The sequence below is a fragment of the Rhea americana genome, unplaced genomic scaffold (genome assembly GCF_003343005.1).
Source record: "Rhea americana isolate MKP2758 unplaced genomic scaffold, rheAme1 scaffold_176, whole genome shotgun sequence".
In the NCBI taxonomy this organism is placed as follows: domain Eukaryota; kingdom Metazoa; phylum Chordata; class Aves; order Rheiformes; family Rheidae; genus Rhea; species Rhea americana.
In genome coordinates, this window is record NW_028185883.1 from 1,119,326 (window position 1) to 1,191,414 (window position 72,089).

Sequence of the window (72,089 nt, forward strand, 5' to 3'; positions counted from 1 at the left end):
TCCTGAGGCTCGACAACTGTGAACAGCTTTTATTCATTTCCTACCTCAGTGGAGTTATTCTACACCACCAGCAGGTCTGGTCCATGAACTCTGCTCAGGAAGGTTTAAGTCTGGGTGCTTTTAGCGTTGGGCACACGTTGTTCACCACGCAGATAACACCAGGTGTCAGATACAAAATACCTTTGCTAATTGTACCAACATGCTGAGTAAAGGAAAGCAGCATGGTAACACAGATAGGCTGGACAAACTTGAAACCACCGTTCCTGAGTTGGAAAGAAACTCTACTTTTCCTGTAGCTGGTCTTCCATCTCCTAGATTCAATATGATATAGCTTGCAGGGAGGAATGAAGCTCCTTCAGTGCACATTGTGCATGCAGTACTTGTTCCTGCATTATTTTAGGCAGATCATTATTCCRTACCTTCCTTTAATCATCAGCTAGTGACAGGTTAGTGATGGTTTTAGTGCTGCCACTTGTTGGGAGTAGCACATTAATTTATGGGGATTTTTAAAATATATATATATATTTAAAATTAAAGGCACTTGTTGCTGGGCAGTAAGTGTTCTAAATTATTAAAGTAAGCAATAACAAATGGAAGAATAATAATAAATACTTTTTTAAAAAAAAAAAAAAAAGCCACACTAGGCACCAACAAAAACAATAAATAGAGGCAAAGGGACACCTTCTCTTTGCAGATTATTCTGGATCGAAAATCACTATCACGGCTGGGAAACTTATCCTATAAGCTTCAGGCCTTGAGCGTGTGAACCCAACCACCGAGAGCAACCCCTGAAAACAATGCAACTCTTGACCTTTGAGGTGTCAACTCTACATTGGTAGTGATAGCAGATACCTACATTTCAGCCGCATTGCCTGCTTCATTCTCATGCTTCCAAATACACAGCCAGATCACTGGCAGTGTGCTGTGTTTCAGGTTTATGTCTTGAGCCTCACCTACCCAAGCAGGCATTCACAGCTGTGAGCAGGTAGATTAAAGCCTAAATTCTGACTCTTCCATGTGCATGACTGCTTGCCAGGCCTGCAACCTTCTACCCTATGCAACCTTCTGCCCCATGCACAACGTTACAGAGAATCCATTTTCTGTTTCTTTTGGAGTCTCTGTTCCCACTTGAATCAGAAGACTTTTCAACTCACACTTCTTTATCTATAGAAAATGCCAACATTAACCTGGTTTAAATTAAAAAAATAAAAAATGTATCCATTTTGATAGCTTGTTCTTTCCCTTATGTTAGCTGTGTAAGAGCAAAATATTCAGGCTTCACCCAAGGCCTACAGAGATAAATCTCAAGAAGGGCAGGACCTTCTATTATGAATGGAAAGATGGCTTTACTTTTTTAAAAAAAAAAAATCAATACACTATTTTCAATCGTTAGAATCTTGTGCCAGTTTCGAAATCAATGCTTTTCTTATTAAAATGCCTACATTCRCAGTAAAATATTCTATGACATAGAATCTCCATTATGAAAGAGCTGGAATACGCTCTCAGGAAGCCAGTAACTTGCACTTTAATCGCAAATTTTGCAAAATAAATGAGAGTCAGAGTTTTAACTCCTGGGATTCTATTTTATGTAGTGGTAAACTTGTAATTTGTATCACTTTCAGGAATACTGGGGGTGTGGACAGTTGTATACAGGGCAAATTGGACATGGGACATGTAATTAAAGTGTTCCCAGACAATAATAGAATTTAATGCTGGTTGGCAAAGTTTACATAACAAAGAGAAAGATTCTTCAAAGGGAAAGGGGCATCCTGATCAGATTTATGCTGCTCAAACTTGCTTAGGGATCTGCAGAGGAAAAGGGGCAGCTTGACCAGATTTATGCTGCTCAAACATGCTTAGGGATGAAAAAAAGAGTAGGGAGTGAAATAAAATGTCAGGAATTTGCTTTGCTCTTATCTCTACTGAAAGTGACTGTTCTATTTAGTTTTGAATAATTACACGACAAATTGGGTTACGTTTTCTCTTCTCCTTTGGTTTAAACTTGCAGCAGAGACAGTGTATATTATACAATGACATAACGCATGCTTTCTAGGAAAAAAATCTGACAAAATGGAATTCCCATAGGTGCTATACTCACAAAGCACTAGCATAATGATGTTAGGGAGAGATCTTTGCTCTTGTAAAAACTATATCTGTCAGGGTCTTATATGCAGGCTGTTGCAAAAACTGCAGAAATGAAAAMCAAAACTCAGACACAATAACATTCTGTTAGTGACTGAGCAAAAGCAGACTTTAAAAATGAGAGAAAAAATACCTTCAACTCTAATACTTGTATTTTACTAATGGTAAAGCACAACTAAAGAAAATATCAGAAAATACAGATGGAAATTATAGCACAATGCCATATTAGTATGGGACACTTTAAAGCCTAATGCAAAGCCTTCTGAAACTAGTGTTATATCTAACAGGTCTAATAGTAATAATGGCTGTTTATGATAATTAAGGGTGGTTATGAGGCACTTAGGGTAATGCAGCTATTTACCTTCACCGCCCATGTATTTGCTTGYGTGAGAATAGATTCATCTGTGAGGAACAGCTATGGTTGTACATGTTCATTTTTGATGACTGGAAAGTGCTAATTGATTCTCCTTGAACTTTCTTCCTTGAGGCTCTCTTGGCCTCCGTTCATTACGCATTTTGCCTAACAGGCTGAGCTGTATCATTACACATCAGATATCATAATCTAAAATCTTTTTTCCCACCTATTGATAATGATCTTGCAAGGTTTAAGGGATAATTTCAGCATGCCCTTCATACTGGATTTCAGCTGTTCTTTTTCCACAAGCAAGCAACGTCCCTTCTGAGCGTCAAGAGTGTCCACCCTGACCATCTGTCCAGCCCTGTGCTGATGAGACCTTAACATGAGATTTACAGCACTGGTGGCTCATCAGAGGTGGAAGCTTTGTGTCTCTCATCTGGCTGTGCCTGGATCCCTACGTAAGCAGAACCGTCCTGTCTGTCAAATACAGTGTCTGCCCAAACTGCAGGATCCGTGGAGGAGAGGAGGTGTTACAACAGCCTGATACGTGGCAGTCTTTTCAGCTGGGGACTCCTTGCAAAGAAGAAGTCCCAAGCTAATATGAGAGCAGGTCTAGAGGACTGTAGCTTGCCAAGAGCACAGAACCAGGGTGAAGACGTCTTGAAAAGGGTTGCTTTTTTTTTCCCCCTTTGGACAAATGATATTGCCATGTTCTCAGTAGGTTGGCATGAGTTTTAGCCTATGTTGTTCCATTGATCACAAGAGGAAGAGGGCAAGATGTATTAGTAGATTACTTGCAGATTAGTGCTATGAGGCCCATTTTAAGATGTTGAACCACTAGGGTCCTTCTGGTAATGGAAGGATTGTCACTGCTTGAGAAGTTGGGGAAGATAGATGGATATTCTTGCAGGGTTACATCCCAGTTAATTCCCTAATGGGTTTCAAATAAGAAAGACAGAATGTATATGAGGAAGAATGATGAAGCTTTGCTCCTTCCCTAAGCTTTATGGAAAGTTTGATCCCATGGTTTATCCATTGAGAACTTTCTAAACTGTCTAGGTAATAGCAAGCCCATGAAGGAGCAGGCTCTCTTGCTTTCACATCTCCTACAGACCTGCCAGTTCTGCATCTTTCAGTGAGTTCCTTCTCTCAGAAAAAGAGAGATACAGCCTTGAGTGATTGTGAAATAATTGTTTGCTTTCTGGTTAAGTTTTTTCTTTTTAATTAATACTGATTTTGAAGAATAAAATTAAAGGAACTTTAGTATTTAAAGCATATAAACTTCTAAAATGGGAATAAATAAAATATAGAAGAAGCTATTAAAAGAAATTAATAAAAAGAAAAAAACAAACTTTTCTTTCTTGAGCTGAGATTTCATTTGCTGAGCTTCAGAAAAGCACAGATTTTATTGCTGAAGAGGAAAGACCTGAGAAAAGGGGAATGGGAAAAGGAAGTACTGATCAAGGTCCCAGGCACTGCAGTGCCAGAAGCCTCTTTTGTAATTCCTTTCATCCTTAGCAGGTGCCTGTAACATCTGTTACGAAGCTAGCCTTGGTAAAATAGCCTTATATCTTAATCCAAACTACATTATATTCATAAACAATTTCTATCTTCCCTTTTTCTTCTCCCTCTTGAGACAGAATAATRTACTATTAAAAATAGGATTTCTACTTTCCAGTCAAGAACATTAATAGTGGGAAAATAAATAATAACCTTCTTTACCAAAGTCCCAGAGGAATGCAAACAAAGAAGGAGGAGCAAACAAAACCTATTTACAAAGTGTTCTGGAGTAATAGATCAGTCTGTGATCTTCAGATATACATTGGTAAATCCAAGCTTTGATCTACAAAAGCACYTAAGCACTTGCATAACTTTGAGCATATGAGTAGCCTCTTCACTTGAGATCAGCATGTGGTTAGGTGCTTTTCTGAACTATGGCATTTAAAAGGACTGCAAGGGCTATCTGTGCAGTTTGTGTTGTTRGAAGGAATATACAGAAGAAAGGATGGAGAGATAGAAAGAATGATGGAAGGAAGGGAGGAAGGAATAAAGGAAAGAAGGAATGAAGGAAGAAACTTAGCTTGGAGATTCCCAGGAGATGACAAGAGCCCAGAATTCTCCTTGAGACCAAAGAGAAAGCAGGATGTGTAATGAGTGCGTTATACAATCTGAAGAGAAACAGGAACAATTCAGCACTTCATGTTCCTAGCCTTATACTAAAGTCACCACAAAAAAAAAAAAAAAAAAAAAAAAAGAAATTTACACTTTTAGAGAAAAAAGGGTGATCTCGGAGAACTCATAGCTTCAGGAGTATGTAGAATCAGTTTTATTCACATCTTTCTTAGTTTGCCCTGCTTGTTCAGTCTTCCCACTGGAAATACTGTCCTTGTAGCCCTTCACTTGAGGTAATCATGTGAAAAGCAGTCTCTCTGTTTTTGTCAAAATAAGCTAGACTCATTTAAACAGAACATCTGAGCTCATTCTTCTTAAATTAGACAAGTTGTGGATGCTCAACTCATACGCTAAGCTCATAGGTTCTGTGTAACTCGTATGAGCAGTTAATTGGAGCAGATCAGAGCAGAGAGAGACAGCTATGTCTGAACTGCCTGTAGGTAAGGATATTTGTGGTATATGGTTAATTAGGCAGTGCCAGGGGATAGTCCCAGGCACTGAAACTTGATTATTTTTCCTATGAAATTGTCAGAATGATGCCTGGCATGTTTTTGGTGAAGACACAAACACCACAGCTAACACTCCCAAATAATTGCTAGGAACAGCACAGGGAAAGAACAACTGTCCATAGGCAGTTTGCTGTAAGCCATCCTGTTTTGGCAGGTAATTTAATTCAATAGCATGGATGCAGGCTATTCTGCATTAGCTTGCTTCAATGTTTCTGAATATGCTTAATTTACTAATATAGATGTAGCCATAAGTTCTATTCATGGACACAGTGCTGATTCAGTTAGCTTAAAATCTAGATAGAGCTATATTCTTTTTAAGCAAAATAAATACTTGGAAATGTAGTAGAGATGACAACAGCAGGAGCCTGGGAAAAATGCAGATGCTGGAGGATTTGCTTCAAGCATGAAGTGTAATAAAAATACACTGGCCATAGAAGTAAGGTCATCTAAGGAAACAGAATGAGCTAGCGTAAGAAAACGATCACGTTGGTGTGCCCTTGAATTAACAAAGTCTTACTTGCTATGATTTATGTTTCTTGGTTGATTGACTTTGGTCTTTAAGGAGCTTTTGAATAAAGCTTATTCCTACTTTAAGTATGTTTTCCTGTGGTCTCTCTTCCGTATGGATTCTCTGAAGTCTGACTACCTGTGTGTTCATAATGTTCCTTTCCTTCAGTCAAGGCACTTATAAGATCTTTCTGTATATGGCAACTTGTTTTATTGAAATCTGTAGGAACTTAGTTGTCTTTGGGACTTCTACCTCTCTGTCAAAATCAGTTAATGGGTTCAAAATTTAGAGGCGTACAGTCCTTGAGAGATGTCTGCAGAAGCCCTGTTTCCATAGGAAACCAGCCAGATCCATGGTRCATTAGAACCCCACTCATGTACTCTGCACAGAGACAAAGAAACAGCRAGAAAATTCAAAGAGGAATATGTCAAAACCGATATATGACAATTTAGTTAACAGCRCTCATTAATACATGGATTTTTAAGTTAAGCCAATTAACTAATTTGAAATCACTATTTTCTCATTTACTAACTCATTAACTCCAAGAAGTACCCAAGCTGTTGAAAACATCCCCCTGAATACACTACTGAGCTCTTGAAAAGATTTATTTTCAGCAACACCAGAAAAATAAAATGAATGATGTTGAAGAATAATAAAAAATGGATTAAAGTGAACAGAAATAATTTATCAACTGCAGGCATACAGAAAGGGAAAAGGATGACTATAAAAGATTCCTCAAAAAAAAAAAAACAGTAAAAAGAAAGGAATTAAGCATAACTACTTTACACTAACTACACGTTTGTGTATGCTTGTCAGTATTTCAGGTAAGTTGCCTACCTGCCTGTTGGTACAAGAAGATATTACATGATATGAAGAATATCAAGCAGATTGTTGTATTGGAAACATGCACAGTTTTTTCAGGTCAGACATCTAACAGGGCTGAATGCCTCTTATTTACACTGGCATGATTCAAGAGTAGTTTCATCTGGTTATACTATTCCAAAACCTGAGGAAGTAGCAAGAAAATCGACATGTTGTCTGTTTAGGGGTCACTTACAAGCATGGCTAATACTCCTGCACAGGGAAAGGGCAGGTGGAAAACAGGTCTTAAGTATGTCTCTCGAGATATATGTATATCTCATCTCTCCAAAGCCCTCTTATCCTACTCTGTATATATTTTTCTAAAATCAATCCTCTATTTCTATATATTAATTTCTAATTCCCCTACTTATTTTTTCCCAACGTTAGATTTCCACTTTGTGCTGAAATAAGAATGATATGCTTGTCAAAATGCTGTTGTCCCTTAYTGTTTTATATTAGAGAAGTAACTTTTTTATCTGCAGATGCATAGGGAGTTACTGGAAGACCCTGGAGTAGAACGCAGGCCTTAGGCTTAGACCAGCTGACTCGAACAGCATTTTCCCCAACTAAGTAATTCCAGSTACTGGCAAACTGTAGAGGCCAGGGCTGATCTCAGGCTGTCCATTTTACAGAGGCCACTTAAACTTTGCCTTAATTTCCTCTACCTAAAGAGTGAATTATAATAAAATTAACATGTTTATACAGCTTTTTGATGAGATGAAGCAGATGTACAAGGTTATGTCTCAAGGAACCTCAAATGAAGGTAGAGGTTACACAAGTCCTCTGCTCACTCCTCCAGACAACAGCCAGGGTCACTGTAATGTTCCTGGGCAGAGCCAGACTCAGTGGAAATGAGTTGGAGATCAATCATCAAATGTACTTTCCCACTCAGCAGTCCTATACCGATATATTGGCCCTAGGTAAGCAAGAACGTAGGATTTCTTAGACTGTGGACTCCAACTCTACAATGCCATGACCTTGCTGTTACAGACTGCAGGTATAGAGGACAACAAAACTAAATTTCTCCTACACTTTATATATCTCAGTGTTTCACAGTGTTTTACAGAAAGTAGGGTGTCCTACTTTCCCTACTCTCAGATGAGATGCCTCTCAGTAAGGCATCTTTGCTTCTTCCTATGCACAGTGCTGACATTTCCATGACACCTCAGTTTGACCAGTTTGACTCACTAAACAGCCAGAACTGTTCACTTTTTTTTTTTTTTTTTTTTTTTTTTGCCAGATTAGTTTTCTACCACTTTAGAGGTTGAGCAGTCAGCTTATTTAGGGTGCGACAGACATTAGAATAAGCAAAAGAGAAGCAGAATGATTCCTGTTGTCTAAAGGAGAAGAACAAGAGTGACACTTTGGGTGGCAGCATGTTAACAAGTAGACACAGTCATCTCAGGAATGCTCACCAAAAATGCTCTTCTCACTGATGCTAAATCAGACTGGTGCCACCCAAAAGGCAGAGGGATTAAAATGGTGCTAGCAGCAGGAGGACAGAGGGAAGAAGGAGGGAAGTCTCACCAAGACAAAAATAAGAAGGATAAACTGGAAGGAAGAAGGAAGCCAAGGGGAAACAGATTGAGAGTTACACTTTAGTACCAACAGATGTTCAAAATAGTATAGGCTAAGGGAGCTCCATAGGGAAACAGTATCTGGAAGGGAAATGCATAGGAGAATGGCAGGAACACAGAGGGAATTGCTGCAGGTTAGAAAAGGGAGCAGGATGTGGTGGCAGGCTCCTTTTCTGCCCCTTTTCTGTCATTCAGTCAGCTTATTTTGTTTATTTTGCCACTGCAATTTTCAAATCATTCTGCAGTGAGATGTAAAGCAAAGAAAAGGGATAAACTTGAAATAGAATAGTATACTTAACCGTCAACTCAGAAAATGGCCRTGCAAAAGTGGTTGCACTTGTGTATCTTTTAGTTTACAGTATTTATTTTTGTGAATATATATCCTGTATATCATATGGAAAATAGCAGTGAGCCCTGAAGAGTGGTGAAACACTAATTGAAGAACTAAGCTAATCAGACCCTGCAGTAACCACTGAGAGCACCAGGCAGTGCAAAAGGCAGCTACACGGCAGCCTTCAGCAGCTCTGTGCAACAGCAGGACCAGGAGGAAAATAACTTAGTTTGTATCTGAAACATCAAACCAGCATAATCCATATTTAGGAAGATGAGATGTACCATCTTACCTTAGTTTCACTGGTAAACAYGTAGATTGTTAGGGGGCCTCTGGCTGATCTTTGTTTCTTACACATTTTACTTCTGCCAAAGTCTACCTGGTTTGGCATGATGATGAGGTAGAGTAGCTGATTTCTCATGCACAAACCAGACCGATCTGAATGAAAGGAGCGTGGAATCCAAATGTTTTGGAAGAAAAATCACATAGCAAAATCGAATTTTGTTCTTATTTTCAGACACAAACTTACAGCTAGTTTTATACAGTTCTTCAACTATCCAGAATTACTTCTCCTCCTAAAAACATTCATTAGATAGTTCAGTTGTTACAAGAACATTGTAGCTCTTGGCAAGTTCAGCTTTACCTTTAAGCCCGCTTAAAATTAGAAAGAGGGATGGAGAAATGAGTGTGCTTTATTTCTTTATTCTGAGTCCATCTTTAATCTTGGCTCTTAAAATAGAACAACTCTTTCTATTCAGGATACCTGGTAYAACTTGGATTATACTATCACTTTGCATTATGAAAAAGGCTTTAGGAATAGAACTAACCAGATTAGCTGTATTAGCTGTATTTTATAGGCTAAGAAAGCTAAGRCAACAGAGGTCATCTAAAATGATATGTGGATCAATAGAAAAAGAATGTTACTTCTATTTGAAAATAAAATTTGATTCATTTTTCAATTAGTGAGACAGTGAGTCCATCCTGGTGCAATGGGTAGCATGGAACTTATTTGTCCCCTGTGATGCCTCTGTGGGCAGATATCCTTGTTCCAGACAACCTGGAGGTGTGTTCAGACWCTGCCTGAAGAACAGAAACAGTGAGAAAGACCTAGGATCAAAGCAATGCATACTATTCAGACCTCCTAAATTCACACATTGTTAAAAGCRGAATTGAAGTTAACATTTTTCTTGAGCTCTTGTCATTTACAGGGCAGATACTAATCTTCACAACACTRTAGGGAAATCACAATCTACTACATCATCCGTGAGCAATATCTCTAACAAATTAGCCACAAACATATTTTCATTCCTCAGCACCCTGTATCTCTTGTGTCTGCTACATGAATCTCAGATTTCATCACTTTAGTGTTTTTAAACAAGTACTCATATGGCTATTCACATTCTGGAAATGGTAACACTAACAAGTGAGCCAACTGAAATCAAACTCGGCTCAGCTGCGGGAATCTCAAGATAAGGTATCTTTCCTGTGATCTTCATTCTTGAGCAAAGCTAAAAGCACGGCTGCTGTTCCATCAAAAGGAAAAATGGCTCATAAATAGGATTTTTCTTGTGGATAAGACAATCAAGATATGTAACTTTGCCAGAGATTCCATAAATGCCCTTGAAAAAGGCTACAAATGTTTCTGAGCCTTGGTCTTCCACTGCTAAAGTAAGAATGATATCATTATTTCTCAAATTCTTTACCTTTCTAGCCCATTTTGAATATAAATCATCAAGAAGTAGAAACTGCTGTACAGAATCAAACACATCAAGAACACTTTCTTCCCTCTGGCAGTGACTAAGAGTAGATCCTCAGAAGAAAGTGAAAGCTACTCCAGGGGAAGGAGCATTAAGATAATCTGCCTTTATGAAAGATTCACTCTAATCCCTAGAAATTAGAGGTTGACYTCCACCGTGAAGCATGAAGTTTTCTATCAGGACAAATTTATTTTTGCAATTGCAAGCCATTCTTGTTATTCATAGYCATACCAAATTCTTTTCTAAATGTTACTAAATAATGTGGGAATGAATTCTCGTGGATGATTCTTACTGTATGTTTGAATTACATCTAGGTAATGGAGTCGCTAGGGCTTTCAGCTGTTACCATAAACATAAATAACGGTAGGGCAGCAAATAGGCAGGAGGGAGGAAGAGCAAGGAAAGAAAGTTCTTTCATACAGCTTTTAGCTTCCTTTCCTTGTATGCTACCCCATCTTCAGCTGAGAAATGTTGAGCTGTGCATTTTGCACTGGAGTTTTTGCTAAACTGTATCAAACGAGTGAGTCTGTTCTTTTGTATCCTCTTTCTAATTGGAGGTGACTCTGAGGCAGCTTTGTTTTCTGAGGTACAGGAAGTTTGGGGATTCCTTTCCTGTAGATTTAATATTTTCCAGTTTATAAAACAGGCTAGATGAAGGAAATTACGCCAATGTCTTCTTTTATGACTGTCCTGTGCCTCCATTTGGTGTGGGAAAGTACTTAGGGCTGGGCCAGACCACCTAATTACAAGCCCTAAGCCTATGACTGGGATATTTTGGCATATTTCTGGATACAAACCTCGATGGAAAGGGAGGAACAAGCCTTTTCCTTCCCTCAGCCAGGACTGGGCAAACTGAAGMCCTTTTTCCTTTCAAGAATTGAGCCTCTCCAAACTGGGCTACATGAGTGAATACTGCTTGATTTCTCATCTCCTCCCACTCAAAGGAGCAAGGAGCAGGTTCACCTCCTGGTGAACCCCATGTTGCAAGCAGGGTCCCAGCAGGGAGGTAAGCAGGGATTGCTGCCAGCTCTGGCGTGGTGGTGGCGGCGATGTGGCTGCCCTGCCAGCTGCTGCAACCCTGCTATGCTGCACGGTGAAGGGGGGGGCTGCGCTCGCCTCTGCCACATGCTAAGATGAGGAAAAGCAATTTCCATCCACAACATAAGGCTTACAAAATAACTCACTCTGCACCACCCCAGATAATTTGCAGGGTATTAAATGGAATCCTTTTAAAAGGAAACTCTCAAGAAAAGGGCAGCAAAGTGAGGCTGCTGGATTGAGGAAATTGCCAGCCTTGCTCACTAGTACCACAGGACAAAGATAAACTTTAAATGGATTCAGCAATAGAAATGAGGGCCATGCAAAAGTGCTGCTGAGAGAGGGACAATTTCTTACATCATCTCCTGTTGAGCATTCATTGAGGTCCCAATTTATTCCTCATTAYGCTACCTGGAAAATGAGTAACTGAGAGTGCAGCAGCAAGCCTGAACAGTGGCACAGTTCAGCCAATTTCAGCAGTTTGACCCGTTTGCTCTGGCCTTGGATCTTGCATCCCAGAACAGCAGACTGGGACATGGCTCCCAGTTAGCCGGTCCCTGAGGAGATGAGTGTCACCACCAAGGGTGGCAGAGTGGAAGAAGAGGGCTATTGGGGCTCCTGGCTTGAGCCAAGGGGCAGGGAAGGACAGAGAGTACTGGGAATAACCCTGGAAAGGGTAGCTAGCAATTTTACAAGATGATGCTGGATTAATCTGCCTAATGAAATGAAGTGTTTAAGTGCCCAAAGAGCCAGGGGAAAAGAAGGGAGGAATGACAATATATTACAGAGTCACAGAGCAGCAGGGGCTGGCAGGTGCCTCTGGAGATCATCTGCTCCAACCCCCTGCACAGGCAAGGTAACCTAGGGCAGGCTGCTGAGAGCTGTGTCCAGTCAGGCCCATATCCAGCCTGCAGTCACTGCAATTTGTGCTGGAATGTCAGAGGTGGCTTTAGACCAGCAGTGTTTGGTAGAGCTGCAGAGTAACCACTCTGGCTGTTAATCTTCAAGGAGATGGTTCGATCATGCTTACGTGGACCTCAGCGGCTGCTGTACTGAAACATCTGGGATGGTCTTGGTCTGTTATAAACAGGAGAGTTGTGCCATTGCCTCCATCGGAAACTTGGTAAGGTTACAGTTAAAGTGGAGTTGGGAATTAAAAATATTTCCAGAATGATTTAGATATTTCAAAAATAGATGGGGGTTTTTGATCTAGTAAATTATAAAATATTAACAGTTGATATGATTTGTTCAAAATGCTTCACTTAATCACAAATTAAAAGGCTTTTTTTTGTTTTTGTAAATATTATATTCTACAATCCAAACGTGAAAAAGGAAAAGCTGTGTTAAAACTAAGATACTGAAACATTTTATGTTTTCTTAAACTTAGTTTTAATGAGACTGACATAATTCTGCAACAGGTAAAGATTTTAATGAAGATGCTTCTATTGAAATGTGTTCAACAAAAATGCAGTTGCATTTTAGCCCAGTGGGAAAAATCTCTCTGAAAGGACATAGCTACATTTCCATCAAAATCTTAAGGTCCAATCTTACATTCTTTGCTCAAGCTAAACTTACCCATATTTCGTTTGGATTTCTGCCTGAACGAAGGTTGCAAGATTCAAGCTCAGCCTGGACTTTTTAATGAGTTAAGGAAAAGAGAAGTACAGATGGGTGCAGCAGTGCTCTCTCCCATGGGAAAGAGAAATAAAACATTTTAATGAATATCTTTTCCATGTGAATTAAAGGAAAATATATGTAAAACTCCTTTCAGTATGCAAACTAATCAATTCAAGAGGAAATTGTTAAGGATCTGAGCAGACTTCACACATACTGATTTCAATAAAAATTGAAAATAGAGAAAACACCATCATTCCCTCAAATACACAGTTTTATAAGCCTATTCAGCTTACAATCTGAGGGTGGTTCAGGACATTTTTAAATGGGATGTAGAACTTGGATTGTGTCTGCAGCTAATAGAGCTAAACCACATCATGCATAAAGACCCTGAGACAGCTCCAGTAGTTGCTCATTTTTTAGGGGATAAAAGCTGTAAAGCCTTAACTCCGATATCTTTCCAATCTTTCTTGCAGCTATTCATAGAAGCAGCTCATTCAGAGTTGTACAATTCTGCAGTACTAGTCAAATGCATGGTAAAGGGTAAACAAAACCCACATCTTTTAATTCACTTTATGACAAGCTCTCTGTGTACAGTCTGCATTGCAACACAAGAGATTAAAGATCCTTAGAGAAAATATCTTTGTCATCTAGCTACTTTGCTGAGAGATAAGTTTACTAAGACAAATAGGACAATGCCAACCACACAACGTTAAGAATATGATTCTCAGTAGCAAATTTAAGCAAATTCTTTTCAGCAGTCTGACACCACAAATGAAGTGTTTGAGATGGTATCTCCACCATTAGTAAGAACAGCCCTGACACATACTTTGATTAGGGAAGCTGACATTTCTGTTAAAGTTCAGCAAGTCACAGAATCCTCTTAACATATGGCCAAAGATTAGAATGTTCTCTTCTGAAAAAGGTGAGCATGATTGCAGATCTCATAACTTGCAAAGCCAAGAACAAAATTTATTGCTTCTGCTTCACTTTTCATTCTCAGCAAAACAAAGATGGATAGACAGATAAAATACCGAAGAAGAATAATGATAAAAATAAATCCCTCACATGCTTTAAAGACTCAGACAAGAAAAGAAAGTGATGCAAATTTTGCTATTATACAAGTATTATGGTACTGAAGCTGCTGAGACAGAAGTTGAGTACAATTTTATATGATATCACTRTTCTGGTTTGATGGCAAACAAGCCTCAAACCTTATTTTATACGATATTATCACTATTCTGATTTGATGACAAACAAGCCTCAAGCCTAGAGATGGGACCTGAGCCATAGTTTGATATTAAACAGCCAACTTTGTCCAAAGCTCAGGCTACCTCGGTTCATATCTTGAGGTTTGGATGTCCAAAGAAATACCTGAAAATTTAGAAGACACAGAGTAGAAATCAGGCTAGAAATTCTGCCACAATAGAGTCTTCTGAAAGACTCCAGTATTGTTGGGTTGTGACTGGATCAGTATACTGATACATTAATCTTCACAGGACTGGATTAAACCAGAAAGCCGAAGGAGGTGAATACTTTTAGTCAAACATCTAAAAAGGTTTAGATTGTATTCAGTTCAAGGTCTGGTTAAAGGATCTGGTCAGTTCTTATTTATTCAAAGCAATTTATCCAATGCTCATGTTGTGTGCACACTGTGAAACACTGTAGTGTTCTATAAATAGTATGTTTTTACAGAGGGCTTGCAAATGGTGTAGCTTAAAGATGAGAATGCTTCATTTTTGCTATCCACTGATAGTTTATGTATGCTCTCTGTATAGCTGCACACCCTAAAGCATGGGAATAAGGACCAATCTTTGGAATTGTTTAAAAGGTTTACAGCCACTTTCATTGAAATAAATGTACTGGAAACAACAGAACCAGGAAATGGTGTGAAGGCTATAAAGTYTGCATAAAGAAACTATTATGAAGGTGTGCCAATAGAACAATTGTTTGATGTTGCGTTACAAATGTATTTTTTTTCTTTTTTTAAAAGATTTGGTTGATCTGATGACTGTTGCATTTAAAGAACAAAATGCAAGAATTATTTCCAGCTCCTAAGATGCAAAGTGAAGGCTTTCAAAGAATTACTAAAAAGATAATCAAGACTAGATGTTATCTTAAGATGCAGCTTGCTTTTTTATTGGAATTTATCTTTGCTCTTTGCCATCTCAGCTATATCATCAGAACTGCTTCTTACAGAATTCTCATTTCAGGTACTAGATGGAACTGAAAATACAGGTCAACATAAAAATTTGAACTAAGTACCCTGAAATTAATCTTTCCTAATGATTATAGTTTCAGGAGAAGGTCTGGCCTCTTCTATGGCGATTGTTAAAGTACAGTATCTATCAGGATGTAATATGTGGAGAAGGGCTGCCATAATCATCCAGTAATGGAGCCCAGGGCTCCATTGCACAAGTGCTTTACAAATATTATTCTTTCCTGGAGATCTCAGAACCTTGTCTCATCCTAAGCTCTTGAGATATTCCAGCAGAATTTCTCCAGGAGGTGCTGGAAATAGGTAAATAAAAAGGTACCTTTAACTTTTCACCCTGTTCTTCCCATTTCCCTGTTCCCCTCAGTGTCAGCCTTCCCTCTGGAGAAGAAACTGTGGCTCGATCCTGGACAAAGAGACAAAGGAAGTCAGAAAGGCACAGTGCCGCTTCTGCTTTGCCTTGTGCATTCACCCACATCCTTTAACAACAAGATAAAGTTTCAGTATTCAAGGGAAACAAAAGCTGCCTATAACTTACCCAGAATAACAGCTAACTGTCTGCAAACATGTGAACGGAATGGTAACATCTTTTGATCATCACACCACAAAGCATAAAATAGCTTGTACTCCCTGTAATTTATTACCTTTGGATTTTTTTAGGAAACAAATGTTATTACTGGTGAAAGATCCCAGACTGGCAATTCTTCAAAGGAAGTCRTCAGCCAATGAACATGGGATTTTTGACTCCTTCCTTGATTTTCCTACCAGCCCTTGAGGTCAGTCGTCCCCATTGCCCTTCTGATGCAACTTCTCATAGGGAGGGGTGGRGGGGAATTAGCACTCCGCGGCATCGTAGGTTCTGATGACGATTCTGGTGAGGGTTGTGACTTCTTTACAGAGTCAAAGAACTTCATCCAGATCACTTTAAAAATGTGGACTTCCCTTTCTCAGGTTTCTCACAGAAAGTAACACCTCTGAAAGGTTTYATAAAAAGCTTTAAATGTCCCTAAAGATTGAGGCTGATGACAGTATATAACTTTCTTTCCTAGAAATGTTAGGTGTCATCACTGATTTTGAAACTTCAAACAATCTTTATATATTCAGATGCTGAACAGCCCTTCTGAGACAAATTCAAAGCCATGGTTAGGAGGGCTCTTGAGGGCCAGCATATGAAGGCTGGAATCCAGCCTCCATTCTCATATACTCCAGAGAATTCTGGTGAGCAAAGGAGAATATTGTTTGGTCCCGATTCTTCAGCATGTGAGATGGGTGCTTTGGATGGGATAATGATCCAGCCACAGTGGAATACTGGAGGGCAAGGGAATGCAGATGCAGAATATGTTTGTGGGAGGGGTCACTGCATGAAGCATTCAGCTTCCTTTAATCACCATTTGGCTTCAATTCCAAATAGCATTTTGCCTCCGTAGTAATCTCCTGCTGGTGATTTCTAAGCATATTTCATATGAGATGCAATGCAGTTAACCATGTGTTCTGATGGCTTTTATTTTAACCTCCTCCTCCTAAAGATCTGAGGACATTCTTGGCAAAGGCTATCTGGCTAGTGTACTATGAGCAGAATGAATTCTAGAGTTCTCTATTGCAAGTGAAGTCTAATCCTAAAGCTGACAATGTCACAGGAATCTTTCCCTCGACTTCTCAGGGCTTTGGACCAAATCCATAATACAAAGACTTCTTCTAGTTGTCAGATGCTATTTCAGAATAACACGTCCAGGAAGTTTAACTTCCTCCATTAATTTTGTACACATGGAGGAATGCTAGCAATAAAACGGAATGGAAAGGGAAATGTTATTTCTGAGAACCAGATAAAAGCACCTGGGACTGTGTTCCCTGCTCACATAAGTGTGGTCAGTTTGTGAGGACTTCACTACTGAGTTTTATGGAGCCTTTAGCTGAAGGGGCTTTTCGAGGGTAACACAGAGAAGCAAAGCCAAAATAATAGGAGAGATATTATTCACTATTATTCAGAGGAAAATCACCCTGAGCTCAGTGGGAGTTTCCCTTGAGAAAGGGCGGCAAGGTTTGGCTTGTAAACCCTACATGTAGATTTAGCAGAAACAGAACTTGTCTTTTCAGACTGGGGGAAAAATAGTTTGTCTCTTATGAATAACCTATACATATGGACCATGTTATTTACTTGAGGTTCTGTGACGTTTATCTGTTAGCCTGCATATTTATTTCCTCTAACATCTAATGCATCTTTGACCTTTAATATAGTATCAACATTAAACAAGCAAACCAATAAAATAACATGGTTACCAAAACTTATGAGTTTCTCTTGTATTATCGAAATACTCTCTTTGCAGTCTCACTCATTTCCTGTTAGGAAAGTTTGGCACTCAGTCTCCAGTACATAAACAAGCCCAGGAGCTGGCCCAAGCCAGACGTTTTGCTAAGCTAACTGCAGAAGATGCTTTTGAATGAAGAAAAGATAATTCTCCCCAACGGACCTGATCCCTTTTTGGGTGTCCTGTGTCCCTTTGCCTGCCTTTTATACATCTCTCTCCAACCTTCTCTGGAAATAGCCCTACAGAAAACAATCAGAAAGCCTACTATTTTTTGTGCTGTATTTCAAATGAAGTTTTCTGACCACTCAAAAGACCCGATTGTTTTCTGATACTCATGTGATACACTGGATTTATTCCTTCTGGCACGTAGCTGAATGGAGGTTGCAGCTGCAGCTTCATGCAGGGACATTGGCATTAGCGCAGATGCCAGAAGCGGCAGAGAGGTGTGCCCTGTGCAGAGCAATGCAATCTCCCTATTAATATTGGCCTAAATGTCCTGCTCAGAGCACTGCATCTATACTGCTTTGGGTACCTGGGGTAGGTCTTGCAGGGAGAATGTGAATCTCTGCTCCGCAGCACAGCATTTTGTCCCTGTGAGCATGCCCATGACAATGTCCGTGCCTGAGTCAAAATAAAAATTTTGCTCCCCTAGCTCCTTTTCTTGAGCCTTCACCACAGAATAATCCTTTCCTGACTATGAACGATTAACTTTAACTGCCTTTTTGGGACTCTTATCTGGAGGCTTGCTATTCTTTTAATTTTGCCTTAAACTTCTATGCTGCACCACAGATCCACAGTTTTAAGATCTGCCCCTTCACCTCGTTTTCTGGGCCGTTCTTTAAGTGATGTGAGTTTAATGCTGATACTGCATTAGCAATCAATCAAACCTTTGCCAAGAGCACACACACAAAAATAAATAAATAAATCTCCTCCGGTAGATTTTGATGTGCCTTTGAAAGGAGGAAAATTCCTTTCACATGGCCTCTTGTCCCTAGAAATCTACAAGTTTCTTTGTCTTGGCAGATGGCCAAGCAGCACCATGATGTACCATTTTTCTTGGCCAGTGTTTGTAGGTCTTTTGAAACAAGACCAAGTGTTCACATGGTATTTCTTCATTTAACAGCTGCAAGACAGTGACCGCAGCTGCATGTGCCGTGAAACCCAGCTTCCATCTATAGTAAGGGATGCTGTGTTTTTGTTTTTTTGAGATAGCTGACTAAACGAATTCAAAGTCAGCGCTGATACAAGCAGCTCTGTGGCTTCCTGTGAAGCCATTTTAGTGTACCTATAAACCTTAGTGCTTCAGAAAGCACAGCCAGAGAGGGGCCTTTGCTGGGCGAATGTGCATACGTATGCTTATTTTCTACATGCACAGGACCAAATTAGCATCTCCCTAGGTGAATGCCATGTAAGTGGACTGAAGCCGAACATCTGTAGCCCACCTGGCAGCAATCTTTGCAAGCCCACACTGCTTGGTGCCTCCCCTCAGCCCAGTCCAAGTCCCTGGAGGTTGCACACTTGGCAGCCTGTTTAAATTGACCCTGCTTGGAGTGGACCCTTACATCATTTCATTTCATAAGCTGTTAACTAAATATTTGTGAGATTGGCCCAAGTTGCTTGCTGACAAATTGCAATGATGCTTGTAAAAAAAGGAATGAAAAAGAAAAGGGAAGGGATATAAAAAAAAAACCCCACCCTCAAAACACTGTTCACATGTAAGACAAAACCAGCCAGGAAATATCTATGACAGGTCCTGAATGATCAGACATTCTGGACAGCAAAGGAGGAACAAATGTTTCCCTGCGTGCTTGTTAGGGGTTTTTGTGGTGTTCCAACGAAGAGCAATGAGGTTTTTGTGGGGTTAAGCTATCTAAAACTAAGCCTTGCAGGATGGAAAGAGCCTGCCCATGCTTAAAAAGAGACCATGCATCTGTGCACTAACACATGCTGTTTTAAGATGTTAATAATAATATTACTAACTGGCTGCTGGTGGTTGAACATGCACTGAGAATGGAACATCTCCAGTTTAAAAGCCATAATATGAATAGTACCTCATAATATCTCAGGCAAAGCTCCCAAGGATTTTAATGGCTTTGTGAAGATGACAGGATTGGGTCAGTGGTCAGAGTTAGGTGAATGTGGCAATTATTTTTTTTCTTTCTTCATCCCTCTCTTTAAAGTTAGATACAAGAATGTTCATTTTTTTTATCTATTTAGGTATTGTGATGATGCTGGGAGGCCCATATTGAAGCCCAGTGCACACACGCACAGCATGAAAACATGGTCCGTGGCCAAAAGGTCACCTAATCTATACATAGGAAGAAATATATAGACAGATGGGACAAACCAACAATGAGGGCATGAGGCAACAGCTACCATTAGTAGAATAAGCACACCTCTTGCTTGCTGCAACTGAGTTTTGAGTTTTATTCCTACAGAATAGCAGTGGCTTGCAGTCTGCAAGCAGTTAAACTGTGATTCCCATACTAAGGCTAACTCCGGGCAAAATAAGGTGAAGGGTCTGTGCAGGGAGGTGGTGTCAGCTGCATTGTGCAGTGCGAGCTGAAGTCCCGATAGTGACAGCAGAGGCAGCTGAAATTGCCATTGGGCATCACCTGGGAATTCAGCAGAGCAGTCGCTGCAGACCCGGACCACCCTCGTCTCTGCTGCAAGACAGGGCCCTGGGGAGCCATCAGTGTTTCCGCTTTTTGAAACTCTCCTGGAGGTCTCCTTCCTTTAGGGTCTCTGAGGCATGTGACTTATGGCTCTCAGCCATACAAAAATTCGGGCATGTAGCTGATAGGGTCAAGAAAAATGGCCACCCTTGTAGCAAAATGAAGTTAGCCTTTGTTTACTGAATTCTTTCGGCATGTTGTTTTTGTTGAGGAGACGCCATTTCACCCCATCACCTCTCCCTGCACAGGCCAYAGCACACTTCCTTAGGTCCTCATACAAAAGTCCAGCGTCATGCTGTTGGTTGTTTCTGCATTTACATCTTTGTAACCTTACCTTATGTTGTGTTGCCATTTCAATATGTAAAAGCAATGGAAAGGAAAAATGATTCCACTTTTTACTAAGGATTTGCTTATAAAATGCACTCAGAGATCTGCTAACGTATATGTCATATATGTTTAATAAGCGTGTAATCAGTCCAAGGAGTCAACCAGTTGCTTTTATCTGTGGTTCATTACTAACAATAGTACCTCATACCAGTACACTTACATTCAGCTGTGGCATGGCCCCTTGCATCTATTATGTATTCATAACATTATTAATAATTGATTAACTCTTTACAATCCACTTAGACATGGAATCTCCCTCTCTAAAGTGGGAACAGGAAATGGTTGGAAAGAGGTCTGTGAAAGAGACTATTAAGCAACCTCCTTCCTGTTTGAAGAAACCACGTCAATGAACTCAGGAGTGCTTTCAGGTAAATTCTGCTCCGTTTTTATCTGGAGATTTCTTGTGTGAACCAATGTTTCTTCAATGACCCTTTCTCTGTTTGCTCAAAAAAGGTTTCAAATGCTGTGGAGACTGGGACTGTATTTTCTGTGAAGTCATTTTCTACCTATGTCGTTTATTTAATACTCCCCATCCTAAGTGGCCCAGTCTTCTCAGGACATGCCAGGAGTGATGTGCACGCACTCCAAAGGTGAGAGGGCTGTAGTGGTTTCCCCATGGAAGGTCCCCAGTGTGTTTGTTTTCAAAATGTACTACTGTGCAAGCTCTGGAGGGAATATGCATATGGAAACTGGAAAGTGACTTTTGTCTGAAGTCCTGTAACCATAAATTACACAACTGACTTTGTATTGCAGGCCTATAGACGTTATAGAAGTCACAGCTGTGTCCGTCAACAGCCAGGGCTTTGGTTTTATCATCTGCTCTGAGCCCGGGGAAGCTGTAATTCTTCAGAAGAAGCACAAAATGTTCCTGTCTTCACATGCACTGATGGAAGGACCTCTCTCCTCCTCTCCCAGGCAGCGTGCCATAACCTGCCAATGGCAGAGGAGGGATAAGCACACATGATTTACAGTAACTTTTAATGGAATTCAGTCAATGGCTTAAAAGCTTTCTATATAATAATATTAGTTCCTTCTGACTCCTAAATAAGTTTTTTTCTAGTTAAAAAGCACAAGCCTATGAACTAGGAGGCACCAAAGGGACTCAGTTCTACAAGCAGAGGCTGAGTTGCACAACTGAAAGGAATTGCTGGCAGCAGGCTCAGGGGATTCACTATGGAGTTTTCATAAATTTAAAATAAAGCACCTGCTTATATGTTGAGTCCTTTTATGTTTCCTTGTTACTGAATGCTCCTTTGAAACCAAAGATATTGATATATTCCACCCTGAGGGGAAATCAATAAAAACTTTAATCACAAAATTAAATAAAAAACAAAGCAATAGACATTACATAGTAGCACTTTCAGAGGGAGCAACGTGGTGTTTTATGGTTCTGCTGCAAGTCGGTTTATTATTAAAAAAAAAAGTAGCTTCTTTAGAGCTGTTGAAGTAGAGAATTAGGACTTTCTCTTCATTTTGAGTTGACATCTTAGTGGACTTTACTTGAATTACCAAGAAAGAGCAAGGTATATGTTCTTCGGTGATGCAAGTGATTTTGTGAAAAGGAATTTGTTAGCTCTTGCATCCACTTTCATTACGGTCTTTGAACTTCTGCAAAAATTTGGGCCACCATCTTGCTCAGCTCATTATTTATGTGTCTTCTGGGCCTGACTGTGTAAAGGCAGTGATGTGAAGGGAGTGACATGACTGTGAAATGGCAATATATATTGTACAGCAGAGGCACACTTGAATCACATAACCATGCTGTATTGGAGATGTGACTGAAAATACTACACTGTACTGGACAAAACTCATTTAAAAATCTTTTTGCACAGTAGAACGGTGCAGAATGGTATCAAGTAAATATAAAGCTACATTARAAATCCTTAAAACTGTAAAAAACTCTTTAAGCACTTAAAACTATAAAAAGTTTAAATTTAAGACTAATTGTTTCACAAAAGTACCTGTTTTTAAACTAACCCATTTCCTCAAAAGTATGTTAAAAAAGAGCAACATAAGGCCTTTTGCCATGAATGCATTTCTTGACAAGAATAAGACAGACATGTAAAGGGAACTCCTCAAACGGAAAGCCATAAACCTGTTCTTTCTGTATTGCAAATCAAAATTTCACCTCCGGGTTCTTATGAAATGGAATGTAGTAAAATTTTATGCAATGTCAAATATGCATGCACAAAATTCAGAAACAAAAAAGCATTTGTATACAACTCTGCTATACCTACTACAGATTCTCATTTCAATTTTTTCAAGGAGCCAAGGACTTTATTTGTAAGAAGAAGATTTTCCATTTATAATTTCTCATAATTCCTGCTATGATGATCATAATTTGCAACATCACAAAAAGATCTGATTAATCTGAAAATGATTAAGGGTATGATGCAACAAACTGAATATGTCATCTTCAAAAACAACAGAATCAAGATTCTATGAATCTATAGTAATTCTTCCTACTYTTGAAAAGTCTTAAACCAGTTATAATCTGTTTCTGGAGAGAAAATAAAGGGTCTCTCTCTAGATATGTTTATAAATGTGGGTATATATGCACACAAACATACAAGTACATGCTGCTAGAAGAATGAAAGAAGAGAGASCTGGACAGGCTGGAGAGGTGGGCGGAGAGGAACCTCAYGAGATTCAACAAGGGCAAGCGCAGAGAGCCCTGCACCTGGGGAAAAATAACCCTAGGCACCAGTACAAGCTGAGGGCTGACCTTCTGGAGAGCAGCTCTGCAGAGAAGGACCTGGGAGTGCTGGTGGATGACAAGTTGACCATGAGCCAGCAATGTGCCCTTGTGGCCAAGAAAGCCAATGGTCTCCTGGGGTGCATTAGGAAGGCTGTTGCCAGCAGGTCGAGGGAGGTGATCCTGCTCCTCTATTAAGCCCTGGTGAGGCCTCATCTCAAGTACTGTGTCCAGTCCTGGGCTCCATGCAACTATTACAGGGATGTGGACTAGCTTCTTGAATGTTGTTTTAYGTGTAAGTAAGCAACCTTAAGAGTAGAATTTATACAAGAATGCATTAGGGATAGACACAATTGGATCTATCAGAGCATATAACGACTGTCTGGGCCACGTGTCACTTTTATTTGCATGTTGCAAGCAATTTGTGAATGGCAGTTGGAGAGACAAAATCTGCTATACATATTTTCCTGTGGAATATTGAATATGACACAATAAAGTACAATTTCAATCTCAAGATAAATAATAAAAAATAACATGGAAAAGCTGTTAGTAAATACTGTAAAAGGAAGTGMTTGGGGGTGTTTTCTGATAGTGTAGTTATTTATAAACCTTTCCTTTCTACATGCTAAAAGACTCATTAAAGATGGGGATCCTGCTTAAGAGCAATAGAGTGTACTGTGCAGTGGTAACATGAAGTAAATATTCAGTAGGCACGAGAGAGTCCTTGTTCAGGGCCCAAGCTTGGGAAGTGATGTAAACTCTTCACAGAGCACTTAATTTGATTCTATCAGAGATTTATTTCAGCATGTGATTGATGGAAACTGAGTAAGTGGTAGTGTGGCAAACGTACAAAAGCTATTGAACTATTAATGTTATTTATAAGGACAGGAATAACTGTGATAAGCAAGGACCAATTCAAAATATTTGTTCGCTTATTTGGACTGAAAACATTCCTTTGTGAGGGGCAAAAAAAAAAAAAAAAAAAAAACCCTATAAGAGTTTAAGAGAAACAAGAAGGGAAAACAAGTGCAGGCCTATCAGGATCAGCATTGCTCAACTTCATGCTGTACAGTGGTGAGGGGAGCAGGGTAGGGCTGAAAGCTTTTGCAACGGGTTTTGGAAACATGGTAGATGCAGTAGTCAGAAACTATTATTATAAAGACACAAAACTCCCTTGGATTCAGAAATTATTGTTCTTCATATGTGACTTGTCAGGTGCATTGGACTTTGCCATTTCAACTCTTTGTCAAGGACAGCAGAAATTGGTAAGCAAAGTGCAACAACAATCAGTATTCTTTGTGCTGGACAACTATTTTGTCTCCCAAAGAAATCATCCCTTCCTTGGGTCCAYATTTCCTGAGTGCTTGGAAACCATGACAATATAAATATATGCCAATCAAGTGGTTAGCATAATAGCATGTTGTGAAATTACATRTAAACATCAAACTATATTGATTGGGCAATTTTCTATCCAGTAATTCTTGAATTACCACTTCCCTGAGAATGTCTTTCAGGAATGTCTGAGCTAGRAAGCAATCTGCAATGGTTTATTCTATTTAGATCGAATTTATTCAAACTATTTCAACTCCCACATACTGGTCAATATATTGCAGGATCCTGGGCCAGCAATAGAAACCTAAACTGGTGAGTGACTGACCAGCTACAGAGCTCAAAGAGGAGTCTGGGTAACTGATCTGTAAATATTTGTATGAAACAATGCAGCAGCCTCCTTCAAGTGATTTATATTATGAGGTCAATCTCCAACCCATTAAAAATCATTTCCTTGAATTTGAGCAGAGAGGTCAGAAATACCAGCATTCCTAGTGCAGGAAACCCCATAGTAAGTTAAAGGCACACGGCATTTAACTTACAAGAGGAAGGAAGAGTTAAAGTTGCAGATGGGCTCACAAATCTCTGGAAAAGTCCCACTTCCCATGCAGGTCTCCTCAGCAACTGAGCGAAGCCAACCAACCTGTCAATCAAATTGTAGTGCATAGAAATCAGTCCAAACACCTGCCTTTCTTGTCTGCATTTCCTGGATGTTCTGTTTGGATTTTGCTTCATACAAATACTCAGTATGAAGGTGTTTGTTCACTTCACAGAGAAAGGCACAAAATCTTCTTGGACTCCTGTCTTATTTGCTTTAGCCAGCTGATCATCTGCATGGTAGAGAACACTTTTTAATTTGACATTGGCACACTGATTAACAGCTCAGGTCCCTTTACAGATATATATTTCTTAGAGTTGCCAATCCACAGGATTAAGCAGTAAGCTTGTAGTAATTTACTTTTAAAGAGTGAGCAGGTGACAGCCTTATATCAGTTGGCATACTCTCTACCAAAAGAAAAATGAAACCAAATATTTTGTCTTTTAAGAATCAAAGGAGGAAAGAATGTGTGGCATTCCTCCCCTGTGGATCAAGCAGTGACTTTCCAGAAAATAATTGGGTTTATTTATAGTCATTGTAGACTGCATTTATGCAAAAAATAAAATATTTGATGTAATGTGATAGCCATGATCTGCTTTCAAGTTTTATTCAGAGTTCACAGAGGCCAAGGAGAGTTTTGTCTTAACAGAGCTTTGAATAAGGAGTTGTTTTGCTCCATAAAGTCTCCAGTCTTTGGTTATCTGCAATATTTAAGTGACTTTTTTTCTTCTGAGAATGGGCTTTCTGATAGTTCTTATGGGTGACCAGATCACAGTAACATTTAAATATGCTGAGCTGRCTAGATTAGTTCTAATCAGAGTCAACGGCCTCTAGAACATTTTTTCATTTTCATGCAAACCTTAACCATATCTTTTCCAGAACCATCCACAAAAAAAAATACTGGTTTTACAGTTTAGACTTAACTTTACCTCATGTACCATACAACCACATACTCTCAAGGACCTCTAAACTTATGATAGAAGGATCTGTAAACAGAGATTCAAGTGAACATACACCTAGTTTTGTGCCTCCGTCACTATGTATACATCCCAGATATCAGCTAGGGGATACAGTCTCTTGGCCATGTCCGCTCTGTGAGAAGAGCATGCTTGTGAGTAGGCAGAAGTACCATGACTCTGCTCTTTCCTTCCTCATTGCTGGCTTTAATGAGGTTATCCAAGTGGCTTTAGAGAAGCTGCATGATGACTGAGTTGAGTTCAGACTCACTGGTTTGGACTGTGCAGGATGCATCCACCCCTGCCTGTATCCAACGCATCCCAAACATGTGAACATGAGCATGAACTCTGCTGCCACCAAACCTGCCTGGACTTAGCCAGAGCAGGCCACAGCAGCTCTGCAGCACAGCCTCAACAGTATTTGAGACAGGCAGGCTCAGGGTGGGCTCAGACTGACATCTACATGACACAGTGGACTTTTGGCTGTATCTGTGCTAAGAAATTAMAAGAGAGCATAGGATCATGCTCCCTGTGCAACAGCACAGTTCAGATGCTGGTACCATCCAGGATATTCTTCCCACAGGCTGGTGGAGCAGAGCACCCTGCTTTGGGGAATAAGAGAGTTTGACCATGCAGATGGGAGGTAGGCTGTGCCACTTGTCCTCACAGCCTCAGAATGGACCATGGGCAGCAACCTGAATTACGTGGTTCTGAAATATTGTTTTGATGCGAGTTTTTCTTGCCTCCTCCATATTATAATTTGACCTAGTGTATTTTCTCCCTTGCAATCGTACCATCTTGACTGTCTGTTATGGTGATAAAATGTCTCATGTGCTCTGCCAGAAACTGTCATGTTCCCATTGTTTAGTGATTACAGACAAGCTGAGTCATAGTGGCGTTCAATTAATAAAAAAAAGTGCTATGTCTTCGGCACTTCAAGCAGAAGAGGAATGTCATTTAGGAAGGTAAATCATAACCATGAAGGAGGTCAAAACCTGATTGTTCTCCAAGCTTCTTGAGAACTGCACTCAGAGTAAACTTCCATGTAGGGCATCTGAGCTCATAAGATTTGATGAGAAAGCCATGCTACCTGAAAAATAAATAAACTGGAAGAATACAAGATAAAGGTGACAGAATGGTCATCTATCTTTGGCTTCTAACTTTCTGTAATTTAACCTTCTAGGAGCAACATGCATGATTTTCTTCATATCCTGGGCTCTATACGCTGCTTTTTTTTGTAYGGTGCAGCTGCTGCCTCTATCTTGGATTTTAAATTTTTCTAATTGGTGAGGCAGTAGCATAGGAAAGATGAAAGGTACTATGCAAGTGCAAAGCACAGACCAGGCTCATTGATTTTTGTGGAAATTAGGGCCTCCATCTGTATTTTTTGCTTATGTAGCACATTCCATCTTTCACACTTTTCCATTTATGGGATAACGTTGTCGCTGGAGAGAGCACATCACATTCACTTCTGTATTATTTAGCCATGTAATGAGGTAGTGATAAGATCAAGATGTTTGGCACTAAAATCCCAAATGTTTCAGCAAGTGCTTCATAGTTGCATGGGGTGTCATGTCTGTTAACAAGCTTGCTCATCATCTTTGCTTTTTTTTTGTGGGTCAGGTAATGAGTGGTAACTTGTGTATCTTTTTCTCTAGTCATCCACATCCCTTTTATATAAACAGTTGTCCTTCATTGAGTAGGAATAAACCTTTCCTTAAGCTGAGTATTATGAGGGTTTTTKTKTGTGTGTGTGTGTGTGTGTGTGTGTTTCATTTTAAAATCTATAGACCAATTCATAAAAATTTTTATGCAAAGCTGAGAAATATGAAATGAAGAAATGTCTGTTGCTTAAATACAGGACAGCTGGGAATCATAGACCATATTAGAGCTACTAGACCATAGACCACAGAAACTTTGCCAGTTTCTTCCGTGTTTCTATCTCCAATTATGGGACAATCTGACATTTACCCATGGCTTAGGAAACGCTTACGGCATAACAGTGTTATTAGCACAGCATTGTTTACTTCTGCAAATGTTGATTAAGGACACTGAAATTATCTGGACGATAACAGTAAGGTACAAAAGGAAATGAAAATGAGGTTTTAATCACTCGGTGCATAAAGGAAAACAGATAAGGCCATCTCCAACCACAAGCTATAAATGGGACATTACCTAGCAAGCATGATTTAGTCATATATTTTCTCTCTGGGAATTGTGTCTCAGTGAAACCTCATCTTTGCTACCTGCTGCCATAGGCTGCTAGCCTGGAACTAAGCTCTCAAACAGAATGAAAAGGATAAAGACAAAGTAGTTAATGGCTGCAACAGCTCATTCGGATCTCACTCCCACACATTCAGTAACCTGCTATACAGCAGCCTTCATTACAGGCAATGGCATGCTGTGTCTTCAATTACATGGGTGCTGCTGTGTTACTGYTCTGCCTACTGACACTAAGCTACTGCCCAGGTAAATACAGCCTTCAGAAGCGTCGCACAGAGTCAAGAGCATATACTAAACTGAGAGTGATAAAAATTTCTTCTGGACGAGATGAACTTAGCACTGCTCTTGCTGACTCAAGCAGTGGGAGAATCCTTTGAGATTCACTTACTACAATTGTTGCTCTTGTCCAAAAGTCTGCAACTCTTCCCCTGATCAAGAAACACAGACACAGTTCTCCAAGTCTGGCTGGTGTCTATGTGAGTGTACTGTGATGATAACATGTCAACCTATTCACATTTTTGTCCTYGCTAAGAAACTCTACTGCAAGCTATATGTCACTCCATATTCTAGACACTGTCACCACTTYCGTTAGCATCTTGACAAACCCCCAAAATTCTCAAAAATATCAGATAATCATAGTGAATCTGAAAAGGTATGGGGAGCTGGAACACAATATCTATAATGCTCATACGACTTGTAGAAATTATATCTCTATCTTATTGAACATTTTAAAGCTGAATAGAAAGTAGTTTAAAATATTTCACCTCACAGAGGATAACCAATACTAAAAAGACAATATACTGACAGACAAGGTGGAATTTTCATAAACCTATTAATAAATATACAATGAGTTTTCCTTCCTCTCAAACACTTGCTAGTTATTGTATCTAAACTACCCTGTAGATGAAAAGGCAAAAAGACGAGGAAAAGTGTAACTGATCACAGGTAATCATCAAACTTTCATGAGAAAACAGGAAGTCACTAATATAGCGAACATGTCACACTGTGGTGAAGAAACAGCTCTCTAATACTCTTTAATTCAGTGCTGATTCCTTCACAAGTTGTTTCTTTTTTCTTCCAACTTCCTTCTTGTTAGAGTTTTGGGTCGTCTATGTTCCTTGCTAGCATATACCAGCAGTGTACACATACACCGTGCACAGTGTAGATGTGACAGYGTGTAGTGCAGATGATAAAGTAGCTTTAAGTGAGTAACCAAGTATCCTGCATTCAGCGCTTGCCTTCATCAGCTGTTTCCCTCTTGGAGTTCATGAAGAGCAGAGGAGAACAAGAGATTTGTCATGATCTTTCTGTTACTTTCCTACTCAAATTTCCCTACTGCAGATTCAGTTATTACTCTAGGCCTAGGAGTGAGGGATTTACTAGAYGTGAACTGTGCTGCATCAATTGGCTAGAGGTGCATCTACATCTGTGTTTTAGTTCAGATCAGAGGTGTGTCTTAGAAGCTAATTTCCTAATTGCTTCCCAGTTCCCCTGATCCAGTCCTGGACAAAATAAAGGTTGCAATTATCTTCTGCTGTCCAGAACAATACTTCACCATAAATAAAAATGATTGCAAGTAAGCTACTGCACTGTAATTTTCAAACCTTTTAGCAGCTTAAAGATATAAGACAGCTAAAACAAAACATTACTGTTAAAGAAAATACTCGAGTGTATTAATGTACCTTTGAACATTGGCAGCAATCTTCATTATAACTTTAGATAGAACAGCAACTTTGAATGTTCGTTTTCTTCCTGCTCCTGTGACAGTACTGCTCTGACTGTGTAAAACAGTCTAGATGATTGTAAAAGGCCATCCAAAACCACAATGCACTAAACCCTTGTGCATAGAGCACTTTGGCACTTTTTCACAAACAAAAGTTGTCCTAGTTCTGCTAAATGTGCAGCAAGAGTCAGTACAAAAAGTCATCTTCTAACTAGACCATAATTTTCTTTTGGCCACAGGGAGAAAACAATCTTGAATGGCAAGATATCAGTGATTTCATGGTCCTATCTGGTATTCCTGGTACTATCCTCTTATTGAATATCTGCTGGATCTACTGTTTGGAGCAAAAAGGAGTGTAGAGATAGCCTCTCCAGATGCTATTTCCAATTTGCACGGTTATCTGAAGTCCCATGTAAATTTGGTGAGGTTGTAAGACTTTTTTTTTTTTATTGAACTATTGATGCTGTATGTTCCAAACTGGACAACGAACTGCCTCAATTCAGAGACCTATTGGTTGGAAAAGGAAATCTTTTCAGAGGAGATCTTGAGGTAGGGATGTTTATCACAAGCTTTGACTAATTCTAGGCACAAGTATTGTATTTGTCCTACACGCAGCATAAGAAACAACAAATTACTTCAAAGGCATGTTTTGAGGAGGCCATTGTAGAACTTTCAGAATGATCTGGGTTCATATCAATGAGACTTTGTCAAATGCTTTCGAACACACTGATGCCCATTTTCCACATTTCTACAGCTCTTTTGCCACTCGTCATAAACCCTTACATCAGAGATGAGAGATTCAAATGGTAACATGGAAAGAAATATTAAAAGGTAAGAGAGATTTCATCTAATACATCCAGAAGAGATTGTCTTAAACATGTCTACAAGACAAGTTACTGTTTTGCACTGTGCAGAGCTAAGGTAACATCTTGGTATAATCTGTACTCTGAGGAATTACCACTTAGCTCCAGCCCTGGATCTTATATAGGACTATGAGAAATTCTTYTCTGGCTATTTGTCTGCCCAGCAGATGGACATGATAGATGTAGCTTTTTTCCCCCCAAATTCAGTTGGCAGGTCATGTAATTTACTGGGATGACCCTTCCAAGGGCTTGATATTGAACCTGCCATCTGGCTAGTAATATGGCCAGCTGGACACTAATACAAAGATTCAGTCCCAGACTCACATTTTCTTCATATGCCCCCTTTTCTATCTGCTGTTATGCTTGTTTTGTTTGGACCCAGTAGACTTCATATCAAGCAAGTCACATAAAGTTCTTAACCAACTTTTAGTTTCTTAGTATATTTCATGATGTTAGGGGTGTTGTTTTCCTATTCCCTCAGGTACTATTTTATTGTTGAAAGTGGAAGATGATGCCTAAAAGAGAAAATCCCTATGAAACCACACTCAATGTTAGTTGGAAGAAATATCTTCTGGTTGCAGTAATTGGTTGAGATAAATCACTTGAGCCTTTCTCTCAGCTTAATTAAACAACTGCACTAACTCATCACTTTGATTGATGTGACAGTGTACACAGATTTGTGATTCATAATAAGCAAACACTTTTCTATTGTTAGCTTGGAGATCATCCTTTAGATTTCAGAACAACCCAAGGTGATAAAGACTCTTAGCACAATGAGCATTGTTGGACTTATCTACATTACCAAGTGGTGGAGCTTAGYATGAAAGAAATGTATTTTATATATATATAGGTATATAAAATTTATACATATACACACACACATACACACATATATATTCTGTATAATTTTGCCACAGGACCCTACTCTGTTTGCTTTTATCAATCTCAAGGCCACTACTATTAATGAAATGAGAATTAGAGGATCTAAGTATATATGGTAGGGAGAAGACAAACAACTGACCATACAAACAAAAGTCCTAAATGTCAGAGTGCAGCAGAGTGGTCTGCTCCATAAGGGAAGGGGAGCCTGGAGATGAGCACAGCAACAAAGCAGGTAGGGCTGGGGTCTCACCAGGAAGGGCGAGTCCCAAAGCACCTGAGCAACATGAGCAGGGCAGGTTTTAGGCCTGGAGTTGGGTTCAGTTGAAAGTTCAGGTCACCAGACAAGTCCACAGTGACAAGTGACAAGGCAGGTCCAAAGCTAAACCAGGAGGTCAGCCTGCATGCCAGAGTCAGAATCAAATCAGTAGGGTATATGGCCAGACATGGGCATAACAGAAACATAGCTCAGGCGGGGGCCAAAGATTTGGTGCAACAGGTTTAATAGTTCCTGCCAGACGTATAGGGTGAGAAGAATCAGATCTATTATTCATTTATAAATTTACTTTTCGTCATGTGATATAATTGATGTCTTACTTTCAAATCCAAAGACAGGAAGCAGCTATCCTTTTCTTATGAATACACTGAAAGGATTGCTCCTTCTTGCTCCAGAGACAAGTGTTTCCCTATATTAACATGATTTTACAGACCCTTTATCCATGAGAGATTGCAAAGCCAAGGTCCATGTTGTGATTGCTTCACAGCTCCTACCCAAACCATGTAAGTGCCAGGGATTCACAGAAGCAAGAGATTATTCTYCCCCAAGAGGACAATCTTGTTCAACATCTGTTCTACGTCTTCTGTAGCTCCTGCGGCCGCCCCTAACGCAGATAAGGCCACTCTCAAGTGTAAAGACCCATTTTGAAAATGATCACTTTCTTGCCAGCTGTTAAATGAAGTACAGTACAAGGACAATCCCTCACATGCCCATGGAGAAAAGTTAATGATACTATGCTAATCAGGTGTGTGTTGTCCCCATTTAGCAAGCCTTACTGTATATACCAAGGTCTATTCACCCTGAATCCTTTGAAGCTTGTTGTGGCAATTCAATGATTTATGCTGTTGTTGTTGCCTTAGAAAGCACAGAAGGGTTTGTATTGCCAAGGACTGTGGGATCAATCCTGTAATTACAGTCCATTAACAGGGACTCCACTCTCTCACTTTAAAAACAGACCACAATTTCTACTGYTGTCTAAAATAATGAGTCTATGAAAATAGCCCCCAGTTGTGAGGAAGAGACTTGTACAATCAGCTGGAGAGGTAATTGCATTGGTACRTAAGTCAGCATGCAGGGAATATAGTCCCTGTCTTTGTACATTAAAGGCAACGCACTATGGCCAAGGTAAGCTTCTTTAGTTTCAGAGTGATTTTCAAGGCAATCTGTCTGCAGATTGTTTTCTCCAGATAGATTTACCACCAGATTTCTAGTTAGTGATTTTTCACCCTGTCTTCTGCTTTGGCTGGGAGAACTTCAAGGAATTAATCACTTTTGGATTCCCCATTCAGTTTCTTATAGACACTTCCAGACTTATGCATTTCCATCTGTGACTTTTGAGTTTTGAACCAATGCACAACCACTCACCACTTTTCCCACCCAAATCTCTGGTCATGAATTTATTGTTGGTATTTATTACTATATACTTCCAAAAGGTGAAGTATGGTCATAGTTGAACCTGACCCTATTCACGGCCACATTGTCAAGAGCCAACTGCAATCCAAAGCATAATGAAATATTTCTTTAGTATTTACTATTGCTGTAAAAAGAGGTGCAAGCTGGCTGACACATGGTGTGGAGCACTAGTGAGCTCAAAGAGCTAGGTTATTAAAGTATTTCTGAAAGACAATATGGGCTGTCAGCTGTAAGTTTGGTATCACCAGCCACTAAGAATGCTAAACTCTAGATATTGCTGTTAGTAAATTATCAGCTCTAATATCTAGTGTTGACAACTGCCACGCACCTGCATTTTCTTTGTTCTGCCACTGCTCCTTCGAGAGAAATGGTAGATTGAGCCTCTTCTCTGTTCTTGTTGTTCTAAAACTGTGGTTTATTTATAGGCCAGCAATAAGATCACATCTGTCATTGGCCAGGTTTGATTTCTTTGGTACAACCTACCATCTTGTGTATTGACTGAAATACAATGCCATTTCCATGAACACATGTTTAAGATTGTCTTTACCACCTGTTTTTTTCTCATAGCTAGAGAACGAGAGAAAGCCTCATTGAGACAAAGAGAGAAATCTAAATATTATTAATAATGGCTTCTTCTTGATCCTCCTTTCCCTTGTGTAATCATTTAATCATGACTCAATTATCCAGTCAGACCAATCTATCTTTTCTTCTGCCAGTTTCCTGTCCAAGCGTCAGCAATCCCAAGTATGGTGCTGCTCAAGCACTTGGATTAGGTGGGCCTTAATCTTCTGAGTTATTGGAATAATTTATGCTCATGCATCTCTCTGGATGTCAGCCTAAGGATTGTGTGTAAAAAAACCAAAATCGGTRTTCCCTAGTCTCTGATTCCTAATTAACTCTCTGCACATCTTCTGTAACCTTCGCAGGCTGTCTGGGTAGTTCTGAAAAGGGAAAGCTCAGTTGCTAGACCTACAGCTTTTTTCTCTGTCAGCTAGGTCAGCAGGCAGTCTTAGCCAAGAAATGTTTAACCCCTTAGCGGCAAGGATTACACGGGGCGACACTTCCTTGGCACTTAAACAAGAACAATGTCAATGATCATTAAGATCATCRTTAATGATCATTGTTTGAAACTCAGTAATGTGGATTTCTTGGCACGAAAGTGCAGCCCAGACCTTTGGGAAACTCAGATTCACTTGCCAAACTTCATCATTGCAGCCTCCCAGTGTGTACCTTCAAACATATTTAGAGAAAATTTGGAATTTTCAACAGCTTTTGATCCAAACTTCACAACCTGAGCTATTCCAACCTCTGTGGAAAACAGTAACTGAATATCATTGGGAGCACTGGTTCCTTGAAGTGCAGTTTGGTACTCACAGCAGGTCCCCATTTTGGCCTTTAATTTACAGTTTGTGGATCAAGAGTTTCTCTTCTCTAGTCCCCATATGAAGGAACAACAACAAATCTAATGAAGAGTCAAGAAGCTGCAGGTTTGTCCTCTTCCACTGAGTTAGCAACTGTTCTTCACTTATTTTGCTTAAAAAACACTAAGTTACACTGTAAAAATATTTATTTTATTCTTCTCTCCTGCTTTCCATCTCCTCCCATGACCTGTTTAATTTTGGCATCTCTCATTTAAAGAATACAAATCTACATGTAATGTCAGTGACAACCTATATTTACAGAACATCTTCAAAATATTCCATACCACTGCACACAGATTTAGGGATCTCATACCACCTGTTTGACAGTGGTCAGTGATAGCTATTGATGTATTTCTGTGCTGTATTCTATTGAGCAACCACCCTGCACACAGGCTCATAAAATGAGGGGAAGGCGGGTGCTAAGTTGCAGCTGAGGCCCTGGCTCAGAGGATTCCCCTCAAAGGACTCATTCCTCCGCCAGATCAGCAGTCCCCTTTCCATCAGATTTCTGCATAGAGTAGATGCATTCCTTGTTGTATGGCCCTGTCTGATATTGCTGTTGTCTCAGGCATCAGGAAAGGAGGTGCTCAAGAGAGAGACATGGGTGTAGAAAGTTGAGCAGGTATGAAATGATGATCAGGGCAGAGAAGCTCAAAGCTACGTTACAGTGGGCAGTCATGTAGGCCTSAGAGGACCTCAGCATGTTAAGTTCACAGCACTCCAGACACAGTGTCTGATGCTCAGGGGGGAGACCTCCTCCAATCTACATCCTTCAAGGGAGCATGGGTAGAAAGGGGGCAGGACTTGTAACTTCTCCAAGCACAGGATAAACCTAATCACTTTTTGCTTTTCTGGCCCATACTCTCTTTGTTCTTCCAGTTATCCAGGTAAACATAGGAACATTCTGAGGGGCTGTGYACACTAAGTTTGGGCAGGATGCTGAACTTCCACAGGGCAGAGTGGGAAAGACAGTAGGGGAGCCCACAGGGTTGGCAGGACAAACCACTGCCACCACCCTAGCCACTCCTGCTCTATGAGCATAACAGGAGCAATGGCACTAGCGTAACAGGAGCTATAGCTTCAGCATAATGGGARCTACGGCCATTAGTCTGGGCAGGTGCTGCTTCAGCTTCTTTTCGGGTCTGGAGGCTTTTCAGCAAGCTCTGCAGCAGCATGTGATAAAAACAGACTTACATTATTGCAACTAAATACTTCCTTTCAGCCAAGAAAGAGGCCAATTTTGAGTCCTTCAGTTACAATCAGAAATTTTCAAAAGTGACTTACAATAATCATGGGAGAATCTTTGAAAATCTTCTTCCCTGGTTGCTGCACAGGCAGAGGGAGAGCCCATGCTAAAGGGCTTACAGTCTAAGAGATAAAACAATAAGTGGRTACAAAGAGCTGTCTAGGAATTACAAGGAAACAGCTAGAAAACCAGTCAGCAAGACAAACACTCGTTTGAGCACAGCAGCAGTCTGCCCATTGTCACATCTTTTGCAGCCATCACGGCAAGAGGGCATTTTAAAAATGGATTTGAAGGAGGAGCAGCCACCACAAAGGTGTTTGTTTGAAAACTGAGAAAAGAAAGGAAGAAAAACAAATAATAATTGAAGCGCAGAATGACATTGAGAGGTCCTGGCTTTTGTTTTTGAGACTGAGCCTTTCTGGTCTGGTGTGAGGGGGGTAGGGAGGACAGACAGAATCTTTTCTAGCATGTGAAAACTTACACACACACACACACACACACACACACACACACACAGAGCATTTCCCTGATCACTTATTTTCATTGCCTACATTTCAAAGCCTTTGTTACGGTTACATTTGGTTCTCATTTAGTCTGTGCTGCCCCCCTCATTCTTCTGTCTCTCATCCCGCTGTTGTTTTACTTAGACTCTCTCRAGCATCTCCTCACAGTGCCACTTGGGCCTCTTGCCATTCTTTCTCCTCTTTTCCTGTTAGGATTGCTTCTATCTATCTTTTCACCAGTCCCAGTATTCACTCTTATTTTGAGCCTTTGTTTTTCTATTATTGTTCTGTTTCACCGCTTCTCCCTGTCATTATTCCTCTGTCACTTCTTTCTGTCACTTTCTTCTTTCCTGCTTTTAGCATGTCCTTTACCTTTATCCTCTAGCTCAGCTCCAGGCTGTTCTTTTGTTCTCCCTTCCTTGTGGTTGTTTCATTCTCCTTCCTTCTTTTTGATCCTTATTTTTCCACACCCTCATTACCCCTGAGAGCCAGCAGATGTTTATGCAACTCTTCAGTATACAATTTTTGTTCATTATGAGCCCAAGATTCAAAGGCCACCTTGACAAAGAAGGCATCTCCGTTGACTTTAGCAGGTCAGCCTGAATGCTGAAACTTGTAGGATTTGTTTTCTTTCCGAAACTGAATTTCTGAAGGCTTTGATTACAAATAGAACTATACATGTATTAAACATATTTGGGGCCAGAATTTGCATTCAGTATTTTCCTGCTACTTATTTATTTTTATTAAAAGGATGTTAAATAATGTTGGAGAAACACAGGCCAGTGGAGTAGCTAGGAGTTCCTATCTGCTTTAAAGGAACAGACTTTCTTGAAACAAGTGATGCTACCACAGCTCTGCATTCATGAATTAGCAGCAGTGCTTGCTGTGGAAAACGCATTTTGATTTCAACTTTTGGGTTATTCTAGATTTTGTCTGCCATGATGCTCAGCCTTCATCTTTACTGAGTCAAAACACTGGGACATCTGAGTTTTATTCCATCAAACAGAAAAATGAAAGCCACTTCTAAAGACCCTATTTAAGCATTTTCCCATCTTCTGCAGTTTAAATGGTTTCATTTTTTGTGTTACCCATTTTTTGGATGCTTTTTTCCCTGCTGAGGAGAAGTACAGATCCAGAGGAAGACAGATGGGCTGAATATGTGGGAAGCAGTTGGAGTGATCTTAATGTGAAAGGTCAAAAATGCTCTTTATTAACCATAAGAGTTTTATGGGTTGTAAAAGGAACCATCAAATTCAAGTCAGGTTCCTTGAATGGCAGGAACTATGCCATTTCACCATTCTGGATGGTTAAACAAAATGAAAAACATGAAAAAAATACACCTGTAGGACAGTCAGAGGAGTTCTTCAGTTTAATATGTTTTTAATTAAATGCCAGCACTTGCTGTGAATATCCATCTYGCATGAACACAGACATTGAGAAATTTTTCAGTGCTATCATGCTCTGCTTAAGTTGCTGGCTATTTCTGATCAATGGTCTATTCCTCTGTAAAAAAGTTGTCATCGCCTTTTTCCCCTTGCTATTTTTTATGATGTTATTTCTTCCCAGCATCATTTTTTTCAGTCATAACCAGCCAAGTTCCTTCTCACAACTACATAAGTGTTTCCTTCTTCATCTTTCATCTCTCATGTTGCAGGAACCATTTGCTTTTCCGCTGCCATTATCGGGAATGGGCTTCTCTGTATCAGCGACTCTTTCATCTCTTTTCAGACATTGAGAACATCATTCAGTCTCTCCCTTGGATAGCCTACTTAGGCCCCCATCACTTTTACATTTAAATTATAGCCTTATTGTGTGAGCATTTAGGGGATATAATTTGCACAAATGACTACAATAAGGCGGATGAGTTCTGTCTCACACAGCAGCCAAAGTGCACAGGTGGACTTACTTACTCCCTATCCCAACTATATTAAAAAAAATAGATTACACAGTAACCCGCCACCTGCAGGAAGGGCAGCTGCTAGTGCAGAATCATCCCCCTTGCTTTCAACATCCACCAACTCATCGGCATGTGAAGCTTAGTACTCCTTAACTGCCTCTATAGCCAAACCAGAAAGCAAAGCATCAGGTCTCATTTGACAGATCAGCCCTGGAGCCTGCTCCTCCAGTGGTATAGTTTAGGACAGCTATACTCCCCACTTATATGCCTCAGCTGCCTAAAATTCAGTGAGATGAATCCTCACTRAAGGAGCTTCTCTTGCCTATGGCATTGCTTCCTTGAAAAGGTCACCTCACTATGTACCAGCTCTCTCTCACCAAAAAGAGCAGGCCAAAAGCACAACTTCAATAGCAGAGCATCCACATGAGCTGCAAATTACCTTTATGAACAGTGAGTGAATTTCATCCAGGCAGGGAAGGGCCTTTGTGCTTCCTAGAGTCCAGCTTAACATGGCCACTGATTAATGCACTTTCCACCGAGCTATTTGCAGGTGTTGTGCCTGTGCTGGAGCTCTGCAAGAGCAATGCCTCAAGTCACAATATTTCCATGTCYTCTATACCTCTGGCATATGACTCCACCACACTTTTCTTGCCCAAGTCTTCCTCTGAGCACTGTTATGGCTTTTACAGGCAGAACTAAGCCCAAAGCACAATYGTGTGAAGTTGCAAGAGCAGGTAAGAACACATCTTATATACCCATCAGACAGACTTGAAATTAAAATCTGGTATAGCAGACAACTACTCTCAGATCTAGCTGCAAACTGTAAATAAATCCAGCTTGTAACTTAATGATCCTTGTGTTTGCAACTAGCATTGAAAACTGCCTGGGGAACAAAAGCTGGAACAGTGTGCGGAAGACAGAATGAAGTCATTGGCAATCATATATAAAAAGCACCTGGATTTTATCATTCCAACCTGGAGATACACTAATGTTGGTTCTGGCGAGAAATCCCCCAGTGGGTGAGAGCTGGACTTGAGGCTTCATTATGTTATCTCGTGGTCCATCCTGCTCCTTCTCCCACAACTCTGACCAAAATCGTCTGCCTTCTTTGGAATTCATTTCAAAAACAGATTCGTGTGGTGCCTGCTATTCCCCAGTAAACAAATAAATTAGCTGCTGTGATATGGAAATTTGCATGATTCACTGTACTTAAAAACTGTTAGCTGTGAACTTATTAATTGAAAACCACAGGATGATAATAAGTGTGTCCTTCAGTCTGAACACAACTCCCTTGTTATAATGAATTTGTAAAGCAATAGAGATGCACTTATCAACAAAMACACTACTGCCTCAGGACAGCTTAGGCCCAGTCTTGCCCCCTGGYGACAGAGGGGCTCCCAGGAGTGGGGAGCAGGAGCTGGGAGCCCTGATGCCTCTGGGAGCCACTGGCCCCCGGTGCAGGGATGGCTCGGCCCCAAGCCAGGTGCAGGGGTATTGAGGGGCAGCCCTCCAGCTGCAGTCTCTCCTGCCCCTCTCCAGCAGTCCTTGCGTGGTTCTCACTGGGTATTTCTTCTTCCCTTCCCCCTCTCTTCCCCAGCTTTTCTTTCCCAGACCTTGAGTGTAACGAAATAGTTTTTGCCTCCCTTCTGCGAGGCCACAGTGGGGCCTCATGAGGCTCTCCGCTTCCCCTGGGTGCCCACGCAGGAGCAGGGAGGAAGAACAGAGCCCTCACCTAACATCACCTTCCAGCTGACTCTGCTTTCCTTGCGGAACGTGGTGCCTATTGATTTATTCTCTGCACTGTAATTGTCCATACCCACAAGGGTTCCTTGTGCCTTGCATTTATTGCAGAGAAACAGTTTCTTTTTTCTCTTTTTTGGAAACTCTTAAGCAAACTGGATTTATTTTGCAAATGTGACACAGGCTAAAAATGATCAAGTCTATGTTCACATCTATATATGCGAGGTAACACCCATACAGAACAAGTTCCCCAAATGCATTTGTGTGTTTAATACAGGGAGTCTGGGCCAGCTCCCACACCGACTTACAATCGATGCAATCTCAGTGAAGCCAACAGTAACTGCTAGTTTCTACTAGAATATTGTACCATATATTTTCATAGACATTACAATCTCCAAACAAGAAAACAATAGTTAACCCCGCATTGACAAAGCATGGCAATATTTGGTATTAATCCTGGCAGAATCATCCATTGTTTTGTTTTCTGTATTCTTCCTTCTTCTCTGCCTCCTTTCATTCATTCATTCAGAAAGAAAGAGACTGCCTCTAGTGCTTGAATTTTAATTCTTTGCTGCACTGTCCTTGGGCAGAACTGAGTGTTTCAAAGAGGTATAAAACACTGTACAGAAAAAGCAAGAATGTAGTGCCAAAGGTTTTAATGTCAGGATACATTGCTGCTCTGCTTGTCAATTGGTATAACGTCTTACTTTTTAAAAGTATTGAAAGATACTGGTATTTAATTTATATTTAAAATTACATCTCTCAGAAAAATACAGAAATAATTGTCAAAGAATCATAGCATTCATGAAATTTAATTCAAGGAAATATTTATATTTTCGTTGCTTTTGAAAACAATAGTATACTACTTGAAAACAATAGTATACTACTATATGCATTTCAAAACCAGGGATATATTTTTTTTGGAACCATACAGTAGCCATGTGAACTTGATGCCAATATGGGCTCATAGGAAAGCCATGTGTGCATTACTGAATATATTTTCTTGAGAAAGACACATTTTATGGGGTAGGACAAAGACATGAGACAAGGAACTAAAACTTTTATAGGCAAAAATGACTGAAAAAATATAAGTCAGTTTAGAAATAAAGATTTCCTTTATCTGCCCTATAAAAACAAGCTGCTCTTGCCCTATCTCAGCCTTTTCTCATTTACCTGGTGTTCCTCAGTTCAGTATTTTATTCCATTGTGACTTTTGATCTACTTTTAGTGTAAACATATCACTGCTGCGGTCTAGCCAGCAGAGCCACATCTGCAGGGAGTTCAGCAGATACACATCATCCGGGGATGCAGCTTCAAAGGGAATACCAAATTGTCAGATTCTTGCTGTTGCTTGTAAGGTCTCAACCACCACCATTACTCATCTTCAGCAAAGTAAAATGGAAAAAAAAGAAAACATTTTCAGCTAACTAAAACAATATTTTCAAGCTTATACTTAATTGTACATACTGCACTTGTTTTTCAACTTGCATCAAAACCATAAACTTAGTATTTGAAAGCTCACTCTCACTCTCCAACCCTTCACAGAGAGGAATTAAAACGTTGATATTTGTGCTCTGAAATGTAAAGCAGAGTATCTGCAGCAGACCCACTAGATGAAAACATCTACACTCAAAAGCTGGTGTAGGAACAATTGATTTCCAGTTGTAGTCCGTGGACTAACCATAAGAGCTCTACAGAAAGCAAGTTTATATATTATTATTTGCACTTCCTCTTTAAAACATACCAGAAAAAAAAATACTCAGCTCAAAAGAAGTCAGGGGCATGACAATCAAGTTTCTGAGAAAACATTAGTCTTCTATCTGTAGTCTAGTCTATCTGTAAAATTTTGGTTCTTGTTATGTTAACAGAGATTATTTGGTTAAAAGACACCTTTTAAAAAGGCATAATTTAACCATAAAGGCAGAGAAATTATTGAGCTCACTAAATGAATGCACATGACTAAAACACAAAAAGATCAGACTTGACATTCAAGATACATCTGAAGTTAAAGGCCAAGAAAATCTAATAAATCAAAGGAAGATTTTTATATCACACAAAAAGCAGAAAAATCTCTTCCATGTCTTTCAGAATCGCAGAAGCATGGTCCATGTGATGATTTCCTGTTTATTTTAAACTAAGAATTATCTCATAGTTATTTCATAGAGTTTATACAAAACAGGCAATGTAAGATGTAAGAGCAAGAACGTGAACTGTCTTACTTCTTAAGACACTTTATTAGATGATCTTTAACGCCAGATTCTAGCTAGCTAATGCAAATTAAAGAAAGCCTTAAGGAAGCAGGAAAGCAAGTCAGACAATAAACAGATAAAAAAGGAATCTGGCCAGACACTACTCTAGATCCAGACTAAAACCACAATAATAAAATAATGTCCCTTTTAAAAGGATTTTATACCATCATCATATCATTTTATCATCTCATTGGTCTGTCATCTTATGTATTAATATATCATTAATATGTATCAATATTTTTAAAAAGGTAAGAAAGAAATAAAGTCACTAGAAAAAAAAGACTGTCAGAATAGAGAGTCAAAATGTGACCCTTACATAGCCAGTTCTTAGGCAAGTTCTGGGGGATATTTTTTAAAATGTACTCGAGCATTTGCTTTTGCATCTATCAAAACCAGCTCCTCAGGCAACCCCCTCATTCCTTACCACCCTCAGTGTTGTTATAAGGCGCAAATTTTAATGATTGTCTTTCTAAAAACTTTCTTAGGTGATATAAAGAAAATAAATATCCCTTTCAGACCATTTAACATTTGAAAAATAAATGGCTGCATTACATGACCAGTGTCCCCCAAGATTATTTTGGATACATAGGCAGGGCAGAAATGCTAGCTTTCTGAATCAAATTTTGAAAGTTTGATTGCAGTCTCCAGTAGGACTACAGGCTGTAAAGTTTTGTTCCACAGAAATGTTAAGGACATGCCCTTTAGTCCTGGCATGCCAAAGGTTGTAAGAGAATAAGTCACAGAGAGAGAGATGTGCGCATCCCATGTTCGACAGTAGAAGAGAAAAGGCAAAAAAAAGAAAAAGACCTCATTGGTCCCGCTCAGATAGACTCTTACTAACAACTCCGAGCAGTTAAATACATTTATCTCTGCTTGCTTGCTTGCTCTGCTGAGGCTGCTGCCAAGCACCATTTCCTCGGCTCAGGCACATCTGTGAGCGATGACTGAGTTCCTCCACAGCCAGCTGTCAGGGCAGCTCTCACGGAGGCTGAGGGTGCTCAGAAAGTGACACATATGTGTGTCTTCCAGCAGCTCAGGGCTAAGGCACACTGATTTGTCACTTTATAACTGGTCAGTGGAAGCTACCAGATGCAAACTAAGCAGTTCTTGCTGGCACCAGTAAAGGAGAAAATGAACATACAGGCAAAACTTGTGCCACCTTTTTACTCATGCTAATTGTTTTAAAATCACCGCACTACGTTAGGAGCAAGAAATATCCTTGAAGAGTGAGTCATATACTTTTTGAGACTTGTGGACTCCTTTCTGAATGACAGCAAGTTTATTGTGGGATAGGGCATGCCCCTCCCTACAGGGACYGGGAAGAGGTGAAGGAAGAAAAAAAAATGGCTTAGATTAAGAGAACAAGTCTCTGAAAAAAGAGGATGAGGTCAATGACCTTCATCACCTTTTTCTTTCCTCCCAGAATTTAAGAAACTGAGTGAAAAAATCACAGTGCACCCATTAAAGGGAGTTTACAAAGTACGTATCRTGTCTCATACTGAGGCATTGTGCTTTCTGAAATAGAAGCTTTCCTAAGGATCCTCTTTAGGATCAGCTTGCATATCCTAGTTATCTRCATATTTAATATCTGRCAATAAGTAGCAATAGATGAACAGCAAGAGGTAAGGAGTTCTGCTTTGTTTAACCTGAGCATTTCTATATGCTTATCCAAACTTTACCTACATCCTCCTACAAATATGTGAACCTCTGGGCATGAGAAATATTTAGACACCTGCTACCAAAATTAATGGGAGCTGCATGTACAGAGTTCCCAGGACAATCAGATATCTTAAGTCTACAAAATTAGGTTGAAAATCTCCTAGGAACAATTTTTCTCTCTCATCATATTTACTACTTCCCACCAGGCAGGAAATATTTGAAGCACAGGCTCACTTGTGGTATGCTGGCAATTCTGATTTTTTTTATGAGAAGGAACCAGGAGACATGGCAATGCATTATAGATGAAAAAATTTCTTTAAAAGTAACTGAAAAGATTCAGTGTCTGAAAAGGTTCAGGTTAGGATTGTCTCAAGATTCTGGGTGGATTTTCAGTTACTTGTAATTTACATCCCAGCAGATTAAGTGATCTTTAGTAAAAGGAAGGTTTCTCTGGAAAGYGCAAGGAAAATGGCTTCTTAGGCCCCTTCCTATAATGTAAAACACATGAGTATTTTGCTCGGCTCATGCATCGTCTTTCTGCATTCAGTGGAACTCTTCACACATGCAGGAGTTTCAGAAAAGAGGGAGAGCTGCAGCTTTCAGCCTGGTAGGTTCAGGATAGCATTTTACACACTCTAAATCAAAAGAAGAAGGTTCTTTCCCATTTAAGTACTCCCTCCAGGAAAAAAATGGCTTTAGGATGACTTCTGCAGTTCCTAAAGCTCAAAATGATCCCTTGGAGAAAAAGGATACAGTTAAGAGGAAGAATAGGTACTGTAAAACAGCTTGCTGCAAAGGTCCGTAGCAAACAAGTGAAACTATCTGGTTTACTTGTAATTCTGCCTTGTTTGGTTTTATGGTTTTGGTTGCACTTGTTCAAATAAGTCAGATTTGTGATTTGATTGGTTGTTTCCAACACTGAACAAATACCACAAAATATAAAAGTATATGTAACTTTTAGTGGAATGAAAACATCACATCCAATACTCCCTTTGTATTCATCCTGCACAAATATTCACGGACAAGCCACCTTTTTCGCAAATTCTGGTTTTATGTAAATGTGTCTGGTGCAGGTTGGTAATACCTGCCTGAAAATATGACACACACATGGCAGTCAGGTCTCTCACAGCTAATGGCATGTCTGGCCTCACATGTTGAAGATGTGCTCATGAGCTCATACTTTCCCATGGTGAGATTGGGATCATGCGGTTCTCGCAAATTTGTGACCTGTTTGATGTTGCCTCCCCCCATGGATGAGGTGCCACCTAGCAACACAGGCCTAGGAGGTGTGGTATGAAGGTGTGTGGAGCTACAGGGTGGCAGTGAGGCCATAGCACCTCTCTACCAGCAGGAAGCGAGTCTCCAAGGGAGCCAACAACTGCAGGCCTGCTGCTGCAGTCCTCCCATCCTGCCCCGTAGTCCCACGGCACTGAATGGGTCCAAAAAGTGACTTCTCATGCACATGGATATCAACAATTTCAAATGTATTCCATCATTTTATGAGCCTATATGTGGCATCTTGAACACCATCTCCTGCGCAGAGAAGTGGCGATGTGCCTCGGTTTCTCTTGTGGAAAAACCTGAATACTGGSCCAACAGCTAATATTCAAACATGGGAAGCTGTAGAAATCTTTCCAAACGTCACTACTGTGTTTCTTCAGGGGTTAGATTGCATTTCCCATCCCAGTTTTTGCAGAGGCAGTGCTGGCTAGAAATGGCATCGAGGAAATGAGAGCTTTTTACTCCTTAGTTACATTGTCTCCCCAGGCACAGCCCTAAAGTGCCTCCTGACATCAGGACAGCCATCTGTCCCTCATTGCCCCCATAGTGACTCTACTGCGGATGCTTGAATGCAAACATGTGTCAGTAGCTGCCTTTGGACCGGCTCAAGCCTGGTGAATCTCTGCATAGATGGTAGGCACAGGGAAAGAGAGGGAGAAAGACCAAACAGACCAAGACAGACCTTTCTGCTTCTGTACTGCATAAATTTGGAGTACCCTGCCTGCAATTGTGTAAACTGGATGGTGATCAGCTGAATATCCACCTAAGGTTCCTTTGTTTTAGCCACTGGAATTTTTATTTCTAAAAAAAAAAAAAAAAAAGAAAAAAGCCTTCTGCAGCACCAGCAATTAATTCTTAACCTACTCCGTCCTTCAGCCAGAATGTCTTAAGGATGAATGGGGCTCTTGCACTCCTCACCATTTAAAGAAGATCAAAAGACTCTGACTTGCAGTGTATGTGCAAAGCAACTCGATATCGTATAAGCACAGTGAGATCAGATCCTTTATATAACACAAAGTTTAACTGTGGAATGCAAAATCCCTGGGTGTTGTAGGTGACAGAAGTTTCTAGGCTTAAAGAAGTATTTAGAAAAGTGCTTGAAAGGAAACATCAAGGCCCATTAAACAGGAAGATACCTCCTCTGGTTCAGGAATTCCCTGAACTGCAGATTGCTGATGTGTGGAAAAAATATACTGGGGAAGTTTCATGAGATGATAGTCACCGCTACCATTTTCACCCCTAAGTGTCAGTCATTGGCCCCTGCTGACATACTACTGGGCTAAAAACACATCATCTAAACATCTAAATTTTTATAGCCATTTTCACATTCTTTTCTGACTAGCTGTGCATCTGCAGAGTGATTGAACTACATATATATATATATAGTATATATACACACACATATATGGACACATACATGCATATACATATATATGTGTGTGTGTATATATATATATATATATATATTGTTCATTCTTAAGGAGATCCTTTCAAATAGGCAGGTCAGGTTATGGGGTGAGTTTGCAAGACAGGATCATCCTTGAATCCATTTTGAAAATCAAATTCAAGAAGTAGGAAATATTCCTACTGCAGGTCAAAATCCTCTTAGATTTTCAGTTTTTATATAGAAGCTGGCATGAGTAAAAACCCCAAGTTTGAACAGTCCAAAGCTCAGATTTGAGATTTCATGGGCTTGTGGTGCATGTAATCATTTTATCACACTGCTTTGCAGGAAGGCTTGTTAGAGAGAAGGGAGTTCTTTTACTGTGCATGCTTTCTTCCAGTGCAACTCCAAGAACACGTTTAGCAGTGCATTAATTATCTAATACAGCTAACCTGCCAGCTCTGCTGACCACTACATTCACTTCATGGACTAGAAAATTCTTGCTGAAGCTCTGCCACCTCTYGCTGAGTGAGAGATGTGTACTTTAACATACAGACACACTGGATATAATAAGCTTTGGTATCCAAGTGCTAATAGTGCCAGAAGTGCTTGCAAAGGGACATAATAATGCATGTGAGCAGACATGAGTTGAAAAGACATGCACATGGGGAGGGGGGGGAGGACACAAGAWAGAAAATGTTTTTACCTGTTAAATGTAAGATATATAAGAGGTTGGAACAAAATCTTCCTGTCTCATAAAGGTAGACTCCAGCTTTCCATTTTAAAGATGAGTTTAATAAAGAGAATGATAGAGCCAGATTAATTTTATTTTCATCTGTTGGTATTGTACCAGTGGGAAATGCCATCTGATAAAAGGCCTGATTCAGCCACCAACCTTTCTTGAAAAGGCRTAATAGAATAAAAGCTATCTTCAAAGGACATTGATGTATTTATGTACTAAAATTAAAAAGTGGATACTTTTGTCCTTGCTAAAGTTGCTGGAGTTTATGCCACATTTCTCCAGCAATCCAGCAGCTTGGCTTGGTGTGAACAATGTTTTGTTTTCGTGTCTCGGGAGGCAGTGGCCCTGTCTGTTATTCTTGAATTCTCTCTCTTTCTCTCTCTTTTTTTTAAATGTAATCAGCTAACTGTATGAGTTACCAGATCTCAATTACATGTAAGGAGATGAGCACTGTTCACAGCAGAGAGGAGAGACCGTTTTGAAGCTGAGGAAATAAAAGACAATGCAGTGTCTTTATTTTCACACTAGCCAAGCAAAGCTCAGTGCTGGCATGTTCAAATCTGGGCAGAATAGCTACCTTTCACAGTCTTGGGATATCAGAAAAATTAAAACTCAGAGCACAGAGGGTGTTTCTTTTAATTGGGCTTTCTGCCTCCACTAACGAATTGCAAACAKAAAATGAATGCAGATGTAAACAAAAGCCTGTATGTAGAACCCCTTGTATTGTTCAAAAAGACACAAATTTCTCAACACAAATGCTCCTTCGGTACTACCCCCTGGACTCTCTTTACATATAGAAATATATAAACAATATATTTCCATTTACTTTTTTTATGCTTAGAAAATATGGGCATTTATCCCCACCAGACTGTTTATAATGATGCTCTAGGTTTAGCTGCATATCCCCTTTGGCTTTTCTCCTGAAGCAGAGAAACATTTGCACAGAGCACACCAGGTGTTACTTTCATATCCTCAGACATACTGGAATATATTAACACAAACACTAAATCAAAACATAGCAAAATTAATGATCACTGCTAGGCTAGAGAAACCAAACTCCTTATTACCAAACAAGACTTCTGTGTATTGTTTCTGTTATCTTAGCTCCCAGATTATTATAAAATCAGATACCAATCACTAATTAGCAGTTCTAATTATTGGTTTGAGCTTGCATAAATTATGTTGAAATGTTCAACTTTCTCTTGCTTTAATCAATATAATATGTCAGAAGGTTGCTTGGGGTTGTAAGATAATGAGRTAACTAAAGCAGTATCCTGTACATTTCATTATTTTAGGCCTCAGCCAAAAGAAATACCAGTACTTCCAAATTATGTCCATTTAAAGCATGTAGTCTGAAGACTGTAACTGTCTTTCAGCCTTGTTTCTCTTGTAATTACTGCCTGACAATCAGATCATAAAATAAAATGTAGAATGAGTGAAGTAAAAGGATGTATCCTTCCTTAAACCCTCAAACTCATGACTGATGTGAACTGCACTGTTTCAATATTTAAATTTAATCTGCTTGAGGATAGGCCTCTTGAGAAGAACTTGCAAGTCTCTGAGGGCATACTTTTGGCCAAAACTAACCCTCATTGAGGCACAACCCCTGTAATGCAAGTTCACTTCCAGGGCACTGTAACCTGCTCCTACTTGTAATGCTAAACCTTAATATCAGTAGTTACTTCTATAAGCAAATAAGGCAAATTCTTTAATTTCTGAAAAAGCTGACACCTCTCTCCCACTTTCATCTGCTCTTTAAAGCCCTTCATTATGAACAGATTCAAATGATATTAGTATAAACTACATTTTATGTAGCAATGACATAAGTGAAGAAGAAGAATCAAGAAAAGTATCAGCGCAATGGAAGAGGTAAAAATGAGCCCAGTGAAAGAAGTGATCTTTATTGTTCATATATTTATATATGTTATATATGTTAGTCCTAATAGTATTAGGCAACACTAACTCTTTTTAGCCATTCAGCTGTACAAGTAAGACAACTATTCATTCCAAATCCTCCCAAATTACTTCAGCATCAACAGGGCAACTTCAGAGGAATTTGGGTCCCTAAGTCCAAAAATGTGAACCTCAAAACCCACTATTTGCTTGCATTTTCAACATTAAAGTTACCTAASAGGCAAAGGTTTTGCATGTCTTCAAAACTGCTTCCATATTAGCCGTCATGAGCAGCCCAGCACTCAAACCATGCTTAAATTCATTCGATATTTAGCATTAAGCATTCATCAGCTAGCAACTAAAAAGGAAAGATTTAGTTTCTATATACCTACTACATAMTGAAAGAATCAGGGTCTCCACAAAATATAGAGGAACAGACCATTAATGGCATCTGTTTCTTTGTTCCTCCCAGAAGGAGAAGCAGAAGAACTGCTTCTATGACCTCCCTGACAGTTCAAACCTGTATGTCCTATTTTCTAGACATGAGTGAAGAGGAAAGACACATAAATAAATTATCTATATTTCATTTTCAAACTGCATCATTTTGCGTAAAAAAATCAACTAAACCAGGTGAAAAAAGGATGAAGAATAATCTTTTAGGTGAGTTAAAGGTGTAAGTAGCTGGGAAATGAAGGACTCATCTATTAAAAAACAGACTCCTACTGTCTTTCTTTCTCCCTTTCTGTTGGCTCACTTGGCTTAACTTCTCATCTAGCATCTGGCTGTTTTGAACTCCACTGGAAGGCACCCACCCCTGCCCTAGCATCAGTAGAAATCCAGCATGAGTTTTGGACTCTACATGAAGAGTGAGGCACTTATGGTAGCAATGGTCACAAAAAACCTAAYAAACAAACAAAAAGGGTGCAATCCTAATCAAACCCTAGATTCAGAATGATCCTTTGTCTTCAGAAAGAACCAAGGACTAGCATGTAAATCCAGATCAAAATCTCATGTCTGCTGTGAATTTACTCAAGGCAAGATCTTCCTCCTATGTTTCTCATGCTATTAAAGCCACTGAAGAGAGAAGAATGTGGAAAGAAAATCAGGACTCAGATTTAAAATCTACCATCAGATTCTTCCAGTAACATGAGTACATTTACTTTTCAAAAAAATCAGTAGTGTCTTTTTATCTAGAATTCAGAAAGTATTCTGAACCTCATAGGAAGATCAGGGGATGAGATATGGTCCTGGTTGACAACAAAACTGAAAATAAGCTTATCCATTAAAGGAATGCAATAGAAGCAGTTTCTGCATAACACCTTCAGCTGTGACATTGAAGAGCAATCTCTCTGGATTCAAAGGCAGTTCTTTCTCAACAAAAAACCTGGAGATGGTTATAGTAAAATATGAAGGTACACAAATATAAGAACTGAGAGCAGTATGGGTGCTCCGAGAGAAAGCTTGGGTCAGTTCTTGAAAGGAGATAAGGACACTGTTGAAATAAATAGATTAATTAGTGCTTTGTCATGGGACTTACAAATGGGAATGGGTGGCAGATGTCAGAAGCACATGGACATCTCACAAGTGAGGAGGAAGAATTATTAAAAAAGAAAAAAAATTGAGGGTCATAACCTGACAGGTAATCAAGAAATTGAAATGTCTGAAGAATGACAGAACTTTGAGACCAGATGGGATCCAGCATGCTGGAAAAATATGGCATTCTGAGACATGGGGGAAGTAGTAATCACTTTAGTGCCCTGTAGATTTATAATGTACATTCATAATGGCAGCACCTGTGTATACAAGCCTACYGTATGCATCCATTTCATCATTTATGACTTCTGAGCACATGGTATATCTCCTTTGCTTTTATTTTTTGTTTCTAGCCTAAAAAGCTTACAACACTTGGAAATTTTAAAGTTGCCTTTCTTCCTCCAGCTCCTCCTCATTTCAATCTGAACTTTGTTGCCCTCTTTTTTTCTGCCTGCCACTTCACAATTAAACAACAAATGAATCCACTTACTGCCTCTTTATTTCTTTGTTTGTATGGAAAGTAAACAAAATTGATCCTAACACTTATCATTATCTCCCTCCCCAAGTCACAGCCCTCCACAGTGAGTTATTCCCATTCAAAACGTCTCTCTGATATCCAGACTAATTCTTTATTCTTAAGCACCCAAATCATTTCCTAACCCATTTGTTTGATAGGGGACCTTTGCACATTTCAGTGAAAAACCTGGCCTCTTTGGAGCAGATTTTCAGGTTATAGAAGTTATAATTTTGTGACGCTGAAATCAAAATGGAGCAAAACAAAGGAAACTTACTGTGTACCATGCAGCATACACAGGGTTGAATGCATCTGAGATGTGGAATGATGAGAAAGAGCTGTGCAGGTGCTCCCCCTTTATATGACTAGAAATTCATACCTGCTAGCCCATGCTGATGAGGAAACTATGGTCTATTTTTCCTATGCYTGATAAATTCACCCCTGGTTATACATACTGAAATTTTGAGCTAGAGAAAAGAGAAAAACCCCAGGATTATCAGTGTATAGCAATTCCAGGTGTCCTCTTCAAAAGTCAGTTTTACCTCAAGTCAGCCAGCCCATCTGTAAAATAGACATAATAATGTTATGTATCACTAGTGAAGGAATATTTTTGCTCTGTTTCTTTGGTAAGGAACGGGAGACAAGGCTTTCTGCCAGAGGAATGATAGTTGTGGGGTGAGCGGATGAGCAAATGTGGGCATGTATGGCAAGAGTACACATGAAAGTCTTGGTTCTTCTTTTTTTCTACAGCTAGAACCTTTTGGTTACCCCAGTATTGAGCAGCTTTCTGAAGAACAGTCAGGGAACTCAGCTTGAAAGAAAGAGGCACTYGCTCAGTGACCCTCGGCAGGTCTCTGGGGAGGGAGCTGGAACTAGGCACTGAGAAGGTGTGGGAACAGTTCTCCAAAGTCTCACAGCGCCTGTTAGCAGCCTCACTGTTCTTGGCTCAGACAGTACAGTGGGAGAGACACTGCTCTGCAAAGGTGTCTTACATTACGGTGGAGATACAGAAAGGTGTTTATTACTCAACAAGCAGTTTTAACGAGGCTAGACCCACTGCTAAAGCCAGTCTGATGATGCAAACTTTGGTCGAACTTCTCAAAAGCACTTACTTAGATATCTAATTCCTGTTGTATCTAGATGCTGACAACATTTGAAGAATTAGATCTTCAACTCAGATGATAAAACAAATCTCCATCTCTTGATTAAAAAGCCTCCATATCAAGTACAAATCATGGCAACCATTTAACAATTATTTTTTCATGCATCTCAGTGCCTCAAAATTGTCTGCACAGTATTCCCAAAAGATAGGAAATTATTATCTCTGCTTCAGAGATGTGCTACTAGGACATAAGGTGTATTAGGTCTGTTGTCTATATTCACACAGGAAACATGTCTGAGCAAGGGTTTAGAGCCAGGTCTCCTGAGTCTGAGCCCAGTGCACCAAATAGGCTGTCTTTCTTCTTTGGAAAGGTGMCTGGGAAGTTTCTGAAGCAAGAGATCTCCGTTGCTTGTCTGACAGCAAGAGTAGGAAGAAATTTAAATACTAGTTAGGAACAGGCATGGGAGGGAATTGTGATTTAATTATGAAAAGTCAGCATGAATTCCCAAAACAAGCTTGTGCTTATTAGTCCACTGATGGGATTTTTTTTCCAGATTATTAAAAATATTTGATAATAGAAAGTCACACATTCTGTTTAACTAGATTTTCACATAGACAAAATCAGGTTCTTTGTGGTATACGTTGGACTGTGAGGAGTGAACGGATGCAAAGGAAATCCCCTTTTAACACCTGCCTATGACAGCTTTCCACTAGAGACTACAAAGCCTTCTCTTCCACAGTAGGGCAACGCAGACGAGAAGTACAGCTGGAAACCTCCAGCAACGCAGGCACCCGACGCAGAGTGCTGGGAAAGAGCGGGCGGCTCAGCGGGCTGCTTGTGGCGGGTACTCGCCGAAGGGACGCACGGCCGGCTGCAGCCCCCGGGCGTGCGGGGGGAGCCGGCACCAGCTTCCGCGGCCCCGGGAAGGGGAGGCTGAGGGAGCTGCCTCGAGCCAGCGGCCCGCCCGCGGCTGGGAGGGTGCCGCAGGCGCCGCACGGCGGGGGACCCCCCTCGTCTCCTGCGGCACAGGAACGGCCCGTGGCTGCCGTGTCCCTCCTCTTACTTTATGTTTGTGGTCTCAGCGCTCCAGGGATATCCGATTTCAATAAGTGACGAACTAGCTTGAAAATTTCTTCAAGAGGTAACTGAATGCCAACAGTTTAGCATGTAAGGATGTGACTAAAAGAGAGCCACARGGATTAGTGTGAGGATCAATTTTCTTCACTTTATATATCAATGACCTGGAAGAAAGAAGATGCAGTAAGTGGATTACACTTGCTGATGATATAAAGTGAAGGGGCAGTCGAAACAAAGAAGGAGGAGGGCAACAAAATTCAAAACATATAGTCCAGGAGCTGGAGACAGATAAGTAGCTTATAAGATTCAAAGCATGTAAGATAATGAGTCTGCGAAAAAAAAAAAAAAGAAAAAACAAGAGAAGAGAATATCCACTCAATAGTCGCACATTACGAGACATTAAGGAAGTGCAGTATACGAGGTTAGTGGCGGATAAAACTAACATCATTAGCAGAAGTGCTGAACAGCAGCAAGAAATTGAAAAAAAAGTCCCTAAACTGGAAGACAGAAATAGGTAGTAACAGCAAAGCAGGAAAAATCATTCAGATCCTGTAAATGAGGCTGTGTATTTCTAACCAACTATGAAAAGTATGTGGTTCAAAAAGAAAATGGGGGATTAGGCCTCCGCCAGAAACAGACAGCTGCTGAAATACCTCGATTACCCAGGGAGCCGAGGCGCAGCCCAGGTTTGTGTCGCCGGCGAGCGGAGCCCAAGCGGGGGCCGCGCACGCCGGGTGGGCGCGGGGCGCGGGGGCCTCGGGCCGGGGCGGCCGCGCTGCGCCGCGGGGGCAGCGAAGCCCCTCGCCCGCCGAGGGCGGCGACAAGCGCCGGCAGCCCCACTTGCTGCTCGCCGCAGGCGCCGTCCCCCCTTTCCGCCCACCCCTCTGCGGCACCCGCGCAGGAGTGGGGCTCCCGCGGGGCCYCTGAAGGCCTCCCCTGACGCACGCTACCCGTGGGTGACGCTTGAAGCCTGCTCCCAACTGCTCCCRAAGATGCTGGTCCGTTAATCGTACTTCATCTGGTTCCCTGGCCCACCGTGAGGCAGGAGGGGAGGATAAATGCACGCACGCTATCTCACTCGCTGCTTTTAAGGAGAGAAAGACACAGATTTCATGATTTTTGGTCCTAAGAGCATTTCCTGAGCCCACAGTGTCAGAGTGGGTTGGACATTTCTGTAGTGTATTCCTCTCAGCCTTGAAATAAATGTTAACTGAACTGTAAAAAATAAACCATTGACCACATTTCTGCCAGAACAGATTTGTAGCGACAATAGTCAGCCTTGCACTATCACCCCGCATTTCTTCTTGGCATCAAAGGCTTTTGTATTAAAACCTTTTAACAGACAGTCCTCAATCAATATCGCTTGCCCAAATCTTGATAATTCTCACCCAAGCCTGAACATCTGCGGYGCGAGCACCCATCAGCAGCCCTCACCCGGAGCAGCTGAGCGAAATCGAGCCTTCCCACGGCTTGCGGCGGGGCTCGGAAATCCCACCATGCCCCACATGGCGTGAAAGGGGCCGCGCTACCCCCCGGTGAAGCTCCAGCAAACCCCGGCTTGTTCCTTCCCATCGTCTTCTGACTCGGTCTGAGCGCGCGATGGACCACAGAGTCACAAATTGTGCTTGATTATTTATAACAGCAAAATAAATGGAATAATTTGGGTCCTGTGAATTTCCCTATGACAGATAAGGCAAGAAATAGCAAATTCTCTAGTGGATATATATGATTAATGTATGATGAATTTATAATATCCTTGCTTTTGACAGCCATTCAGAAGAAGCTGGGACCTGGATCTACGACAACTCTTTCTAAATAAAATTCCACTTTCAACTTTTCTGTCAGCAAAATTGCTGATAAGCCAGAAGAGATCAGAGAGATAGATACATTTGGGGGAAGATTTTACATTAATATTGGGTCTTTGTTCTGAGCCATTTCTGCTTCTTTGGGATCAGGGTGAGCCTCTCATAATGCACCTGCGAGTAAGCAGGTATAAAAAGAAAGGGTATTTCTAGGCATTTAGCTTTGAGATATCAGACTGTAAGATGAAAAGAAGAACCAGGGATTTACTGACCATCACAAACAATGGTTTGCTATGATTAAAGCCACCTACGTAACCTGGACAAAGCTACATCAAAGTGCTAATTAGGGAACATGTACTCCTGACTGGATCACCTCTGAGGCTAATATGCTTTCATTTGTGTTAAAATCCGTGGCTGATGCAGAGAATCAGTGTGAGCTAGAAAGATATATCTATATAATGGACAATATTTCTGCACTCTATCATCTCTGTGACATATTCTCCTTATGTAGAGAAACAAAATTTGTGTTTCTCTTACAGTGCTGAGACAACCAATTAAAGAGCCTCATCCTACCAAATCATTTCGCTGAATGTAAAAATGAAAGAAAATTGGTCTGATTCATTTGTTCCTGATGATAAGTACTTAACTATCAGTTTTCAGGAGCTCCTAATCCTATAATATTCCCAAAAGGCTTGGTGCAATTGGGATAGACTATTCTTACATGAAGAAGAAGGGAAAAATAACACCTGTATGTTGTACATGAATAGAGATGCTTTAAAAAGACCACATCTAATTTACCGAGGCAAGCAATGCACAGGTAATAAAGCAGACAGTACAGAGACAGAAATACACACACACACACACACACACACACACACACACACACACATAGGTAATGAAGCCGTCAACATGCAGAGCGCACTCGCTGCTAGAGAATTTGCCTGATTTGCAAAGTCAGGCATCATAAATGTCGTTCTGATCACCTAGGGTCTGTCCTGAATAGAGCTGTGCCTGTTCTTTGGGGAATATTGTGTTACTCTCCAAAACTGACACATAACAGACCGTGGCATAGCAAATCAAGTAATATTGAGGTAAGGGGTACATTATTCAACTCGGAATAAGCAATATCCAGCTATTCTCCTATTGAGTCAGAAAATAGGATACACTTAAATATAAAACAAACCAGATCTATCTCGACGAGTCAGACTGTCTTTGGTACTCTTTTATCTAAGAAACAACAGAACCCCATTGTTTCTCAGTTGGGCATGGACCATTTGGAGGCCATCTGGACATCCAGGTTTTATCACACATGCACAAAATATTTTACAGTAACAAGTCTATATTTTAATACTTCTTTTTAGAGTGAGGGTGAGGCTGCAGGGAAATCGAGTAGGCTTTCTTTAAGGAAGAAAACAAAACAGTAGGAGCAATGCAACTAAGTGCATTACATTTAGTGTTCCRTTCATCTGGAATGGCAAGTAGGTAGGGGTAGCAAAGGTGTATTGAAAATGACCGCAAAGGTGCTGACCCGCCGGAAATTCAGACACTTTCATTTATTGCTTACTCGAAGGCGTCATTAGGATTCTCGGTTCTTGGCTAATGCCTCCTAATGGTCACTTTATTCTTGAAAACTGCACAATGCTGTAGTGGTTGGAAGGTAAAGTAATTGTGCTAAAGGGTTTATCAGGAATAGTCTAGTGAAAATCTAAAGGGAAAAAATGTTTTGTATTGTCCAGGCAATACAGGCAAAAGAGAATATATGATTCTGCCCAATGCTGTGAATGTGAAAGGACGATCTTGTGGCAGAACAATGCTTTGCCAACATGAACTCCTGTTTTTCCTTTGAATGTTCCCACTGGAGAGCTGAGTTTCTTTTATCCTTTACATGRTGTAGTTTTAATTTGTATTTGAGAAAACTAGAGACAGCACTCTCTACTGTTCTGTTATTTTATTCTGCTTAACCCCATATTGCTTCCACTGCAGAGGTGTTAGTTAAATACACGGGTAAGTGAATGACTAGATGGGCAGTCTTTTCCACATAACACTGCATTTCTGCTCATAGCAAGTTTTCAAGCTACTGCACTCTGCTAGCTGTGCCTGTGCTCCAGAGGGCTGCAGTACCTTCACCTGCTGGATGAGCCCCATGCAGGACAGGGAGCCATTGCCGGCCTGACACACATGGATGTGACAGCTGCAATTCAGGAAACAGACCCAAAGATGCCAAGTCCCTGGTGCTGAGGGCATGCACACAGATCCCCAAGAGCTGCCTGCACTGGGAAGTCTGTGGGGGCAGAAGAAGTTCCTAGTCACCTTTCTGGCAGTGATGGCTCAGCTGTACTCAAAAAATTCTGGCCTGGCTAAATAATGAATTATAGCTGGGGAAGGGCGGTTTCAGGACCTGGCTGACAGTCTGCCTAGTGGAAATCTCACTGTAATCAGAAATGCATCATTCCCAGTGCAGGTTTATCAGAAATCTTTGACTTGTCTATTAAGGTTGATTCCCTATTTTCAATGATTAAGCAAATAAACACTTTAAATGCACAGACTCCTGACTCAGCATCATTAATAATTGAGCTGTTACATCTGTTCCCTCTCACTGAATGGCACTTCATTCACAACCAGAGCCTGTTGCATGAAGATCATTTTGCTTTTAAAAACTAGGCTGTTCTGAGCTAAAACACTACCAATATAAACATGCTTTTCAAACCTCTTATTGGCTTTGTCAATGCGTAAAATCCCATTTTTCCCACATATTCACTGTAATTCAAACTTASGTGTCAATCACTTTTTCATTCCAARGAAACAATTTTGTACCATGGAATACATTTCATTCCTGTCACGGCTCAAARTGAACTATTTGAAAAGGATGAATATCACTTAAAGAAATAATCCTTGCGCCTGCTCTTGCAGTACTACTTCTAAAATGTTATTTCTTAYAGTATTTTCTCCTACAACCTGGCTTTGTGGTGCTGCTGTTTTCATATAGAAGCTATTTAAGTGGAACATTGCCCCTCACTTGTTCAGAGCTTATAATGAAGAAAAATGTGCAAAAACATTACTTTGCAAAAACAGATAAGTAAGCATACTGCCTGTCAAATGATGTCACCCATGCTTGGCAAATAATAAATAGATAAATAAACAAATGACTGCATCAGCCCAGTACAAGAGTATGCCATTCACAGAGTATGAAATGTCTTGGGGATCGAGAAGTCTACACTCTGCATTTCTTCATATGCCTTACCATTTTTTTGTTTCTTTTCCTAGGTTGCAGGATCTGCAGTATATTGCAAAACACTAGGAGAGAGGCCCCTTAAATGTATTTGGGATCAATCCCTTGTGAGATATTATCTCAATAAGACTGGCCCAAACCCCAACCTGCTCAGTGATATTTAGATTACAACATTAGGTTGACTGAATGCAAAGAGCCATTACACCAAGGTACTCAGCACAGCGTATGCACTGCTCCATAAAGAAAATAGAGGGGTAGGCATTTTTAGCTCAGTTGTTCTCATAAACAGCCAGAGGTAACAAAACCTCTATTAAAATTATTAACTGTTCTTATACAGTTCCTGTTTGATGCTACTTCTGTATATTACTCGTGGTGTCTGGCAGTGTTTTCTTTTAAAACATGGTTGTTTGTTTGTTTTTCTTCCCAGCTCTACAATCCATATCTGCTTTTGTTTGAGGAAGGTGAGACTATTTCGTGATGCTTCAGACTGAAGGACAATAACAAGGTCATATGCATCCCATGTACATGGGCTCACTCCTCTGCTGTGCTTGGGATAATCATGCTGCGCTGGAGAGGGGAAAGGTTGGGAGGTTGTTATGCCCCTTGATCTCTCTTCAGATGCTGAAGTAAGGGGACAGGGTGCCCATGCTGCAAGCTGTACCTCCAAAAGTGTTACAAAACGACTTTTTCTTCCAGCTAGAGGTCATTGACAGAACTGATGCCCCTGAGATGTCCCCTGTGTCCAGAAGTGGGAAGAAGGTTGCTTAATGCACAAAAGGGGAAATCTCAACCTAAAATTTTATTTAAAAGAGTAGCTATCTTGTAGTGTGATAAAAACAGGCACAATATTCTCCTTTGGAAGTCTCAGAGTGGAGATAAGGGTGTAAAATATTTCACATATTAAAAGAAGCARTTTCCCTCTGTAAGCAGCCAATTATTCTGGCCACTAGGTAACAGGGTTAAGCACAGCTGCTTTCCCTCCCTACCTGGCCACAGAAGCACAGCAATGGAGATCTTCTGAGTCATGAAGGTACATGTGGTACAGCGCAATAGATCTGACCAAATATTTCCTCTAATACTATCAAAATGCAATGAAGAGCTCTCCCTTCTTATGCCTGTCTGAGCAAGAAATGTGACAGCCCCAGAGTGAGAAGAGAAAATGGAAAGTGTAGAAAATAAATTAATCTGGTTCTAGCCATAGCAAGATACGTGAAGCACAGAACAGAGCTTGAAAAGATGAGCATTTTGCTTTGTAAATTCAAGGCAGATTCTTTCTGCTTTCAAGAACACTGTAATGTTGATTGTCTCCCGCAGCAGGCTAAAGAAATCAGCATGGGAAGAGGAAGTGAAGACCAAAGCAAAAATTAAAGCTGGAAATTTGGATCATCCAGGTGCTCAAGAGAGACAAATCTGTCTTCAATTATGAAGCTAGTAGCATAATTTTTATAATGAAAATACTGCTGACTTTTAAAGCAGTTATTTTTCTGTGCCATTATTTCCCAGATTTTTCCTTCCAAAATTAACCACACTCCCTAAAGAAACTGAAGGCCTGGCTAGTAGGTGTTTTTTTTTTTTTTTTTGTTTTTTTTTTTTTTTTGGTGGTGGGCTGTGTTTTATGAGTTCTGAAAATTAGGATGTTCTAGATCATAATTTAGATTTAATAATAATTGATTACTTTCAAGTATGTCTCTACTTGTGGCAAATTTGCACAAATAAAGACATAAATGGGAATGTTTTCTTCCTTTGCTACATGAATTTCAGTTAACAAGCCTCAGAGAAAAGTGATCAAATGTAGTATTGTATTTGAAGGTGCTCTTTTCCTCTTGATCGGCAGAAAGGTTACTCACAAGTACTGAATGGAGATTATATCCTAACTTTCTCCTATATGCTATAGTCTGCATCCCTGAACTGCTTGTAGGAATTACAGATATTATAAGGAAAAAAAAAATCAATGTTCTGTCATTATGCTGTTCTGTGATATACATATGGAAGAGACTGAGAAGTATTAGCTGAATGGAAAAGAGTGATTCGGTTTTAATTAGTAAACTGTTGGAAAAAAATAAGTCCAATTTCTTCAATCATATGATGTCTTTGACCTCCTTATGGGTTAATGTTATTCTCTGCATAGTTTGTGCCAGTCTTGCTTTGGAGCTCATTCATGAGCAAAATGTTACTAATACTCAATTCAACATCTTCTTCCCAGAAATATTATGTGCTATTTGCTTAAAAACAAAGTTTAGGGGGTTATTTTGATGAAAATGCTTTCCAGGAAACTCATTTGTACACTTCACCTGAAAAATGAGCAATGTGCTCTCACACAGATAAAGTTAATCCACTCATAAAGGTGGGCAAGAGTGAGAGTATCTGCATATATACAAATAATACTATAATATTAAAACTCCCAAATCCACCCTCCCAACTACTGAAAGATGTTTTATAGGCTATACATCTGCCCACATCACCAAGCAGGATGTCTTTTCGCATGAAAGACTTTTTCACCAGTAGACAAGGTTTCCAGTGCAATAGGCTGAATCTTGGGGAAATTTCCCTACATTTCATCCAATTTTCCCCACAAGTGTATGAGTGAGATAACTTGACTTAATGATGTCATTTCAGTGCCAGCCTTTTCAGTGGCAATTACTGAAGGGAAAAAAATATAAAAGAATGAATTCCCTGGGTGCTTTTGTTAGTTGTTCATTATTTTCTCTTTGAAAATTATTCTTCCATACTACATCTTGAGCTGCCTTTTTTTTTTTTTTTTCAAACTGAATAGCCTTATTGCTTCTGCTGAATACATGGACACGACCACCCACACTTAGAAAAATCTTACCTCTTGCTGAGTTTTTCTGAAGTAGTAGGCAGCAGGGCTCATGCAGCAATAAAACTTCATGATCACAGGGGAAGGAAATAGTGCAAGGTGAGGAATCCTCCTGCTGCTTCCATATGATTTCCTAATTTCAAAATAGGCTGAGAAATAATAGGGGGGAAATATATTGTGAGAGTTTCCTCTGTGTTCTTCTGCTATTTCCCACCTGGCCTGTTGTGTGTGTAAGGAACTCTATTAAGCAGCTACCCCAAAAGCAGCTGCTCCAAGGTTAGTCTAACAAGCGGGCTAACTTTATTCTTCTATGTGGATAAAGGGAAAATTTCCTCTTGAACCAAGGAAGTGGAAATATGGGGGATGAGGGTGGCAGGGAGGCTACTCTCCAGCTTTTCATTTTTTACTGCCCCCTGACATGAATGAGATCTTGATTCTGAGCATGTGAAAGGTAGGATTGTTTCAGCATAGTGTTCAATTTTGATCCAATATTGAGGTGAGGTCCAGCTGTGAACATTTAGATAATTGTCCACATAGATGTTCAGAACAACCCTGTAGTTTGGGGGTTTGRGTATAGACACTTACTTTAGATTTTTCCTTAGGAACAGTTACTGAGTACCAGTTTTTCAAAGCTGGAATAAGCTATTTTGGGCTAAGGCAGTTCATCTTTCTGTTATATCTCTTTCCTTCCTGATAAACCTTTCTACATGAAGGGTCAACACATCTGTTGATATCTCAGCCTAAAAGACAGTGTTTTTAATTAGAGTTTTGTGTAGAATAATAAGTTTTAAGGCTTAAAACGCATTGGCAGAGTTTAAGTTCTCATTACAGATACCATGTTGCTGGCAATCACCAAGAGAAATAATGGTCCTGCATTTCCTGTTTTATAAAAAATAACTAAAATAAAAAGTCTTATACAATTTATTGATTAGGAAATCCAAGGCAAGCCCAGATTTATTCCTCCACTCAGAGGAATATCAGCTTTACACTGCAATATGAACAATCATAGCACAATAAACCTAGTACTAATTTACCAAGTCTATTAGACTTTGCATTTGAAGTATCGGTATTCCAATGTACCACTTTCCTCACCTCAGCACAGTAAGCTCTGTCAAGTTGTCCCATCAGCCACAAGCCACGTTTTTTTATTTTTTTTTAACTTCAGAACAGTCTATTAGCATTATTTGAACATGCATTTTTGTGGTTTCCTTTTCCTTTCTGTGTCTCTAAGTTGTTTAAAGAATAACCCGCTGAAGGAAGTGAATGAAAACTGACATCATACTGTGTCAGATGATTAAGCATTCCAGAATTTTTATTTCAAAATATAGTGGATTATTGTCCCTTTAGACAGTGGATTTTGACAGTGTTACCACCTAACGAGAACACATGTGGTCTTCAGAGCTGAAGTCACAGAGGGGCACTGCTTTTAAATCCCATGAATTGTCTGGTAGACTTGTTATTTGCTTTTCCCTCTACCTCCCCAGAGTTTCATAGCCTTTGAACACCTCAGAAGAAGTGCTAATGCTTTACTTCACTGAAAACGTCCTAGATACAAACTGGCCTACTACAACAACAGCCAGAGTCCCATTGCTCTCTGCTACCAGTCTTGCTTCCATGTTTATTTAAACCTGTTATGAGAGTGGGGAGGCAGTGAAAGGTCAGGAGAATGGCTAAAATATGTACTTAGGAGGGTCACAACTGCTGAGAACTGGAGCTCTAACCATGTCGGGCCCCTTCCTCTGATTCTCCCACTACTCTGATTTTTTACTCTCTGGGCAGGTTAGACTCTTCCACCGTACATTTACACAGACTGAATCCCACCGTGGGACTGTTGCCCAGCAACAGCAGCTAGAACAATTTGTTTTTGGACCATTCTGAAGATGATTACATTTGCTTCGTGTCCCCCCAACCCCGATACCTATTCCTGGATATTGTAAATATTCATCTGTTTTGCATATACAGTAGTTTCTCTTTTAGGTTAAAACCATACAATTTAAATGAGCTTTTAAGGGTACTTTATTCTGATGCATCCTTACATGTCTTCTCATTTAGTAGACAAAATGTTGCACATGAAATGGCATTGTTGGGCTTTTGGGGGTATTGTTTTCTTTTGTTTGTGTCAGATGAATTTCAGATGGAGCAGGGCTGGGCTTTTTATGATGGTACTGCTTTGTTTGAGGCACATAAAACAAGTGAAGGATTTAAATAGTTGTGAACACCTGAATGACTTTAAAGCATTCTGGTAAAAGATGAGTTCAGATATCCAGATTTCCAATTTCCTTCCTAATTGTTTCTTTATCTACACATCTTTCAGCAYCCCATTAGAAAAACATCCCCATGCTCTTATCTTAAAGGAATTTGTGTAAGGACTGTAATTCAATATTTAAATCTTTGTCATACATTTCCTTTTGCTTTCACCTGCAGTAGTAATTTATTCTGATTCTTCTGGCTTTCTTCCCACTAASACACACAAAACATGCAGGATAACTTTCCAGGCCTGGCATCACGACCTGCCACCCTTCTGGCAGGGCCTTCCTTCACTACTAGAGAGCAAACAAGTCAATCCTGTCCTTTTGTCTTTAGGGCCTGCCTAGCTGCCTGACAGACCCATGTACGGACATTCACCCACACATGCCACTCTCGGAGAAGCTAGCCTGGCTATCTCATTTACAAATTTCGCGTGTAACCATCTGCTACATTTTTCTTCCCAGACAGGRTTGAATACAAAAAGGGAGAGAAAGAGAGGGAAGGAGGGAAAAAAGTAAAAACAGAATTCAAAAACCAAATATTACCTGCTAGGAAACTGATGGGGATGTGTRTGTGTTTGTGTTTGGCAGATTGGGTCCCAATCCAGTCAGGTACATCGACATGTCCCTAATTTAAATATATAAGAACAGCAACTCTAGCACCGTGCTTTTAGCTAGGTATGTATTTATGTGTCTTACTGAATCAGGAAAACACTAGTCTCCTTTCTGCATCATGGGAATAATGCATTTTAGCACAATCCTTTCTATGCCTTTCCTGTCTCTGCTTATTTCTGCCCTTGACACCACTCTGCAGCAGTAAAGTGGCCCATTCTAGGTTGCCAGGTTACAAGTAGAGGAAAATGAAGAAGGTGGGAAATCAGCCATTTCTCTTGGATTTTCAAAGGCAACTTTTTTCAGGTTGGGGTACCCTTACACTCATAGTTCCCTATAGAGCAGAAGTTTTCCACTTCCAGTGGTGGAGCGGGCTCTGCAACAGGAGCACAGTTCCTCAACGAGGTATCACAGAATCATAGAATCAGTAAGGTTGAAGGGACCTCTGGAGATCATCTAGTCCAACCTCCCCGCTCAGCAGGGTCACCTAGAGCATGTTAGACAGGGTTGCATCCAGGCGGGCCTTGAATATCTCCAGAGAAGGAGACTCCACCACCTCTCTGGGCAACCTGKTCCAGTGCTCYGTCACTCTCACAGGGAAGAAATTCCCCCTCACGTTCAGGCAGAACTTCCTGTGCTTCAATTTCTGCCCACTGCCTCTTGTCCTGTCACATGGGACAACTGAAAAGAGTTTGCATGTGGGTGCCCACCCCAGCAAGTGGTTCCCAATGGCCAGATRGCTTCTGAGACTCGAGCAAACAGCTCTCCATGGCACTGTGCTGTGCCTCGCTCATGCCCTGCTCTGACGTTTCTAGCAGGGAGCTGCACTGTAGAGAAACAAACATCTGTATACACTGCAGCCCCCAAGACGTATGTATGCAATGAGGGAGGGAGGTAGATACACACACATACAAAATCTAATGGCACTATGATAAGCTCTGCTTCAGACTCCCTTTTATTTGTTCCCCAAAACAAAAGCTGTTTTTTCTTCCTAATTGGCTGTATTAGAGCAAACATTTACGCAAGGCTGAGCTGAATACAAAATCACATTTTTCTCACTTTCCTCAGTGCAGTCTATATTTAGCCTCTAAGTATGTATTTTCCTTTCTTAATTATTTTTCTTTTTAAAATACAGGTTAAATGTTAATCAATGAGGTAATCTTCATAAAAATTACTAGATATYGATGTTCAGTTTGAACTAGATTTTTCCTCATTATTTTTAAGGAATGAAATTAACAGCTGCTGCAGTGAAGTTCTTGATACAACACACATTTATCCAGGCCCCAAGGGGGTCATTACAATGAGATTCACCTCTGTATGTGTGCATGTATATATTTAAAAATAACTTCTCAAATCTCTCCTTTGGTCTTTCAGCAGGGAACATATCAAACAACAACAGCAAATCTCATACACTCATCAATATCATGCTAACATAGTTGAGTTTCACTGAACCTGATGCCAAATTAACTTTTACAGGGCAATTACAAAATCTTATAATCATGCAAATTAGTAGTAAGCAGCTTACATCTTCCAATTAAATTGCCACCTGCTATTCCAAGATCCAAGTTAGTTATAGTAAACTTTTCCTCCTTCCATTTTGAGGAAAGTSTCTTTACATGGAGACTCATCAGTGTATGAATTAGCCTTCCTGGGGCCAGGGGATCCAACTCAGAGAGCACACACAGGCAAGTCTTTTCAGCACAGGAAAAACAGACACATACCACAGTGTGAAGAGAAAAAAAGGATTAACCCAGGAGCTGTTGCCAAATTTGAGTGTCTCACTTGGAGCTCTTATGCTGAGTTTTGGGCATCATAAGCCCACACATAGGCAAGACCCATGGACTTACCTACCCTTTCCCTCCCACTCTCCTGTAAACAGAAAGACAGCTACTGCCTGCCATAGGGTGGCTGCAGACCCCCAGAGACTAGCACAGCGTGTCACCTTGCTTCATCTCCATGCAACCAGAGATGCTCCATGGTCTCCTTCRCAGAATGAACAACGTTCTAGCACATTTCAGAGCTTATTTTCAGGGCTGTGTAAGGTAAGCAGTAGGATGAAGTAATCAGTGGCTGTAGTTTACTTTCAGGTAAGGCAGTAAGGTAAACCAATTAGATGAGTTTACAGAAACAAAGTAGATTTTAAAGAGTCAAACTACTAAGTTTAACACAGGAAAACTGCTGATATTTATTACTCTTTCAAGTACAGATTTTGCAGAAAAAAAGGAGAGATTTTTCTTCTAAAAGCAGACAGAGAAAGAATGCACCACTTGGGCTCCTAAAACAGCAAAGATGCCAAAGCATACAGTGGCCTGCAGAATTAACTATGATGATGCAAATCAAATGTCTCAGAATAAAAGTCAGGCATGAAATATAGTGGATAATGAGAACCAGTGTCAACTCTGGAAAATGTTACAGAATCACTTTCTATTTTTTCTTCCTCTCCACTCCTCCTTGCCTCCCTTCCTCCAAAGGGCCTGTATATGATCCTAATCAGGCAKCTCAGACAGAATCTGTGCATGACTTTGCCTTCATTTTCCAAGAGGTCAATTATCAACCATTTGTAGCCAACAGCATTGTTCTTCAAAACCCTTTTTAGCTGACATCTATCCTGATGAGATTTGYGCAGTTTTGACAGAAAAAATGTGCATGTAAAGCAAGCTTCTGCTTCTTAAATTCTTCAGGAGTCATTAGCAGTCTGTAGCCAGCAGCCCTGGCTCTTCTCAGGGCCAGCTTTTCAGGGCTAGCTTGGCTGACATCCCTATGTACTGAGCACTCCCAGGGCCAGACCCTGCCTGTACTTGTGTTGACCATATGCCAGTGCACTTCTGTTGCCTTTGCTGGAAGTACTCCTTACTTATTCTGGTACCAGGTAAGAGTCAGCCCAGTAGGATTCCTACATAAAGATCTTCCATAATGTGCAATTCTTAAATTTGCTTGTAATAAAAAGTAGCTGGGTTTTGCTTTTATTATTGCAAGTGAAAACTAAGCTTCTAAAGAGAAAAAAATTAAACAGCTACTAAACTAAAAATGAAACCTGATTTCTTCTATTATCAGCTCCACTGCAGCTGTACATAACCAGAGCCATACAGTCCAGTACAGAAACTAAATATAACCCTTTAAAAGGTAATGGAAACTGTAAACTCTTATGCGTCTTCATTCAGCCTAGGAACTCCAGTTTTTCTGTCTTCTGAGACATGCCAAATGCAACAACATCAGAGGTTATAGAGATTTCAATTTTTTGTCCTTCAATGCAACAACACTTGAAAACTCCATTTAAATATTTTAAAGTTCCTAATTCACAAGAATTTTCCAGTACAATTACAGCATGACAGAGATTTTGATTCATGGCTGAAAATAGGATATTTTTGTTGGTTTTGTTGTATAGTTAGTGTTGACTGAGATCAAAATATCAGATGACAACAGAAATTCCTATCTTACTTTACAGCCTAACATTTGTATGCCTAAGCCAATATATTTGCCATCAGTAGTAGTTATAGTTTATTTACAAGAAGTGTATCAAAGCACTTTTCTCACATCATGGAAACTGAGGAAAGGAAAAACACAGCTCTTGTTCTGTATAGATGTGAAATATTGCACAGCTGCAGTGTCTTGAGGTTACAAAGCTGCTAGTTTAACTAACAAGATAAGCAGCAATGCTGATGTGTTTATAGGGGTTTAGACATTTATGTTACTTTTTAAAAGAAACATAATGAGCCAATCCATAAATAGTATGGAGACCATAGGTTTATTGCCATTTTAGTGTAATGGAAGCTTACAATATAAAAGCACGTCAATAAGAAACTTCAGTGATAACAACATTGGAAATAAGCTCTTCAGGGTAGGAATGCCTTTTTGATACGTGTGTACAGAGCTAGCACAAGGGACTAGTCGTCCAACTGGTGTCTCTAGTCACTGTTATGATCTAAATATTAGCTTACAACAAGGAGGTACCTGAAACCTACAACAGCCTGTGGCAGGAAACAAGTCATTATCTTGCACCACTTCARTGTGTTCAATCAATATTTGTTTAGTGGTTGGGGGCTTGAATGAAGATCTTGTATTCATTTCAATAGATTTTTGGAGCCGGTCCTTGGACATCACAGGTGGCAGATATGCTGGATGAAGCAGCCCTAATCTATAAACTGTGCCATAGGAAAAGCAGAATAGCATGAGACTGTATAAGCTCACTAGCCATTAGGGTAGTGAGATAGTCTCTTAATTTAAAAAGAGGTATGCCAAGCAACAAATTAAGTTCTTGCTTCTCAATATGTACATATATTCAGCAATTTACTCTCCTTTATCATTGCCAGGCAACACAAAAGAGCTGTAAAATTTACCACTGAAAATCTCCATCCTCAGTCGTACATAAATGGCAAACTTTTTCATTTCACAGTGTAGTCATAAGTTACTGAGCATGGCATCTTCACCTTCCCTTATGAGTGAAAATGGCTTCACACTACTTCTGTGATAAGGAGAGTGATGAGATAGTACTGAACTGTCATCACTGAATTCTTGCCCCTCTCAATGTCACACAGTGCAGCTCAAGAATAAAGGCTGTTGACTTTCCCCCTTGACCAGCCTGGACTCTTATGGCGTAAGTGAACAATATACTAGAGTTAAAAGTAATTTCTCTGCCAAGAACAGTTTTCTTACTAGGGACTTCCTTTTGAAAACTGGCTCCAAAAGGAAAGTGGAAGAGAGTATACTAAATGCCTTATTTTTGAAAGTATCAAGATGATTTTCTCCAAAATAAATACAGGAGAGGTGCTTAAACAATATGTGCATTAGACTGTAACTGTAGGCTGGCACTCAGCCATAGTTAGGTGGTGTTTGGGTCTGGTTTCCCAGCCAACCTCTCACAAGTAAGTGTTAAAATGTGGTGTGAAAAAGTGATGAGGGAGAAGTGGTGAGGGAGAAGTTGAGATTACCTTTCTGACACAAACTATCCTGCTAAGGTCAAGAGAAATGTTATTAGAAGGAAAGTTGGTCAGAATTCAATAGTAAATATAACCCAGTGACATGAAGTTTCCTCTCATTCAAAATTTCAAGCCTGTACTGAGAAGCGATCTCTCTCCTAAACTGCTTCATTACATTTTTCATCCAAACTCCTTGCTCCTCTGATGTCTCTTCTTCAAGATGGAATCTCCTATTTTTTTGACTCTTGAGGCCTTTGATTTCCTGATAAGCCAGAGAATGATGCTTTCCCCACCAACTCCTACCTGGTAGTTGTGCTGGTGCAGCTGACTAGCTCAGAGCTTCTGCTGGTCTGTCACATCCATCCCTGAACAAAAGCCCAGGATCCCTGAGATGCCACTGCTGTTGCATCTGCATGGGGCTTTAAGATTGCTGTACATCACTGCACATATGTTTGTTTTCAGAGTCAACAACAAATGTAACATTAAGCACCCTTGAGTGCTTCACTGAACAGCCTTGCCTGCCTCATGTTGCAAAACAGACCTAATTCTTATTGTAGCTGGTTTGTGATTGAACTAATGGTGCATGCAGAATCATAATTCTGCAAAGTGAATTAAATTATCAGATAGTCTTTTACACTTGACACTTATCACTGCCTGTACAGAAACCAAAACAGTAGACTTAAGGGAGGGCCTTTTTCACACAGTTTAGAGATAGGTGGACGGACAGCTGAAGGGAAAAAGGAATAGAGACAGCAAGTCATAGAAGAGTTAAAGGGCATAGAAATATGAAAATGATGAATCTAAACAAATCAGCAAGTCCCCAAAGGGAAGCTTTTAGTGGATTGTGAGAATAATTTCCTCTTGCAGATCCCATCTGTAAGACACTGACTGTCATTCATTACCCATACAGATTAATAAGGGGCATGATTTATTTATTTGGGATTACTTTCCTTGTTTWGGGAGGAAGGTCCTCAGGTAGTTCCTGGCTCTTTCAGACCAAGGTAAAATGCATCACTAATGATTCATTTTCCCTGCAGAAACCAGAACCAAAATCTCTGCATAACTATAGAAGATTTTGCTTCAACTCTGAAGGAGTCAGATCCAAAGTCCCCAGTGTACTCCAGACCAGCTTCTACTATCAGCCGGTCTAAATACCAACATGGCAATGTAGCCAAATCACACACTTTCACCTGATCAAGGGAAAGTGTGTGGAYTTCTAGGAACATGCAGAAATACATGGCTGATGCCTATTCTTTTCTTTTTTCTTTTTTTTCTCTGATGAAATTATTTGAAGATTGCTATTRAGCTTTTATTTGTTTGGCTGAGTTATTTTATCTTGGTTGTGAAGTTATTTTCTTTACAGAATGCATTTTGACTGGTCTTTAGGGCTTGAATACATCTCAGAGTACTCACAGCCAACCTATCCCAAACAACACTCTGAGTCTAGGACAAGCACTAACTTGTGGTGAGTTTTGTACAGAAAAGAAGAGTTTTGGCTTATCAGACATCATCTCAAGAAGTCACCTTTGTAAAATGATAGCCAATCTCACTATTTTTATAGGCAGAAAAAGTCCTTTGATTGTCTCAGTATAAGAAATAGATCTGATTTTTTTGATTAARTTTGGATATGTAAGGTGCAAGAGGGGAAGGTGCTGCTCTTTCCTGCTACATTTGCAGAGCCAGAGACAGTCTCATCATTCTAGAATAAATCCTAATTTCAACTACCACTGATCACAGTTTCTTTCTTCTTTAAAGATCATCTTCTTTGCAAAATATTAATTTATTGTAGGTATTTGTTTCTTTTTGACAGGTTTAAGACTGAACCTGAATCACAGCAACTATTTTGAGTTTCATTGCAGGAAAGCTGCTGTGCAGAAACATTGATGAGACAATGACCATATTGCTCCAACTTGGTAGAGTCAGGGAGCTAGAGATCCACAAAGCAAGACCAGTTCTCTGTGTCCTATGTGAAAACTATTCGCCTTATTTTTAAAGATGTCTACAGCTTCAGGTTTCACTSCCTCCACAGATGATCTATTTCATTYTTATCTATACAATTTGAGAGATTTTCTAAATGTCTAGTCCCATTTTTCCTTGCCGCCGTTTTAGCCTATTTAAATCCGAGGCACGAGGCTATGTTAATCTCTTCCAACACTAGCTTTTAAGATGTGTAAATGACTGTTACTGTGTTCCAGCTCCATCATCCTTTGCTCACACTAAATATCACCTACTCCTTCAGTCAACCAGATTGGTTGGGTTTTTGAGATCTTTGATCATTCTTGGTTCTTTTCCTCTGGACTCTTCCTTCGGTTGGCATCATTCTCAAAGCTCCTCAAATGTCAAGTCTTCTGCTGTGTGGAGCAGAAAATACTTTCATCTGTCTCTCCATCTATGCTTGTTTATATGTTTCTGCAAAGAAGGAAAACAYTGTACAACAGATTGATACTATTGACTTATGTTCATGTACTGATCCACTGTAATCTCCAGCTCTACTTAGCTGACTAGTCTACATTATGTATTTGTGCAGCTGATTAGCTCTGCCTAGATGTATTACCCAGTATATCCACCAGCCAAATAACACACTAGACTCCAGCTTATCAAAACTGTTTTGCATTCTACAGCTGCCCCGCAATGTTCTTGCCGTCCCTTCTGGATTTCTATCATCCATATAGTCTTGATTCCATCAACTGTTAGTGAAAACACCAGGCCAAGAACAACCCCTGTGGAGCCCCTCTTGATGCATCCTTCCATTTTTAGCCCACCTGTGGGATTCAGGTCTGATCAGTATTTTGCTGACCCAGAACTGATGCCTGGGCAG